This window comes from Drosophila melanogaster, chromosome 2R, assembly GCF_000001215.4.
Source record: "Drosophila melanogaster chromosome 2R".
Taxonomy (NCBI): domain Eukaryota; kingdom Metazoa; phylum Arthropoda; class Insecta; order Diptera; family Drosophilidae; genus Drosophila; species Drosophila melanogaster.
The window spans coordinates 3,485,141-3,557,229 of record NT_033778.4 but is presented as its reverse complement, the minus strand read 5'-3'; the positions used below and the strand labels follow the sequence as shown (position 1 = coordinate 3,557,229).

At 39.6% G+C, this 72,089-nt stretch overlaps 1 pseudogene, besides 1 other annotated feature; it reads left to right on the top strand.

Moving 5' to 3' along the window:
• The first annotated feature begins 31,182 nt into the window (after positions 1-31,182).
• CR41501 lies at positions 31,183-32,694 on the top strand (annotated as a pseudogene).
• Positions 32,695-63,362: 30,668 nt separating this feature from the next.
• Positions 63,363-64,367: a mobile genetic element.
• Positions 64,368-72,089: the final 7,722 nt, after the last annotated feature.

Here is a 72,089-nt window from a genome sequence, read left to right as displayed (position 1 = left end):
AAGTTGCCAAGAAGACCCACAATGCTTGGGAAAACCATCAAGGAAGCGGTTCCACCGTTCCTACTTATAAGGACTTAGAATCATTTTCGAATGATCGGCTGGTTATAATGGATGCGATTGCAAACCAAAGTTAGCGACTCCAATTATGGCCCAGGATATACCGATCCCAGCAAACGAGTGCATAATGCATATACAATGCATAATACAATAGGACCGCTCAAGACGCCCGGATGCCCCTGTTACCACTGCGACGGCGACTATATCCTGCGTCGTTGCGCGACCTTTTTTTGACTGTTACAGGGAAAAGGAGATAGTGAGCAGGGCAAAATTGTGCATCAATTGCTTAAGTAAATCGCGTGTTTTGTCACGCTGCACCAACAACAAGAGATGCCCCGGTTGTAGGCAGCATCATCATACGCTGTTGCATTTCCCACCATTGGCCGATCTGGTCTTCAGCGCCGTCTCTAAGTGCACTGAAGCGTTTCTGTGAGATAGAGTCGATTCCACACCGCCTTGCAGCAACAGACAACGACCTCTGGTGCGAGTCCTTTTTTCAGAAGATTCACGTGCGTCCGACGCACTTGGTCGATCGGATGGCCGCTACGTAGGGCTGTTGCCCTTTAAACCCTATCAGAATGCAGCCATGGTCCTAGGATGATCTCATCAAACCTTCAGAATGATATGTCGGCAGTCGTACTCAATTAGTGGAAATATCGTTTCGTTTAGATTTATAAAGTTTCAAGTAAAAAGAAGACAACAAGTTCTTATTAATCTCTTCGAATTGTTATGAAATCTCTGTTAATCTACACTATATAAATAAATTGTTTGAGAGAAGTAGTTTCTAAGGGTTCTAAGGGAATAGTAGGAACAATGGGGGTAGATCGATCTCCAAATGGGTCGGGAAGCGGATCGAGTGTCGCTTGTCCGATTTATAAGGATGAGGTAAACACAGCCGAGTTGGTTTCATCAAAAATGTTTGGACGTTCATTTCGGAAAAGTGTACAATGCCAAGTGTGCAAAATGGCTTGTAGAGCAGCTAGCACTAAAAAAATTGACAGTCTGCTAACTCAATCTAGAAATTGCCAACCAACTGACAATTCAGAAGATGGTGATCCGAAGATATAAATGATGTTGGAGGCAATTTAAGTCATACGGTACATTCAGGTTAAACGGTCTCCCATAGAAGTGTCTCATCGCATGAACCGGTCTGATAAAGAAGTGCAATGACTGGAAGATCAAATATTTGGGAACAGGAGTCCATAGATAATGTTATAGTCAGGGTGGATGCGCTAGCAATATAAACTCTGGATGGAAATTTTATCGTACTTTGCAAGAAGGACAGTGTACTTCTTGAAGGAAAGTTTGGGCAGATGAGAGATGACAAGGCGTTCAGGTTTGACGATCAACATTGACAAAAGTCACTTCCGGAAGCGGAGTGTGCGATATTTAGGGCATATAATCGACGACGGAGAAATACGTACGGACCCAGAAAACACGATAGCGATTACCAATTTTCCCTTGCCAAAAAGTTTGCGGAAACCTAGGCGAGTCATGGGACTATCTTGAGAACAACAACAACCACATCAGCGAACGTCGCACCCTTGTCGGATAGCAACATCACCCAACGTGCCTACCAGATATTGTCCAGCGGCGATTCGGACACACTTATGTAGGCATAATTAGCTACATACTATTCCCCACAAGCCTTGAAAACTCTGTATACCGATGAGCGTAAGGATAAGACTGTATGAAAACGTTATTTTTAGATTAATGACAAACAATAATTGATTTACGTTAATTTTAACTATTACAATTGGTTTTGTTTAATGCTGCATGGCCCGAAAATCGGTACACGAAAAACACTGTGGCCCCTCCTTTCACATATGTACAAAGCGCCTAAAACGGTCACGTCCAGACTTTTCAAAAATTATAAATTTTTTTCTCATTTATTCCCCAACATCTTTCGATATCCCAGAAAAATTGTGAAATTTCTCGTTCTCGTATCTGATAGTCGGGGAACTCTTTTGTGTTTTTTTTTTTTTTTTTTGGATTGCTAATTGGGATCGAGATGGGTTGATCTCGAAACCGAGAAAACATTTTCTCAATATTGAATGTTTCGATCAGGATAACCAAAAAAGCATAATCAAACCAAGTCCGTGGTCAGATCTGCATGTAGATCCTAAAACTTCGAAACAGCTCAAGAGCCCAGAACAAACTCACAAAAACAAGATAATAACAAGAATTGAATTTACGGCTGCGCGCCGGAGCAAAGTAGTCTTTTATTTGACTTCAAAACTTAAACTGAGGAGCTGACAATCTCCGAAACTAAGTTTTCCATTCAAACAATGCATCGCGCTACCAAGGCAAGTCGGCAAGCCGATTCATCGTCACTTGGGGCGCACAGCAACACTCCGAACAAGAATTGTCAGCTTTTCGCTGCCGGACGTTCTTTGAGCGGAGCGCTGAACCCAATTCTGCCGCATCAGCATTGTATGTTCCAAGCTACTTAGTTTCTATGGAGTAAAGTGTCATTTAATTGTTAGTTTAGACATTTTCGGTAGTAATAAAAGTGATCTAGAAATTACTGAATATGGTGTGTCTTGGATTTTTTCAGGACTAAGAGTCCTGGTTCTACTTTGAACTATACAGCATAGAACAGTACTTTGCTGTGTAGAATTGGACACTCACTTAATTTTTTTAGTACCAACCTTCAACCTTCCATTAGCTTAGAAAAACTGTCGTCAATGTCCTGACTGGGTATTATATCGTCACGCATGAACACATCGACAGCATTGGTGGCGATCAGCTCCGTTGATATATCTGGTAAACACTGCCAGTAATTTGAACTTTCAAGATTTTGTGAATGCGTTGAACCCATGAAGATTGTCTAAAACAATTTCCAGGTAAACCATAAGAAAACTTTCTCTAAAAAGCTTTTTTTAGCTTTCAATAGACACACATAGTCTTTGCATTTCGAATGTATGTTCGCGTTGCGTGTTGCTGCGTATTATTCAATCAATGTGTTGATTTTGACCTTCCGTGATTGATATAAAGAATTGACCTTGGAACCCTGCAAAGCGGTGATTCCGTGAGTTAACAGTACCTCGCTAGACCGCGCTAGAGTCCAAACTCATGCCGGCCAAGGGTTCATACGACGAGCAGGTCAAAGCAAGAGCACTTTGGAAAGTATATGCCCTGATTTACTTCAAATAAACTGTGCACCGAGGAGAAGGATACTGGCAGATTCCGCTGGAAGCAGAAAGTCTCATGTATATGTATATCACGGTGCCAATAAACTGTCTATTTCAAGCGAAAGTGATGACGTTCGGACTACATTCGGCGTCGGCGATGTTTCATCAGGCATTGGTGATAGTGATAGGACCCGAGATGATGCCACACACCTTCGCATATCAGGAGTACATTTAGTGATTGGACGGACGCTACAGAAGCACATGTACAGCCTAAATTAGGTGTTCCGGAGACAAGGGGCGGCAAATGTAAAAGTAAGATGAGGATATGTGTAAGTTCTTTCGGAAGGAACTATGGTAATTATGGCATCGAGTAACAGACTAAGGCATTGGGGCGGATCCAAAAAGTGTGGCGGCAAGAGCTCTGCTATTGTATCTAAGTAGCTGCGTCAGACGTTTTATACCCGATTTCACGACATTTCTTCAAGCACTAAATGCCCTTCTCAAGGATCAGACAAGGAGCGACCCAATGGCGTCACCTGATTGACAAATACATTTTTATTGCATTGCCAACGAGCAAGGCGCGCGCGAGGTATATCCTATTCCAGAGGAGCACTGAATAGAGCGACGAACAACTACTTCGCAACGGATTTTGAGTGTTTAGGAATAGTGTGGGCCATCAAGAAATTGAAAGCATGCCTGGAGGGCTAGCACTCCAAAGTGATGACAGATCTCATGGCCCTGAAGTGGCTGAATGGCGTTGTAAATAAAATAAAATAAATAAATAGGTGTGGGCTGCGACTTCCACACTACGATTTCCGTATCTCGTGTAGAAGGGGAAGCTGAACGTCGTCTATCGAGGCAACCACTTTCAGAAAAATGCCGCAGGATAAGACCGAGGGATGAAGGGAAACAAGTCGATCAACAGGAATGCTGGTGGATGGACGAAATGTTAAGCTGGATCCGCAGAAATACTCATCAGCTGTCGATCGCAGCAAATCCTGAAATGTTGGGAAGTTCAGCAGATAAAAGAGATTCGGAGCAGTCCGAACAATCTGTTTTAGAGACAGTTCGGCCAGTTATTTCTAGAGATTCGGGTTTGTCTGCACTGAATTCTCAACCAGTGATTTCACCTATTCCGATAAATTCAAAGATATAACGGAATATTTAGGACGGACTACCGGCACAATCTGCAGTGCCAACACTCGTCACGATGGTTTCACTAAAAAATTTTGTTTCTAGGCTTTCCTTTGATTAAACATCATCTGATGTATAATCGTATATAAGTAAACACGCGCAGGGCCAAAATCGCTAACTCCACGATAAGACCGGAGGCGGCCGCAGTAACGTCAGCGCGACTGCAACTAAGTCGCGAAATATGACTCCTGCATTCCAACATTCTACTGCCCGGAGCGTGTGAAGCGCAATGTCAGCGTTCTGCCGTGAGCGCTGCTTCAGAAGACGGGCTACTTTATATTAAGCTTAAGTTTTCTGTCTTTAGTTTAAGAACTCATCTGAACGCGCATAGTCGCAGAATAAACCACAATAATTAAAATTGTTGTCTGTTAATTTATACAAGCAAAACACAGTCGATAGTAAGAAAATTGTTTAATTTAATAATTAAAGATAAATAAGATAATATAGCTAAAATATATTATCTCGTGATTTGGGGCTGGATCGTATGAAGGTGAAGTAGTTGGAAGCTAAGATTAACAAAAGAGAATGCTTTACTTGAGTTCCCCGACTATGAGATACCTATTACTCAGCTAGTGGAAATGCGAACGCGAAATTTCATAATTTTTTTTTGGATATCGATAGATATTGGGGAATAAAACGAGAACAAATTTAAACTTTTTAATTTTTAATTTTTAAAGTGTGGGCATGTTAAGCGTTTTGTAGGTTAAAGGAGGGGCGTGGTCACAGTGTTTTTATATAGAAAAGAATCAAGACAATCAATAAAACGAAGAAGAAGTTTTGGGCGGCTTTAGGGCATGGCAAAAAGTTTTTGACAAGTTGATAGAAATTTACAAGACATTTTTAAAAACAAAGTGTGGCGTGACAGTTTTGTGCGGTTTGTGGGCATGGCAACATTTGAAAATAAACTTGGGCTGCTTCTCTGAAAGATGCATGCTTAATCTCAGCTTTTGATCTTTTATAGTTTTGACGTTCAAATGGGAGAAAAGACAGACATGGCCATATACTTTATATGGCCAGACATCTAGTATACGAGTTACTCGGAGAGTGAACGAAAATCTAGTATACCCTTTTAATCTGGGAGTAACGGGTATAAAGCAAGAGGGTTATCATTATTATCAGGTATCCTATCAGGTATCGGGAATAATAAATACAAGGGAGAATGCTATAGTCGAGCTCGACAGCTATCATCTATCTGTAAAGTGTAAACGAGAAATTTTAATATGTTTTCGAATATCGTTAGAAATTGGGTAAAAAAATAATAAAATAATGTGAGGAGTGAAAACTCCACACAAATACAAACGTCAAGTGCGGAAAGAGTGCATAGCTGTTGCCAGTTAGGCAATAAATCAGAGCGCAGTAATGGCAGTGCTGAGGTACAATAAGACAACGTACGGCTAGGTTGAGACGCCTTGCTACACCACAATTGGAGACCAGACTCTTGCGTTATCCCGCTGTCGTGTGAACAGGAGTGGCCAATCCCGGCATGAACCCGCATGAGGGATTGTGGCGAAGTCCCGGTCTACTGTTTCGGTGTTCGCGTCACGAGGCGATCGCTAGAGCGTGCTTAAGAGCGGAGCAAGCGTGGATCTCAACCGCAGAGTGGCAAGCAGGGTTCGAAAGGTGCCGCTCTCCAAACTAACTGGCCGCGATCAACACCGGGGCACCAGCAAGCTTCATAAGCGAAGAACTGGCGTACAAGCTGACTGCCCATTGAACGATTACAAGGATTAGACTGCAAGGTAATTTGGCTGACCGCAGGTGCAGTGAAATCAGTACACAGCTCGCGGTTAAAGTCGAATTCGGCAACAGACGACTCTACATGAGCCTTCTGATACTGCCAGGAGTACTGGATGCGTTTGTGCTGATATGAAACTTCCTCACGCAAGTCGGGGCCGAAAACAGGTGCGCCGGTCACAAAATCCGGATACCGACCAGAAATTCTGTATGTAGTACAATTTTGAATACAGAGATATACATTAGATCTGTAATAGTTACAGTCATTTGTTGGTGATTTAATAATTCTTTAATGTCTTCATTATTTAACATTTTGGTGTTAAATACATTAAGTTTTTTCAAGGTAATAGAATCAACTATATTCTGGAAGTCAATTGTTAACAATCTTAAACGGTGTTTTCGTAACGGCAATTCTTGAACAATAAAAATTAAAAAAAAAAACCATTTGGAATTGATAATAAATTGTTGGTTATTGTTTTCAATTAAGTCATTAATTCGATTAATTGTAAGTTGTTTTTGTATCCTCTTTCACTAAGACTTGGTGAAATCCTGATTCCAAATCAACTGTTGAGAAATATTTTGTCTTTCCTAAGTTAGATTGTTTCTTTTAATTTTTTATAGTCAATAACTAGTCGATGCTTTAGAGTTCCATCTTCGTTTTGACCTTTTTTAGACACTACTAAGACTGGTGAATTGTAAGGGCTTCTACTTGTTCTTATAATTTGTTCTTTTAGCATTCTATCGATTTCATTAATAACGAAATCTAAGACTGACAGGATAAGGATATTGATTGATATAAATTGCCCTATTATTGTCAGTATTTATTTCTCCTCGAATATCTGTTCGAAAAGGAAGTTGCATAATTATTTTAGAATGCTCATTTTTAATTGTATTAGTTCCTCTACTACATTTATGGTAGCTAGCGTTTAACTGCTCTTCTATTCCTTCAATTTTTCTGCTCACTTCACCCAATTGTACATTTATTTATCGGTAAATTAATTCCATTGTCAGGGTTGGCGCTGAACCTTCGGTTGCCATTGTTAAATTTAAATTTTCTTAACTTTATTAATTTTTCCAGATTGTTTTCTTTAATTACATATTTGTTACAATTGATGTAATGTTTAATTTTAAAACTTTATATTGTAGTAATCTAGAGTATTAGTATAGAGCTAGTATGTATACACATTGTACCTAAGTAAGTCAACATTGTATATGTCGGCGAAACAGGAGTCTCATCCATATTATTTATTCACTTCGCGATTTTGTGCGTCAGCGCAGCAAGTTCCGATCGACGTCAGCAGTCAAACTTCACTGAAGGGATCTTCTTACATGTCCCTTCTTCATCATATTCTCTAATGGCTATACACACTGGCGTGTGCCACATTGTCATCTCTCTCTAACACACTATTTATGACCACTCGATCGGACCTCACTCAGCTGCAGAGGCTGTTCGTGCCTCTGCCGCAGCGCTCGACAGAATTTTACCGCAATATTACAATTTCATCAGAATATGAAATCACAGAAGGAATTTCTGGAATGCGAAGAGTCGCGCTCCGACATATATAAAAATTATGGTTAAACCACGAAAATCGAAACTAATTGAAATTGTAATTAAAAAGCGAGAATGAAGATTTCTACGAAAGGAGCGGTAGCGGTAAAATAACGGAAAAGATGGTGAGTATACAGACGACGAAAGTGACAGCGAAGCTGAAGATAGCAACAAAGACGGCGATGAGAATAGCACTTTGCACAACAAAAAAACAAAACGGCGAACTCGGCGGCAGAAGCGTCGTGTGCCATAACAAGAGCAACAGTAGCATCGAAAACAACAGAAACCACAACAGCGACGGAAATAGCGACGAAAACGAAATTTGCAACGACGAAGACCAGACGGTGACGAGGATGGTGACAAAGACGGCGGTGAGAAAGGCAACGAAGACGGAGGCGAGCAGAACAACCAAGACGTTGACAGAAGAGAAACGACGAAACTGGAGGAAATGATAAAATAAGCAAACCTAGCAACAAAGAGTGTGACGTAAACGAAATACAGTGGGACAAGCTGTGCAAAATATGGATTTATTATTGCGCATGGCAACCGATACAGTAAATCAATTTGCGGGAAATACATGTGCCCGCAAATGGATCTTACAATTGAAGAATATAGCCAGCATTTATGGAATAACTGAACCGTATATGAAGATGTTGATTGTCAGTAAGATAAAAGGCGTAGCATGCTTGTGAATCATTTGGCGGCTGAGCTGATATCGATGTTTGGCGAGAGGAAATCAAAATGACAGGCAAGGCGAAAATTTGAGGACCTAAAATGGACAGCGGGGGAAAGCTTTGTTGCTTATGCAGATGATAAGGTGATGCTTGCATCAATTGGTGGCCCCCCTTATTGAAGGCATTCCGAATCAAATGCTACGTAACCAAGACCGTATTCAATGCTTTGGAGATATCGAAAACATAAAGCGGGCATTTGCGGAAGTGAAACTACCGAAAATATGTAGATATAGCAGACAAGAAGGCGGCATCGGTAAAGAAGAACAGCAAAGAGTGCAGGAAGCAAAAGAGCGAAAAAGGTCGTGATATGCCTAGAGTGAGATTGGGCACTTTGTAGCCAAGTGCCTGAAAAACAAGAATGGGGATAAAAACAATTACGTAAGATATTTTGAAATTAATTTTATGAACAATTCTAAGAAAAAATTTATTACAGCATGCCTCATAGACACGGGAAATTATCAAAGTACCAAAAGATGTTATTGACTTACGAGTTTTAATTTTACGGATTGCACAAAAGTTCCATGAAAACATATGGAAAAATATTGTGTTACTTTATTTTAATAATAGCTATGAGTCTTAATGTAATATTGGAAAAAATTTTATGGAAGCATGCAATTTAAACTTGAATCTGGACACCTTGAAAATTACAGTGGTGAAAGTTGAAAGTCGATGTAACAAGAAAATCTATAAAATTTTAGAAAAGGGAAATAGTAGTAGATAGTGTTAGTCAAGGTAGTGGTGAAAGTCAAATGATTAGTGACAAGGCTACAAAAAATTTAGAGAAAGCTATAAATTTTGAAATAAGCATAGCGGAGAGGGAAATGCTTGAAATTAATGTAATAGATGAATCAATTGAATAAAAAATAGGTGATCAGGTGGATCATAAAATGAGAAATCAATTCATTGAGTTGGCAGAAAACTGCTAGTTTAATAAAGAAAGACCGATTGAACAGGAAATTCAGTGTGAGATATAATGAAGATTAAAGGACCCGAAACCGTTTAGTTGTTCTCCTACAAGATTAGCATATACTGAAAACGAAAAGTTGCAGATTATTTTAGGTGAGTATTTAAAAAACGTAATTGTTAACCCGAGTGAATCAGAGTATGCATCTCCAATAGTGTTAGTGAAAAAAAAAACACGAGACCTAAGGTTATGTGTTAATTACAGAAAACTTAATAAAAAAATTGTCAAAGATAATTGTCCTTTATCATTGATTGATGATTTGTTGGATAGGTTAGTAAATAAAACGATCAAATACACTTCTTTTATGACGCCTTTAGGACATTTTAAATTTTTAAATTTGAGTTTCTGCAATCGAGTGTACAATATTTAGGATTTTTAATAGAAAGTAATGGAATACAGGCCAATGACAAGGGAATAGAAGTAAGGTTTTTTTCAGTACCAGATAACGTGCATGGTGTCATAAAGTTTTTATGATTGTATTCATATTTCAGAAAATTCATTAAGAATTTTTCAACGATTGCAAAACCTTTATGTGACTTATTGAAGAAAGACAACAAATTTTCGAGAAAGGAAAACGAGAATGTTTTAAGACGCTTAAGAAAAAGTTAGTGGAATCTCCAGTGTTAGGGTTATATTGTTATAAGGATGAAATTGAGTTACATACAGATGCAAGTGCACAAGGTTTTGGTGCAGTGTTATTGCAAAAGAGAGAGGATATATGAAATGGCACCCTATATTTCATTACAAAGAATAAAGCCAAATATCATAGTTTTGAACTTGAAACATTAGCCATCCTGTATGCATTAAGAAGATTTAGAATCTATATACAGGAAAAGAGCTTTAAAATTGTTACGGACTGCAACGCATTAACGTTAACGTTAAATAAATAGATTCGAATCAAACCTTCGGATAGTTCATAAAGCAGGAAAGCATATGCAGCATGTGCATTGAGCTGAAATACGAACATATTAGTGATAGAAAGATTGATTTTAGATTATTTGCCAAGCAAAAGATAAAAAGTTGAAAGATATTAGGAAAAAGTTGGAGAACACGGAAGGTAAAATTTTTGAAATGAGAAATGGTGTACTTTATAGGAAGGCAAATGGTGGAAGCTTGTTGTTTTGTGTACCAGAAGAAATGGAAGAGAAAATTTTAAATAAATATCAAAATGAACTAGATAAGGTTATATATGCTGATGTTAAGACTTATTGGTTTTCGAATATGAAAGAAAAAGTAGTTAGACGTATAGGAAATTGTTTGAGATGTGTGGCATTTTTATCAAAGCCGGGAAAAGAAGAGGGATTGATGTATAGCATCCCAAAGGGGATCGTGCCGTTTGAGATAATACACATCGATCATTACGGACCGGTAGATAACGATAGTAGACGGATTCACCAAATATGTTAGGTCATACGCAACAAAGACAACGAACACAAAAGCTTAGAAGGATTATTTAAGATCATAATGCAGGCCGACATTTTTAGTCTCAGATAGGGGGACCTGTTTTACATCAGACGATTTTGAAAAATGTATGGGAGAATATAATATTAAACACATATAGATAGCGATAGGTTCGCCACAGGCCAATGGAAAGGTAGAAAGAGTCAATAGAATAGTAAGGCCTATGATAGCTAAATAGCTAAAAAAAACTTGAAAAGGGATTGCATTGGGATGCAGTTATTGAAGACGAAGATTTTTCTCTGAATAATACCAAACAAAGAAGTGTAGCGCAATATCAATGCAAGATGTTGTTTGGAATTAAACATAACGGAAAAATTGTTGATGAATTAAGACAAAAATTAGAAGAGTTAGATAATGTTAGTGAAATTAGAAACTAAAGAAATTAGGAGAAAATAATCGGAATCGCAATTAACAGCACAGAAGGATTATGAAAAAAGATATAATAATAAAAAAAAAAGTACGCAGTACACAGTAGGAGATTATGGTTAAGAACTTCGATAGTACAAGTTAAATTATTAATTTATTAAAATAAATAAAAAAATAATTTTTACAAATTTATTTTGGGTACTTTATTGATTGTGTTCAAAGTTAAGACTAAATTAAAGTTCTACTCTAATTCCCTAATCTGGTCTTTTGTGAATCAGAATTTGTTGTAGCAGTGGCGGCAACGGTGGCAGCGATGGTGTAGCGACGAATCAAAGTTTGATAACAGTTTGTAAATTGTGCAGTCGGCTGTGATTGGTTAATTGCATTTCTGCTGATGACTTCTTAATAAATTTGGCCATATCCTGTTGTTGCCAATATTTCGTAAGAATTGCAGGTGCGCGTGTGAACTGTTTTGCAACTGCAGTTCAATGCTCTGATATTGTTTATTTTGTTATATTTTGGTTTATATTATGTTGGCGCGTGCATGAAATAATGCAGACGCTGACCTAAGCTTTTCTTTATGAGCTTTTGGTAAAGCGTGTTGTTAACTTACATTAGGAGTTGCTAGAAAGCTACTACCTAAACATATGAGTCCATATGTAATACAGAAGGTATTGAAAAATGATAGGTTTTTAATCTAAGATGTTGAATTCGCGCGAAATCCACATCAAGATGTCTTGAGTAGTCAAAATATTAAAAATTGAATAGGAAATAGAAAATGAATTTTTATAATTCAGGATAAGAGACAAAGATTAGCTTTCAAAGCGAACGGTCGTTTTTTTTTTTCGCCCCGAATTTTATTTTGTGTTTGTCAAACCAGCCGTGGTTTTTAGTAATCTTCTTTAATTATCATATATTTTAAACATAATTATTAAAGATGCGTTCGCTTCGAGAGTGATTCCTTTGGGATTTGTGCAGTATTTTAAACAAATATACAAAGTATTTTGCATTTTTCGTCTTTGTGTTTTTGTGCGTTGTTCGCAGTGCTGTTTGGTGTTGTTTTTTGCATGCACATAAACTGCACTTTTCGCTCTAACTCTCTCGCTCTCCCACACAAAATCTAAATTTCTCAGCGTGCAGACTGCTCTCGTGCGGTTCTTTTAACAGCTCGCTTGAAAGTTTTGATCTTGTGTTTTCGTGCAAAGTGGTCTTATTTTAGATAAACATGGAAACCGAAATGTTGTCTGCTTTTATAAAAATTGTTGCCAGGTTATAAAACCTGAGCAGCCAAAAATGACTTGTTGGCTATGTGATAGAATGGTGCATATTAAGTGCGCTGGTTTTAATGGCCGTACAAGTGATGACCTAGCTAGCAATGGGTAAAAATCTAAATTACTGTTGTGATAATTGCCTTGTGGTTGCGAACGAGATGAAATCGTTTATGCGCCAAACTAAACTAAAGGTGGCTTGAAAGAACTGATCAACAGTTTTGGCGTAGCTAGAGATAGTTTTCGTCGAGCCGATGATCTTTTTTCCGCGCTTAATTCACAGTTTAATGGCCTTAAGCTATTAGATGAATCTCCAAAGCGCAAAAAAGCCGCTGGTGGTAGGCTGCCTAAGGCCCCGCAACCACGTGCAAATGATCAACAGGACTCCACACCTGATCAGCTGTCAATCGCAGCAAATCCGCATATGTTGCTAAGATCGGCAGCTAAAAAAGATTCGGGGCAATTCGATCAATCCGCTGTGGAGGGAGCCCACCCTGGTATTGCTAAAGATTCCGAATTGTCTGCACTGGTTTCTCAACCAGTGATTCCATCGATTAGTTTACCACCACAAGGGAACATTGAGTCCGGGCTACCGGCACAAGTTGGCACTTCAGAGATACAATGTGCAGGGCCAAAACCCCTCGCGGTGGTTCCACTTAAGAAACAAATTTACGTTTTTCGGCTTCCCCTTGATCAAACATCATCTGATGTATTCTCTTATATAAAAGACAAAACAAAAACCGATAATATAAAAGTAGAAAAATTTAACTTCTCTTACGCTAAGGATCAAGATACCTGTCCCAAACGAGCATTTTTCGACCACATGTTCGGGTGATTTTTGGCCGGATAGTATGGTGGTAAAAGAGTTCGAAGCTGAGATCAAAAATAGGAAACTTCCCTCACGTGGCCAGACCACTGCACTATCCGCCTCTTCATCTTCTTCCTCTTCAAAAAACTAACGAATCTTACTATCTCCTATCAAAATGTTAGAGGCTTGCGTAGCAAATTAACCAAATTGTTTTGTGATAGTCTTTTATTTGCATCCCATATAATAGTGTTCACAGAGACTTGGCTAAGCCGGAGATACTTAACTCCGAAGACTTCCCAGGTATGTACACTATATATAGGTATGACCGTCCCTCCAGACGGGGAGGTGGAGTCTTAATTGCGGTTAGATCTACCCTCGCGTCGGAGGAGTTACTTTTGGACGATTCCCGTAACTCGAAATTCTTATGTGTAAAGCTGTCCTTTTCCGACAGATCAGTTAATATTACGTGCTCGTATATTCCGCCATCTTCTGAATTCCCAGAATCATCTGTCCGCTATCCAGTCCATCTTGAATAAACTCTCTGACAGGGACCAATTGGTAGTTCTAGGTGATTTTAATATAACTGCGACAATGTGGTCCCTATAAAAACAATCGAGTATCCTTCTCCCCTTAGCACAACATGACTTGCTCGACTTATCGTTGTCGCAAGTTAATTATATTCCAAACTCTCTTGGTCGATTGTTGGATCTATGTTTTGTAACAAGTCCTGAAAGTGTGTTTCTGTCCAGAGTAGCACCTCTGAAGATCCATATCATCCTACTTTCGAGGTGGCAATCGACATAGGTACGGTATTAAAAGTACATTCAGAGAAGTCAATAAAACGAATTCCCTGTTTTCGCAAGGCAAATTTTCGGAGGCTAAACAATTTTATAGCTGGCTTTAATTGGTCCGATCTTTACTCCTGCAACATAATGGCGGATGCGATTAATATGTTTTATACCGCAATTAAATCATTTTTTGACTCTTGTGTTCCGATGTACTATCCGTCAATCTCTAAACCTCCTTGGTTTAATAAAGAGTTGACACTCCTAAGAAATGTAAAGTCCAGACTCTATATAAAATTTAAAAATACCGGTTCTCAGTCCATCCTTTGTAAATATTTAAGCGCTCGGTTAAACTTTACCGTGCTTAATGCTCAGTGCTATAAGAATTATTTATTTCACTTCGCACAGGATCCGAAACAGTTTTATAATTTCGTTAACACTAAGCGAAAAACAAGCTCTTACCCTTTTTTGCTATTTTTTTTAAAACACTACGGTAACATTGGATCAGGCAATAGCCGATCTATTTTCAAGTTTTTTCAAACAACATATTCTACGTTACCTCATTCCGAACAGCCATACTCTTATGCGGAATACAAGTCGAATCTAATATTTTGCCCCACTATAAACGAAAGCTCCCTGCTTAACGATCTTCAGCGTGTTAAACCTGTCTATTCGCCGGGTCTCTAAGGAATCCCTGGGTGTGTTCTAAACAAGACACAACAAGACCTCTTTAAAAATTCTTTATCATCTATTTTCCGATTAACATTCGATCGCCGACGTGTGAAGACGTTTTTTATCGTGCTCCGCACAAAATCGGTTGTTTTGAGTGAAGTGAACGCCAAATAAAATAAACTAAATAAAAAATCTGAAAGCGAAAGAGACGCTCTATGCGATGCAAGATCGCTTAAATACATAGTGAATTGTTATCTTAAATAATAAAACTATGAGTCGGAACGACACTCGCGCCCAGCGTCAGCGCGAGCATGACGAACGCCGGCTCTCAATTCAGCGCAACAACGCGTACTTCTCCTACGTTTCACCGACAACCCCAAACGCAGACATCGAGCGGTCAATAACCCATAGCCCAGGAAACCTTCTTCTACCAACAAATCAAGAAAGAGCGCGCTCCTGCTCTCCCGCTCTATTGGCTCCGACAGAAGCCCCGCTACCTCCAACAACAACAGCTGGAGAGGGACCGGCAGCCCGCTCTGCCTCGTCATCGGCTGCACCCGCTCACGGTCTGACTAAGTCAGCGAAAGCAAAACCGCTAGCAATAAACGGTACTGCTGCACTGCCAGCAAAACAAAACGAAAACGTAAACAAAAAAGATGGGTCGACCTGGCAGACTGGAATGGACCGCTACATTACAATAAAGCGAAAGCTCAGCCCGGAAAATTCAGATTTGGGAAACAAGCCGAAAAATACACGCGACAACTCTACCTTGATCAAAAATGTAGCCCCTGCAAATACCAACAGATTTGCCTTGCTGGTAGATACCGCTGAGGACGTGCCGCTGGGATCCGTTGATATCGAACCGAAGAAAACAAAGCCTCCGCCAATATACATCCGCGAGAAGAGCACAAGCCGTCTTGTAAATACTTTGATTGGCCTTATTGGGAAAGATAGCTTTCATATAATTCCCCTCGTAAGAGGTACTATCAACGAAATCAAACTTCAGACGAAAACGGAGGACGACTACAGAAAAGTCACAAACTATTTTACCGCACAAAAAATAGGCTTCTACACCTACCAGCTTAAAAGCAGCAAGGGCCTGCAAGTAGTCCTGAAGGGCATTGAGTCTGATGTTACGCCCGAAGAGATAACTGAGGCGCTAAAGGAAAAGGGATTTTACGCCAAAAACGTGTTCAATATCAAAAACAGAAACAGGCAGCCCCAACCACTCTTCAAGATTGAGCTTGAACCAGAAAACAAGCCTCCTAGAAAAAACGAGGTTCACCCAATTTACAAACTCCAGCTCCTTTTGCACCGTAGGATCACGGTAGAAGAGCCGCACAAACGCAACGCTCCTGTACAATGTACAAACTGCCAAGAGTATGGCCACACGAGGTCATATTGTACACTTCGCCCGGTGTGCGTAGTCTGTGGAGATCTCCACGACTCCAAACAGTGTCAAATTAACAAAGAAAATGCATGCGAGAAAAAATGCAATAACTGTGGGGGCAATCACACAGCAAACTACAGAGGCTGTCCAATCTACAAAGAGCTGAAAATCCGTCTTCACAAAAGAATGAACACGGCGCGGGCACACCAAGGAACAGCTACCCTGATACCATCAGAGACAAATCCTGAAGTAATTTTCTCGAAAGCAGCAAGTTTCGCTCCCTGGCCTACATCCAACACTAACAAGACAACATTTGCTAACGTTTTAAAATCAGGTATGACGCCTCCAACCCAAAACTCCCGAACTCCACATGAAGTGCACACAAAATTAGACACACAACAAAACTATCACCCAGCTGCGCAGCAGGAAACAAAAACTGAAGCTATGATGCAAGCCTTACAACAGAGCATGATGGAATTTATGACATTTATGAAGACCACCATTCAAGACATGATGCGTAATCAAAACCTTTTGATACAAATGCTTGTAGCCCAACAATCAAATAAATAATGGCTACCTTACGCATAGCTACGTGGAACGCAAATGGCGTTTCACAGCGCAAACTTGAGCTAGCTCAATTCCTACATGAGAAGCATATCGACGTAATGCTTCTTTCGGAAACTCATCTCACAAGCAAATACAATTTTCAAATAAGAGACTACCATTTCTACGGTACAAATCATCCCGACGGAAAAGCACACGGTGGCACCGCCATACTCATAAGGAACCGTATGAAGCACCACTTTTACAAAGAATTTGCGGAAAATCATCTTCAGGCCACATCTATCAGCATTCAGCTGGATGACAACACTCTCCTTACACTAGCGGCCGTATACTGCCCCCCCCGTTTCACAGTATTAGAAGCTCAATTCCTGGATTTCTTCCAAGCACTAGGGCCACACTTCATTGCAGCAGGCGACTACAACGCTAAACATACTCACTGGGGATCGCGACTTGTGAACCCAAAAGGAAAACAGCTTTATAAGACGATAATAAAAGCCACTAATAAACTTGACCATGTTTCCCCGGGAGTCCTACATACTGGCCATCAGACCTCAATAAGCTGCCAGACCTGATCGACTTCGCAGTTACGAAAAATATTTCCCGCAGTTTGGTTAAAGCTGAATGTCTGCCGGATCTGTCATCTGATCACTCGCCTGTACTAATTCACCTCCGCCGATACGCAGAAAACGTGAAACCACCAATCAGATTGACCTCTAGCAAAACAAACTGGCTCAGGTATAAAAAATATATAAGTTCACATATTGAGCTAAGCCCAAAACTCAATACTGAATCTGATATAGAGAGCTGCACGTGTGCATTGCAATCCATCCTTACTGCAGCAGCTCTTACTGCAACACCCAAAATAACAAATAATGCAATTAATTCAAAGAAGACCAACGTACAAATCGAGCAACTCGTCCACGTAAAACGTCGCTTACGCAGAGAATGGCAATCTTCCAGATCCCCAACTGCAAAACAAAAGCTAAAAGTAGCCACACGGAAACTGGCCAACGCTCTGAAACAAGAAGAGGACGACGATCAGCGCCGATACATAGAGCAACTCACACCAACAGGCACAAAACAAAAGTCACTGTGGCGAGCTCACTCAACTCTTCGCCCACCGACTGAAACCGTTTTGCCGATAAGGAATTCCTCAGGTGGCTGGGCCCGTAGTGATGAAGACAGAGCCAACACATTTGCCGCTCACCTACAAAATGTGTTCACGCCAAACCAGGCTACTAGCACATTCGCGCTACCGTCCTATCCCGTAAACCGCCACCAGCAACACACCCCAATTGTGTTTCGTCCTAAAGAAATAACTAAAATAATCAAAGACAATCTCAGCCCGAAAAAATCCCCCGGCTGCGACCTTATAACACCGGAAATGCTCATCCAGCTGCCACATTCTGCAGTTCGCTACATAACCAAGCTCTTTAATGCCATCACCAAACTTGGTTACTTTCCACAACGATGGAAGATGATGAAGATCATAATGATTCCAAAGCCTGGTAAGAACCACACAGTCGCTTCATCTTACAGACCAATAAGTCTACTCTCATGCATTTCGAAACTATTCGAAAAATGCCTGCTGATCCGACTTAATCAACATCTGATATACCACAATATAATCCCAGCCCACCAATTTGGATTTCGCGAAAGCCATGGAACCATTGAACAGGTGAATCGTATTACAACGGAAATAAGAACTGCATTTGAATATCGCGAATACTGTACAGCAGTATTTTTAGACGTATCCCAAGCATTCGACAAAGTCTGGCTCGACGGCCTAATGTTTAAAATTAAAACATCCCTACCCGAAAGCACACACAAACTTCTAAAGTCTTACCTCCATGACAGAAAGTTTGCAGTGCGGTGCAACACTGCCACTTCCACTGTTCATTCAATTGAGGCTGGAGTCCCCCAAGGCAGCGTTCTTGGGCCAACCTTATACCTCATCTATACAGCCGACATCCCTACAAATAGTCGCTTAACGGTATCCACATTTGCCGACGATACAGCTATCCTTAGCCGTTCAAGGTCCCCTATCCAAGCTACAGCACAGTTGGCACTGTACCTCATCGACATTGAGAAGTGGCTCTCTGACTGGCGAATAAAAGTAAACGAGCAAAAATGCAAGCACGTGACGTTTACGCTAAACAGACAAGACTGTCCTCCGCTCTTGTTGAACAGCATACCACTCCCGAAAGCAGATGAGGTAGCGTACCTAGGAGTACACCTTGACAGAAGACTCACATGGCGCAGGCACATTGAAGCCAAAAAAACCCAACTTAAACTCAAAGCCAACAACTTACACTGGCTCATCAACTCTGGTTCTCCGCTCAGCCTAGATCACAAGGTCTTGCTCTACAATTCTATATTGAAACCAATCTGGACCTATGGCTCACAGTTATGGGGCAATGCCAGCAACAGCAATATTGACATCATTCAGCGAGCACAATCAAAGATTCTGAGAACCATCACTGGGGCACCGTGGTACGTTCGGAGTGAAAACATCCAAAGAGACTTAAATATCCCATCAGTTACCAACGCAATCACGGAACTTAAGGAAAAATACCATAGCAAGCTTCACACGCACCCCAACCACCTAGCGCGAGGTCTAATCCAGCTCAGCAGCCGTTCCCGTCTCCGGCGAAAGGACCTACCAACCCAGCGAATAAATTATTAGAGCCGTTTAATCATAGAACAGTTGGAAAAATAATACAACTGTTCAAAAAATACTTGTTATAGTTAAGATTTTTAAACTTATTGTTAGTTCTTATACAAGAAGATTCAATAAATAAAAGCAAAGTAAAATAAAAAAAAAAAAAAAAAAAATCTATTCTCCGAGTCACATCCGGTGTCCCACAAGGGAGCCATCTTGGTCCTCTTCTTTTTACCTTATTCATTAAATAATTAATGAATCATTAATCATTAAATAATTTTAGAAATAAAACATTCGCGTGTACTTATGTAGACGATGTTAAATTATGCCTCCAGCACAAGGACATTTCGTGCCATTTGGACTTACAATCCGATCTAGACAGATTTCAAATATGGTGCCGTGACTTAGACTTAAAAGGCTCCAAGTGTAAAGTTATGACCTTTTGTCGTGCCAACCCAATACGCATGACTTACACTCTAAGTGGGTGCTCCTTGGACAGAATAACACGAGTTGATGATCTTGGTGTTCTTCTGGACCCAAAACTAAAATTTTCTGACCATATTTCGTCTATTGTCAATAAGGCCAGGGGTGTGCTTGGTTTTATAAAAAGGTGGTCTAAGGAATTTGATGATCCTTACTTGACTAAAACCTTATTTATTTCGATAGTCCGTCCGGTTCTCGTGTACGGATCACCTGTTTGGAGTCCAAAATACGCAGTCCACTCGGACCGCATTGAATCGATCCAATAAAAAATTCTTACTTTTTGCCTTGCGGCGCCTAAATTGGGATGCAAACCGTATATTACCTCCTTTTTCAAGTAGGCTACTTTTAATTAATTTACCGTCCCTAGCTAACCGTAGAACTATGCTTGGAACAATCTTTATTTGTAAGCTTATTCGTGGTGAAGTTGAGAGTCCCGCTAGATTCACTAGTAACTATATACCCCTTATCTGAAATCATTGTAGATCCAACTGTGAGTTGCATGACCCTTACAGAGTATTATGTTCTGACTATAATAGACTTTATCCTATTATCTGTAATCTTGACTCTCTGCCGATCTTAAAGCAATCGATTTTAACCTTTTTATTACATAATTAGATCCTACTAGCACTAATATTTAATATAGTTATTTTACATTATATTCATTTCCTCGTTCCTGTTCTCTTTTTTATATCGCGTCTATATCTTCTCGCGAATCGAGCCGTACGGTACACGGCAGCGCCCCTCGGTCGGTTGGTCGGGAGGTGTGGCCGTGGAATACGTGCGAAAAAAAAAAGAAAAGTGTAGGTTTAAGTAGAAAATTTCGACAAGATCAAGTGATCTTAAATGTCAGGATGGCCGAATAGTAGTAGTCTAGAGGATATGTGGATAGTATTAAGTTGACATATCAACATTGTATATAAACATTATGCTTTTTCGCTTTCGAGTGGCATTCTCTCTGTTTCGCAACATCGGCTCTTTAGCAAGAAATGCAGAGGTGGTCAAAAGTATTTACACAACGAGCTTTTTTTTCAATTGTCAACTAATTGAAAAAAAGGTCGTTGTCAACTTGTCAACTAATTGAAAAAAAGATCGTTGTGTAAATACTTTTGACCACCTTTTTATAGAGGCAGATCGCAGGGAGTGATCCGAATGCTAAGGCTGAACAAGTGAAGTACCAAATAAGCCAAGAGAGGCTAATTGGTGCACTTGTGTTTTATTTAAACCAGAGGATTTATATTATACCCCTACAGTATTCCCTGTATCTAGCTCTTATTTTATTAATATATTTGTGTTCTTCTTATTTGTATTAAGTATTCAGTCCACCTTAAAATAATTATATATTAAATTCCTCAATCAATCCAGTTCAATGTACTAATTGCCAAGAATACGGCCACACCAAGGCATACTGCACCCTTAAGTCCGTATGTGTTGTCTGTAGCGAACCTCATACTACCGCAAACTGCCCCAAAAACAAGGACGATAAGTCTGTGAAGAAATGCAGTAACTGCGGGGAAAAACATACTGCAAACTACAGAGGCTGTGTGGTGTACAAAGAATTGAAGAGCCGCCTAAACAAACGTATTGCCACAGCACATACATACAACAAAGTCAATTTCTACTCTCCGCAACCGACTTTTCAACCACCCCTAACTGTCCCAAGCACTACTCCAACAATTTCTTTCGCTAGCGCCCTAAAATCCGGACTAGAAGTGCCCGCCCCACCGACAAGAACTGCTCATTCCGAACATACACCGACAAACATCCAACAAACACAACAAAGTGGCATCGAAGCTATGATGCTATCCCTACAGCAAAGCATGAAAGACTTCATGACGTTCATGCAAAATACTTTGCAAGAGCTCATGAAAAACCAAAATATCCTGATTCAACTTCTTGTATCTTCAAAATCCCCATAATGGCTTCCCTACGGATATCTCTGTGGAACGCAAATGGCGTTTCACGGCATACACAAGAGCTCACACAGTTCATTTACGAAAAAAACATCGACGTAATGCTACTATCAGAAACGCACCTCACAAATAAAAACAATTTTCATATACCAGGATACTTGTTCTATGGTACAAATCATCCAGATGGTAAAGCTCATGGAGGCACTGGAATACTCATCAGAAATCGCATAAAACACCACCACTTAAACAATTTTGACAAAAACTACTTACAATCTACGTCCATAGCCTTAAAACTCAACAATGGTTCAACGACTCTAGCCGCAGTCTACTGCCCACCGCGCTTTCCAATCTCTGAGGATCAATTCATGGAATTCTTTAACACACTAGGTGACAGGTTCATCGCAGCGGGTGACTATAACGCCAAGCACACCCATTGGGGATCTCGACTTGTGTCGCCAAAGGGTAAGCAATTGTACAATGCGCTTACGAAGCCAGAAAACAAGCTAGACTATGTATCCCCGGGTAAGCCTACATACTGGCCAGCAGACCCAAGAAAAATCCCAGACCTGATCGATTTTGCAATTACTAAACATGTCCCCCGCAACATGGTCACCGCCGAAGCACTAGCAGATTTATCATCAGATCACTCACCTGTTTTTCTAAATATGCTAACTCGCCCCCACATCGTCGACCCACCGTATAGACTCACAAATTTTAGAACAAACTGGCCAAGGTATCAAAAGTATGTCTGTTCACACATAGAACTAACGACGGCATTATCTACAAAGGAGGATATAGACAAGTCAACGGAAACTCTTGAAAACATTTTAGTTTCGGCTGCAAAGGCTTCAACCCCGCCAGTGACGTATGCAAAACCAAACTACATCAAAACTAATCGCGAAATCGAGCGGCTGGTATTAGATAAACGACGCCTACGAAGGGATTGGCAGTCTAATAGATCACCAATTACTAAGCACATGCTTAAGATAGCCACACGCAGGCTTACCAATGCTCTCAAACAAGAGGAAAAAAACAGCCAACGTTCATATATCGAGCAACTCTCTCCCACCAGCACTAAGTACCCTCTTTGGAGAGCTCACAGAAACCTAAAGACTCCAATAGCGCCAATTATGCCACTCCGAAGTCCCTCTGGCACCTGGTTTCGAAGTGATGAAGAAAGAGCCAGTGCTTTCGCTGACCATTTACAAAATGTATTCCGACCAAATCCCTCTACCAACACATTTATTCTCCCTCCTTTAATAGCAGCCAATCTAGATCCTCAAGAACCCTTTGAATTCCGACCATGTGAACTAGCAAAGGTTATCAAAGAGCAACTGAACCCAAGAAAATCGCCTGGCTACGACCTAATAACTCCAAGAATGCTCATTGAACTCCCAAAGTGTGCTATTCTTCACATCTGCCTGTTGTTCAACGCAATCGCCAAGCTTGGATACTTCCCTCAAAAATGGAAAAAGTCGACCATAGTAATGATTCCAAAGCCAGGAAAAGATAAAACGCAGCCATCATCATATAGACCGATAAGCTTACTAACATGTCTTTCAAAGCTGTTTGAAAAAATGCTACTCCTTCGGATTAGCCCTCATCTTAGAATAAACAACACACTTCCAACACATCAATTTGGCTTTAGAGAAAAACATGGAACCATCGAACAGGTCAACCGAATCACGTCAGAAATTCGTACTGCTTTTGAACATCGAGAATACTGCACAGCCATTTTTCTAGACGTCGCGCAGGCATTTGACAGAGTGTGGCTCGATGGACTTTTGTTTAAAATAATCAAGCTGTTGCCCCAAAACACACATAAGCTACTGAAGTCATACCTATATAACAGAGTGTTTGCAATAAGATGCGATACAAGCACTTCACGCGATTGCGCAATCGAAGCTGGAGTGCCGCAAGGCAGTGTACTGGGTCCAATCTTATACACCCTGTATACGGCGGATTTCCCCATAGACTACAATCTAACAACCTCCACGTTCGCTGATGATACCGCGATACTCAGTCGCTCGAAATGCCCAATAAAAGCCACGGCACTCCTATCCCGACACTTAACATCTGTAGAACGATGGCTTGCCGACTGGAGAATTTCAATAAATGTTCAAAAATGCAAGCAGGTTACCTTTACCTTAAACAAACAAACATGCCCACCACTGGTCTTGAATAACATATGCATTCCACAAGCCGACGAGGTAACATATCTGGGAGTTCATCTGGACAGGCGGCTCACTTGGCGCAAACATATAGAAGCCAAATCGAAACATCTTAAACTTAAAGCAAGGAACCTCCACTGGCTCATAAATGCTCGCTCTCCACTTAGTCTGGAGTTCAAAGCTCTTCTATACAACTCCGTCTTAAAACCTATCTGGACTTATGGCTCCGAGCTGTGGGGCAACGCATCCAGAAGTAACATAGACATTATTCAGCGAGCACAGTCAAGAATTCTGAGAATTATCACTGGAGCGCCGTGGTACCTTCGGAACGAAAACATACACAGAGACCTAAAAATCAAATTAGTAATCGAAGTAATAGCTGAGAAAAAAACGAAGTATAACGAAAAGCTGACCACCCATACAAATCCCCTCGCAAGAAAACTAATCCGAGTATGCAGTCAAAGCCGGCTGCACCGCAACGACCTCCCAGCCCAGCAATAAACTTATTAGGGCATTAATGAAAAAAAAAAACTATCACTAAGTGAAAGTTAATTAAGTTAGATTAAGATTTGAACACTTATTGTTAGTCTCTTAACACAAAGGGAAGATTCAATAAATAATAAAAATTAAAAAAAAAAAAAAAAAAAAAAAAAATTCCTCAATGGATTATATCATTAATTAAGTTTTCCAATTAAGTTTTCCACGATCATTGTCACAGTAGTTAAAATTAAATTAAAATTAATGGATTAATGTGGATGTTTTAATTTTTCCAAAAATGTGTGTTGTTGGCGGTGCAAGTTCCGTTCTATATTTAACTTATTATCGTTAATATTTTGTAGAACTTTTTAGCGCCTATTAAAATTGTTTCTATTTTATTGTTTAAAAAATTAATTGTTATTTTATTATTTTTTAATATTTATTTATTTTTTTTTGTGTTATAATATATTTTATTGGTGACTATTATATACTATTACAAGACACTTTATTATTTGCTTATCTTCGATTTGAAACTGTTCACGATCTCGTCGTGATTTACACTGATCTTCAAAATCTTAATCCTAATCCACTCAGAAGCTTTTCTTTAGAATTTTCTTGACCTTTCAAATATGTTTAGGACAAAAGCTTTACATAGAAATTATTTCACAGCATTGTGAAATCAATAGCGGACAATGGAAATGCTGAGATTGGAGTTTGAAATTTGTTTATTAACTGGTGCAGAGTGCTTTAGAATGGACCTCTATGTCTCTGGAAGCTGCATGCATTATCTCAACATTCTAGCTTGTATAGTTCGGAAGATAGAGGCGTTCATACGGATAAGGCCAGATCGACTCGCGTAATCATCCTGATCAATTATAATAATAATCAATCAGATAGCCGTTACTCAGCTAGTATGAATGCGAACGCGAAATAAAATAATTTTTCTGGGATATTGGGGAATAAAATGAGAAAAAAATTTAAAATTGTGCAAAAATGAGGGCGTGGCAGTTTTGGGCGGTTTCAGGGTGTAAGAGTGGGCGTGGTAAAAAAAATTGTTGGCAAATCGATAAAAATTTACACAACTAATAAATTTATTAAAAAAATATTCAACAATTTTTTGGCAGTTTTGCACGGTGGCAAAAAGGTTTTTGGCGAATCGATAGAAATGTACAACACTAATAAAATTATGAAAAAATATCTAAAAGTATTTCAAAAATGTGGAAGTGGCAGTTTTGGTCGGTTTAATGGAGTTACAGTGGGTGTGGCAATTTTTTGTTTGTTTGTACGGACGGACGGACAGATGGACTTGGCTAGATCAACTCGGCTATTGATCCTGATCAACAATATATATACTTTGTATTGTTGGAAACCCTTCCTTCTGCCTGTTACATACTTTTTAAGGAATCTAGTATACCCCTTTACTTTACGAGTTACAGTGGAGCCAAAAATTCGGGGGCCATTCTTCGAAATTTTTTTTTTTTTTTTTTTTTTTTTTACTTTGCTTTTATTTATTGAATCTTCTTGTATAAGAACTAACAATAAGTTTAAAAATCTTAACTATAACAAGTATTTTTTGAACAGTTGTATTATTTTTCCAACTGTTCTATGTTTAAACGGCCCTAATAATTTATTCGCTGGGTTGGTAGGTCCTTTCGCCGGAGACGGGAACGGCTGCTGAGCTGGATTAGACCTCGCGCTAGGTGGTTGGGGTGCGTGTGAAGCTTGCTATGGTATTTTTCCTTAAGTTCCGTGATTGCGTTGGTAACTGATGGGATATTTAAGTCTCTTTGGATGTTTTCACTCCGAACGTACCACGGTGCCCCAGTGATGGTTCTCAGAATCTTTGATTGTGCTCGCTGAATGATGTCAATATTGCTGTTGCTGGCATTGCCCCATAACTGTGAGCCATAGGTCCAGATTGGTTTCAATATAGAATTATAGAGCAAGACCTTGTGATCTAGGCTGAGCGGAGAACCAGAGTTGATGAGCCAGTGTAAGTTGTTGGCTTTGAGTTTAAGTTGGGTTTTTTTGGCTTCAATGTGCCTGCGCCATGTGAGTCTTCTGTCTAGGTGTACTCCTAGGTACGTTACCTCGTCTGCTTTCGGGAGTGGTATGCTGTTCAACAAGAGCGGAGGACAGTCTTGTCTGTTTAGCGTAAACGTCACGTGCTTGCATTTTTGCTCGTTTACTTTTATTCGCCAGTCAGAGAGCCACTTCTCAATGTCGGTGAGGTACAGTGCCAACTGTGCTGTAGCTTGGATAGGGGACCTTGAACGGCTAAGGATAGCTGTATCGTCGGCAAATGTGGATACCGTTAAGCGACTATTTGTAGGGATGTCGGCTGTATAGATGAGGTATAAGGTTGGCCCAAGAACGCTGCCTTGCGGGACTCCAGCCTCAATTGTATGAACAGTGGAAGTGGCAGTGTTGCACCGCACTGCAAACTTTCTGTCATAGAGGTAAGACTTTAGAAGTTTGTGTGTGCTTTCGGGTAGGGATGTTTTAATTTTAAACATTAGGCCGTCGAGCCAGACTTTGTCGAATGCTTGGGATACGTCTAAAAATACTGCTGTACAGTATTCGCGATGTTCAAATGCAGTTCTTATTTCCGTTGTAATACGATTCACCTGTTCAATGGTTCCGTGGCTTTCGCGAAATCCAAATTGGTGGGCTGGGATTATATTGTGGTATATCAGATGTTGATTAAGTCGGATCAGCAGGCATTTTTCGAATAGTTTCGAAATGCATGAGAGTAGACTTATTGGTCTGTAAGATGAAGCGACTGTGTGGTTCTTACCAGGCTTTGGAATCATTATGATCTTCATCATCTTCCATCGTTGTGGAAAGTAACCAAGTTTGGTGATGGCATTAAAGAGCTTGGTTATGAAGCGAACTGCAGAATGTGGCAGCTGGATGATCATTTCCGGTGTTATAAGGTCGTAGCCGGGGGATTTTTTCGGGCTGAGATTGTCTTTGATTATTTTAGTTATTTCTTTAGGACGAAACACAATTGGGGTGTGTTGCTGATGGCGGTTTACGGGATAGGACGGTAGCGCGAATGTGCTAGTAGCCTGGTTTGGCGTGAACACATTTTGTAGGTGAGCGGCAAATGTGTTGGCTCTGTCTTCATCACTACGGGCCCAGCCACCTGATGAATTCCTTATCGGCAAAACGGTTTCAGTCGGTGGGCGAAGAGTTGAGTGGGCTCGCCACAGTGACTTTTGTTTTGTGCCTGTTGGTGTGAGTTGCTCTATGTATCGGCGCTGATCGTCGTCCTCTTCTTGTTTCAGAGCGTTGGCCAGTTTCCGTGTGGCTACTTTTAGCTTTTGTTTTGCAGTTGGGGATCTGGAAGATTGCCATTCTCTGCGTAAGCGACGTTTTACGTGGACGAGTTGCTCGATTTGTACGTTGGTCTTTTTTGAATTAATTGTATTATTTGTTATTTTGGGTGTTGCAGTAAGAGCTGCTGCAGTAAGGATGGATTGCAATGCACACGTGCAGCTCTCTATATCAGATTCAGTATTGAGTTTTGGGCTTAGCTCAATATGTGAACTAATATATTTTTTATACCTGAGCCAGTTTGTTTTACTAGAGGTCAATCTGGTTGGTGGTTTCACGTTTTCTGCGTATCGGCGGAGGTGAATTAGTACAGGCGAGTGATCAGATGAGAGATCCGGCAGACATTCAGCTTTAACCAAACTGCGGGAAATATTTTTCGTAACTGCGAAGTCGATCAGGTCTGGCAGCTTATTGAGGTCTGATGGCCAGTATGTAGGACTCCCGGGGGAAACATGGTCAAGTTTATTAGTGGCTTTTATTATCGTCTTATAAAGCTGTTTTCCTTTTGGGTTCACAAGTCGCGATCCCCAGTGAGTATGTTTAGCGTTGTAGTCGCCTGCTGCAATGAAGTGTGGCCCTAGTGCTTGGAAGAAATCCAGGAATTGAGCTTCTAATACTGTGAAACGGGGGGGGCAGTATACGGCCGCTAGTGTAAGGAGAGTGTTGTCATCCAGCTGAATGTTGATAGATGTGGCCTGAAGATGATTTTCCGCAAATTCTTTGTAAAAGTGGTGCTTCATACGGTTCCTTATGAGTATGGCGGTGCCACCGTGTGCTTTTCCGTCGGGATGATTTGTACCGTAGAAATGGTAGTCTCTTATTTGAAAATTGTATTTGCTTGTGAGATGAGTTTCCGAAAGAAGCATTACGTCGATATGCTTCTCATGTAGGAATTGAGCTAGCTCAAGTTTGCGCTGTGAAACGCCATTGGCGTTCCACGTAGCTATGCGTAAGGTAGCCATTATTTATTTGATTGTTGGGCTACAAGCATTTGTATCAAAAGGTTTTGATTACGCATCATGTCTTGAATGGTGGTCTTCATAAATGTCATAAATTCCATCATGCTCTGTTGTAAGGCTTGCATCATAGCTTCAGTTTTTGTTTCCTGCTGCGCAGCTGGGTGATAGTTTTGTTGTGTGTCTAATTTTGTGTGCACTTCATGTGGAGTTCGGGAGTTTTGGGTTGGAGGCGTCATACCTGATTTTAAAACGTTAGCAAATGTTGTCTTGTTAGTGTTGAATGTAGGCCAGGGAGCGAAACTAGCTGCTTTCGAGAAAATTACTTCAGGATTTGTCTCTGATGGTATCAGGGTAGCTGATCCTTGGTGTGCCCGCGCCGTGTTCATTCTTTTGTGAAGACGGTTTTTCAGCTCTTTGTAGATTGGACAGCCTCTGTAGTTTGCTGTGTGATTGCCCCCACAGTTATTGCATTTTTTCTCGCATGCATTTTCTTTGTTAATTTGACACTGTTTGGAGTCGTGGAGATCTCCACAGACTACGCACACCGGGCGAAGTGTACAATATGACCTCGTGTGGCCATACTCTTGGCAGTTTGTACATTGTACAGGAGCGTTGCGTTTGTGCGGCTCTTCTACCGTGATCCTACGGTGCAAAAGGAGCTGGAGTTTGTAAATTGGGTGAACCTCGTTTTTTCTAGGAGGCTTGTTTTCTGGTTCAAGCTCAATCTTGAAGAGTGGTTGGGGCTGCCTGTTTCTGTTTTTGATATTGAACACGTTTTTGGCGTAAAATCCCTTTTCCTTTAGCGCCTCAGTTATCTCTTCGGGCGTAACATCAGACTCAATGCCCTTCAGGACTACTTGCAGGCCCTTGCTGCTTTTAAGCTGGTAGGTGTAGAAGCCTATTTTTTGTGCGGTAAAATAGTTTGTGACTTTTCTGTAGTCGTCCTCCGTTTTCGTCTGAAGTTTGATTTCGTTGATAGTACCTCTTACGAGGGGAATTATATGAAAGCTATCTTTCCCAATAAGGCCAATCAAAGTATTTACAAGACGGCTTGTGCTCTTCTCGCGGATGTATATTGGCGGAGGCTTTGTTTTCTTCGGTTCGATATCAACGGATCCCAGCGGCACGTCCTCAGCGGTATCTACCAGCAAGGCAAATCTGTTGGTATTTGCAGGGGCTACATTTTTGATCAAGGTAGAGTTGTCGCGTGTATTTTTCGGCTTGTTTCCCAAATCTGAATTTTCCGGGCTGAGCTTTCGCTTTATTGTAATGTAGCGGTCCATTCCAGTCTGCCAGGTCGACCCAGCTTTTTTGTTTACGTTTTCGTTTTGTTTTGCTGGCAGTGCAGCAGTACCGTTTATTGCTAGCGGTTTTGCTTTCGCTGACTTAGTCAGACCGTGAGCGGGTGCAGCCGATGACGAGGCAGAGCGGGCTGCCGGTCCCTCTCCAGCTGTTGTTGTTGGAGGTAGCGGGGCTTCTGTCGGAGCCAATAGAGCGGGAGAGCAGGAGCGGGCTCTTTCTTGATTTGTTGGTAGAAGAAGGTTTCCTGGGCTATGGGTTATTGACCGCTCGATGTCTGCGTTTGGGATTGTCGGTGAGACGTAGGAGAAGTACGCGTTGTTGCGCTGAATTGAGAGTCGGCGTTCGTCATGCTCGCGCTGACGCTGGGCGCGAGTGTCATTCTGACTCATAGTTTTATTATTTAAGATAACAATTCACTATGTATTTAAGCGATCTTGCATCGCATAGAGCGTCTCTTTCGCTTTCAGATTTTTTATTTAGTTTATTTTATTTGGCGTTCACTTCACTCAAAACAACCGATTTTGTGCGGAGCACGATAAAAACGTCTTCACACGTCGGCGATCGCTTCTCTATCTAATATGGTTCTTATTTATATCTATTCAAAGCTCAGATTTTTTGAAAAAAAGAACACGCAAAAAAATATGACACATTTCACACAGTTGTGGTTATATTAAAAGCCAAAGGTATGAAAATTTAGCTCATGGTTGAAAAAGAATTTTCGGAAATAATTCATCTGCGGAAAGTCCCGTGTTCTACTGTATATAACTCTTATTTATACAGGGCGGATCATCATAAAACAATCCATTTCGCAACAGTAATAAAACTGGAAGAACTAACACCACTGAAACTTTAACAGTTTCACAGTCTATTAGCTTTCAAAGCGAACGGTCGTGTTTTTTTGCGCCCCGATTTTTATTTTGTTTGTTAAACCAGCCGTGGTTTTAATAATCTTCTTTAATTATCATATATTTTAAACATAATTATTAAAGATCCGTTCGCTTCGCGAGTGATTCTTTTGTGATTTGTGCAGTAGTTTAAACAAATATACAAAGTATTTTGCATTTTTCGTCTTTGTGTTTTGTTTACTATCCCTTTTTGTGCGTTATTCGCAATGCTTAACAGTTACGTTTCTTTGCCGTTTGTAAATAAATCTGCGGGAAATGTTATAATTATGCTGCGCAACGGCCAGAATCAAGCGCAAGCGCAAGCAACCGACAGTCGAGATGCCGATGGAAGAGCCGCTGAATGCCAGCTATTTGTCCAAAACTCTGGGTAGTTCCTATCGTTCTTGGGCGGCAGCCTTAGAGAAGCACCCAGAGCTCAAGACGTTGAAGCGCAAGGACTTGCTAAGCTCCTACGACACTTTGAAATCACTGGACTATAGTGTGGACGACATCATAGCGAAGCCCATGATCATCTATTATGGCGCCACCACTTTGGCCAATCGCCACAGTGACGTGCAGGAGTGCCGCTTTCACAACGTGACTGTCCAAGTATGTGACGGTGGTCAACAAGCCGATAGAAGTCTTGAAGGCACATAATTACATCCCCTTCGATGTGAAGGTGGCGGACCGTCTGCCGTGATATTTTAAGGATTTCAAGCTGCCGGTGGATTTACGGGAGCTGAAGAGTGAGACCCTCACACTAAAGAGCTTGAGACAATCCCTGATCAACGCTTACCTGCGTGAACGTCTCCAGATGGACGACAACGATCTACAGAAGCTGTGGTGCCTTTACACGCGCATCCGCCACAAGAGTTTTCGATCAGTGCAGGACACCAAAGAGTTTCATTTTTCCGTCGAGCGGCTAAGGAAAAACAGTTTTCTGCTCTATTCGGAAGCAGATAACGTGCGGTGCATCCTGCGAGAGGTGCCTAACATTGACTCGCAGGACATACGCGAAATCGGCTTTCGTAGACCCAAGATTTTGATCCGGTTTTGACCTGCGATAGCTTGAAGCAAACGCTGCAGCACGTCCACGCATTCGGCATCAGTGGGGATGCCGTTCACCGTTGCCTGGAAGTGCTCACCCTTGGACCGGATACGGTTCTGGAGCGACTAAGGGATTTTCAGGAGATCGAGGAGTTCCAAGTCTTGGGTACGAATCCGATAATCCTGAGACTGGTCCACTACCAGAACAAGGAGCGACTGCGTCTGGATCATCTCAATCAACTGCGGGTTCGGTGCGCCTCCTTGCACATCCTTTCTTGTGGGTCCGAGGCGTTCGCTAAATTTGCCAGAGATGGCTCAGATCGTACTAAAGGCCGCGATATAGTCGTCTATTTGAATAATGTTTTGGGGAAGGACATGCAAAAAGTTTAAAGTTAATGAGATATTTGCGAACATACATTTGCTGCTTTATCCCATCAAACGTATTGAAGAAAAAATGCTCCTTTTGCAATCACCCGATGCGCAAGAAGATTTGCAGTTGCCAGTGGCGAATTTCGATTCGTTAATCAACAACGAAATTCTGACTCTCATTCTCTACGTAATCGAATCGGAGTTCCACTTCACGGGCGACGGCATCTGGACGGAGCAGCACACATCACGTGGAGAACTTCAACAATCTACTGCCCGACTTTCCGGAAAGGCTCAATAAGGACTACAAGTACGGGGTAAAGCCTGCAGAGAAAATGATTATGGACCGCTTGTAGGTGCCTCCAATATAATTGTAAATAGCTTCTTATTAGAATTGGAAACTATACTGAAACCACTGAAACTTTAACAAAATAAGAAATAAGAGAGAAAATACAGAAAGCCCAGAAGTTGAAGGAAAGTCAGTGCAGAGGACATCAATCAATCAATTGGTTTTTTAGCACCAAACACAAGAGTCAGCGCAAACTTTGCCTTTGAGGACATTTTCTTTTCCTGCTCTGCTCTATGGGGATTTTTTTTTTAATTTTGATTTAAATGGTATAACATTTGTATGTAATGTATGGGAAATAACAAGCCAGGAAATCAGAAATCAGACACCACAGGCGGCAATACATCATTGGGTATCGTCAAAGCCCCTGGTCGCGTTTACACGTGGACATTTAAGGGTGGAACCTTCTTTTTGGTTGTTGACTGTTTCTCTAAATGGCTCTAGGTTACAGTAGTCCTCTCAACATCTTCGCGCGGCGCACTAAAGTGTCTTCGTCAACTATTTGCCACACCCTGCTTACCCGACGAACTTGGTTTCGATAATGGCACGGCTTTCACATCGGAGGAATTCAAATTGTTCATGGAGAACATCCTGATTAGACATATTCGCTCGGCTCCCTTTCACCCATCTACAAACGGGAAAGCTGAACGAATTGTCCAAAGCAAAGTTAAAAAGTTAAGTTAAAAAGTTTGACCGTAATGCAGACATCAACATGAACAAGATACTTGTTCCATCAGCATATTACGCCGCACGCGACAACCAACCATTGACCGCCTGAACTACTGCTGAATCGAGAACTTAAAAGCTTATTTGACAAGATTAAACCCACCGAACTAACATATGCACAAACCAGAACCAGACACGATGCTAAAGACAAGATTTATATTGCAGGCAAATTAAAATTGTTATTATTTGATTATTTAAAAAAATTATTTTTATTTGAATATAATTTTATATTTTTTGGTGATCAACTTTTTCACTTATACTATTACACAACACTGTTTTGCTTATCCTTAATTGGAAAGCGTTCTCAATCTCGTCCCGAATCAGACTGATCTTATAATTCTTAATCAATAAACCTCGGCCAGAAGCTTTTCTTTAGAATTTTCTTGAATTATGTTTAGAATAAAATCTTTATGCTGAAATTATTTCACTGAATTGTGAAATTGAGATTTGCTGACTGAATGCAGTGGAATTTAAAATTTGTTTATAAAGTGGGGCAGAGTGCTACATTAACGGGTTGGATCACTCTCCCCTTCAAAAGTGACGCGCCCGCTTCATTATGAATGTCGTTTAAACGCTCTCTTAATTCTGTTATAAATTCTTTCTCAGTTTTTGTTTCTTTCTAGTTCTGGTCGTTTTTGTTTGGTTACAATATAATACATCTGAATTTTATTATTAAAGCAGTAATCGAATACAAAATGATTAAAATTAATAATATAAATGAAATTTATATTTTCCTATTGTAAATTTTAATAAATGGGCTTAAAATATTAATGTTGTCAAAAGTAAGTTCTTTTGGATTTTGTAAAAACTGTATTATGTACTCAAGTATTTCGTTTTCTAAATTGGTGTATGAAATATTATTTATTGTTGATGGGGCGTTGATTGTAATAAATATATTAAATATGACCCGTCTAAATAAGACAATGTTATTTCCATTTATTAGAATGGCACCTTCTTGAATGATAACTATATTCTTATTTTTTTTCTCGTGTTTTAGTGCAAATTGATTTCTGTCCATTTAGTAAGCGGATAAAACAAGTTTTATCTTTACTTAGAATACCATAGTTATTAAAAAGTTTGTTTTAAAATTACACATTTTATAGAAGGTATTTTCGCATTTTGCGACCTGATTGATTTTTAGTAATTATCCATCATTATGTGAAATGGATCTGGCATAATAAATTCCGTATCTATTTGTTATTACAGGGTATTTGATATAAATAATTAAGCGTTTGTTATGTAGTACAATTTTGAGCACGGAGATATCCATTAGAACTGCAATAATTACAGGCTTTTGTTGGTGATTTAATATTTCTTTAATGTCTTCATCATTTAACATTGTTGTGTTAAATACATAAATTTTTGCCAGTGTAGTATTAATTATATTTTGGAAGTCGAATGTTAACAATCGGAAACGATGTTTCGTAATGGCAGTTCTTGATCAATAAAAATGTTTTTAAAATGATCAGAAAGCGGTTTTATCTCGATAAACAGTTTGGAATTGATAATATATTGTTGGTTATTGTTTTTAATTAAGTCGGTTATACTATTTTGTATTGTAATGAAATCATCGTGATCCGGAGTTCCAGTTTTTCTTTGTCGGAAAATTCAACGACGGCGTGTTTAGAATTTGTCGATCGCAAATTATTAGTTTTTTTTGTTGATAAGTCAACGACGGCATTCTCAGGATTCTTTGGTCCCAAGCTATTAGTTTTATTTTTGACGGATAATTCAACGTTGGCGGGCTCTGGATTCTTTGATCCTTCACCCATTATCATTTCGGTTTTAAATACTTTTTTTTCATCAAAGTATTTTATTATAATATATTCTTTTTATGGAAGAGCATTTATTTCCCCAATTAAATTCAAATAGTTTTTTCCTCACTGCCATTATGTTCGAGCTTTTCTTTTTTCCCATTATATTTCATGAGAACCTTTACTGCATGTAATATAGCTCAAATTTTCTTTAATAGATTGTACCCAATTAATAAGTCTTTATTTATTTTTTTTTCGGACTGGTACCACACCTCCCACCCAACCGATCGAGGGGCGCTGCCGCGTATCGTAAGGCTCGTACAATGTCTTCGCGAGAAGAAAGACGCGCGATGTAGAAAAGAGAACAGAAAAGAGGAAATGTATGTAATTTAATGTAATGTTAGATCTACAATGATTTAAGATATGGGGTATATAATTTCTAGTGAATATACCTGGAACAGAGAAGTTAAGCCGACTAATCAAGTCGGGACTCTCAACTTCACCACGAATAAGCTTACAAATAAAGACTGTTCCAAGCATAGTTCTACGATTAGCTAGGGACGGTAAATTAATTAAAAGTAGCATACTTGAAAAAGGAGGTAATATACGGTTTGCATCCCAATTTAGGCGCCGCAAGGCAAAAAGTAAGAATTTTTTATTGGATCGATTCAATGCGGTCCGAGTGGACTGCGTATTTTGGACTCCAAACAGGTGATCCGTACACGAGAACCGGACGGACTATCGAAATAAATAAGGTTTTAGTCAAGTAAGGATCATCAAATTCCTTAGACCACCTTTTTATAAAACCAAGCACACCCCTGGCCTTATTGACAATAGACGAAATATGGTCACAAAATTTTAGTTTTGGGTCCAGAAGAACACCAAGATCATCAACTCGTGCTATTCTGTCCAAGGAGCACCCACTTAGAGTGTAAGTCATGCGTATTGGGTTGGCACGACAAAAGGTCATAACTTTACACTTGGAGCCTTTTAAGTCTAAGTCACGGCACCATATTTGAAATCTGTCTAGATCGGATTGTAAGTCCAAATGGCACGAAATGTCCTTGTGCTGGAGGCATAATTTAACATCGTCTACATAAGTACACGCGAATGTTTTATTTCTAAAATTATTTAATGATTAATGATTCATTAATTATTTAATGAATAAGGTAAAAAGAAGAGGACCAAGATGGCTCCCTTGTGGGACACCGGATGTGACTCGGAGAATAGATGATAAAGAATTTTTAAAGAGGTCTTGTTGTGTCTTGTTTAGAACACACCCAGGGATTCCTTAGACACCCGGCGAATAGACAGGCTTAACACGCTGAAGATCGTTAAGCAGGGAGCTTTCGTTTATAGTGGGGCAAAATATTAGATTCGACTTGTATTCCGCATAAGAGTATGGCTGTTCGGAATGAGGTAACGTAGAATATGTTGTTTGAAAAAACTTGAAAATAGATCGGCTATTGCCTGATCCAATGTTACCGTAGTGTTTTAAAAAAAATAGCAAAAAAGGGTAAGAGCTTGTTTTTCGCTTAGTGTTAACGAAATTATAAAACTGTTTCGGATCCTGTGCGAAGTGAAATAAATAATTCTTATAGCACTGAGCATTAAGCACGGTAAAGTTTAACCGAGCGCTTAAATATTTAGAAAGGATGAACTGAGAACCGGTATTTTTAAATTTTGTATAAGGTCTGGACATTGCATGTCTTAGGTGTGTCAACACTTTATTAAACCAAGGAGGTTTAGAGATTGACGGATAGTACATCGGAACACAAGAGTCAATAAATGATTTATTTGCGGAAACACACTTTTAGGACTTATTACAAAGCCAAGAGAGTTTCGAATATAATTAACTTGCGACAACGATAAGTCGAGCAAGCCGTCAATAAAGTCATGTTGTTCTAAAGGGAGAAGGATATTCGATTGTTCTTCTGGGGACCACGTTGTGACAGGTATATTAAAATCACCTAGAACTACCAATTGGTCCCTGTCAGACAGTTTATTCAAGATGGACTGGATAGCGGACAGATGATTCTGATATTCTGGGAATTCAGAAGATGGCGGAATATACGAGCACGTAATATTAACTGATCTGTCGGAAAAGGACAGCTTTACACATAAGAATTTCGAGTTACGGGAATCGTCCAAAAGTAACTCCTCCGACGCGAGGGTAGATCTAACCGCAATTAAGACTCCACCTCCCCGTCTGGAGGGACGGTCATACCTATATATAGTGTACATACCTGGGAAGTCTTCGGAGTTAAGTATCTCCGGCTTTAGCCAAGTCTCTGTGAACACTATTATATGGGATGCAAATGAAAGACTATCACAATACAATTTGGTTAATTTGCTACGCAAGCCTCCAACATTTTGATAGGAAATAGGAAAATCGTTGTTAGTTTTTTGAAGAGGAAGAAGATGAAGAGGCGGATGGTGCAGTGGTCTGGCCACGGACCATCGGAAGTTTAATTCCCACGGGCCGCTTTTTCCTGTTTTTGATCTTAGCTTCGAACTCTATTCCCACCATACTATCCGGCCAAAAATCACCCGAACATACGGTCGAAAAAAACTCATTTGGCAAAGTTATCTTGAAAGATGATATGACCCTAGCGTAAGAGAAGTTACATTTTTCCACTTTTATATTATCGGCTTTTGTTTTGTCTTGTATATAAGACAATACATCAGACGATGTTTGATCAGGGTAAAGCCGAGAAACGAAAATTTGTTTCTTTAGTGGAACCACCGCAGGGGCTTTGGCCCTGCAGATTGTATTTGTGCCAATTTGTGCCGGTAGTCCGGTCTCAATGTTCCCTTGTGGTGGTAAACTAATCGATGGAATCACTGGTTGAGAAACCAGTGCAGACAATTCGGAATCTTTAGCAATACCAGGGTGGGCTCCCTCCACAGCGGATTGATCGGATTGCTCCGAATCTTTTTTAGCTGCCGATCATAGCAACATATGCGGATTTGGTGCGATTGACAGCTTATCAGGTGTGGAGTCCTGTTGATCATTTGCACGTGGTAGCGGGGCCTTAGGCAGCCTACCACCAGCGGTTTTTTTGCGCTTTGGAGATTCATCTAATAGCTTAAGGCCATTAAACTGTGAATTAAGCGCGGAAAAAAAATCATCGGCTCGACGAAAACTATCTCTAGCTACGCCAAAACTGTTGATCAGTTCTTTCAAGCCACCTTTAGTTTGGCGCATAAACGATTTCATCTCGTTCGCAACCACAAGGCAAGCATCACAACAGTAATTTAGATTTTTACCCATTGCTAGGTCATCACTTGTACGGCCATTAAAACCAGCGCACTTAGTATGCACCATTCTATCACATAGCCAACAAGTAATTTTTGGCTGCTCAGGTTTTATAACCTGGCAGCAATTTTTATAAAAGCAGACAATAATACGGTTTCCATGTTTATCTGAAATCAGAACACTGTGCACGAAAACACAAGATCAAAACTTTCAAGCGAGCTGTTAAAAGAACCGCACGAGAGCAGTATGCACGCTGAGAAATTTAGATTTTGTGTGGGAGAGCGAATGAGCGAGAGTGAGAGCGAAAAGTGCAGTTTATGTGCATGCAAAAAACAACACCAAACAGCACTGCGAACAACGCACAAAAGGGAGAGTAAACAAGACACAAAGACAAAAAATGCACAAGACTTAGATTATGTCTTTAAACTACTGCACAAATCACAAAGAATCACTCGCGAAGCGAACGGATCTATGAAATAATTATGTTTACTAATTGACGTCATGCTCATTTCTGAAACACACTCAACTGAGACAACCTATGTAAACATACCTAACTATAATATTTTCTCTACTAATCACCCGGACGGTAAGGCCCATAGTGGTACTGCAGTAATAATTAAAAAAAGCATTAAGAGCATAGAGGTCGATGGATTCAAAAAGGACTACATACAGGCTACTACTATATCGACCTCAGAAACAACGGGTCCAATAAATATGTCTGCAGTTTATTGCCCACCTAAATTAAATAATACAAAAGACCAATACCTCGATTTTCTAAAATCACTGGGAAATCGGTACTTGGTAGGAGGTGACTATAATGCCAAACACATACTTGGGGGTCCAGACTTACCATTGCAAAGGGACGTCAACTTTATGAAGCAATAAGAAATAATAATAGCCGTGTTCTAAGCACAGGAGAGCCGACTTACTGGCCAACTGACACAAATAAACTACCGGATTTAATTTCTTCTACATTACAAGAAATATAACATGCGAGAACCTAACAACAAAATCATGCTTAGACCTCTCTGCCGACCATTCCCCAATATTAATTACATTACATGGTGGCCTAGAAGAAACAGCAATGACTCCCCTTTATTTAACCATTTTGGAACAGAACATGGAAATGAATATCTCTCTAAAGACAAACAACGAATTGGACTCAGAAATAGCATATTTAAATGACAACATCATATATGCAGCAACGCAATCGAAACCATTTATAAAAATTTATAACATTAAAGAAAACTCCCGCTTTTATTAGAGACAAATCAGGCAAAAACGTAAACTTAGAAGGATATGGCAAAGAACTAGGCATCCAGAAGATAAAAACAAACTTAATAGAGCAACATTATCTTTCAATAACGTTTTATTTAATTTTTATATTTCACCACTCACTAATAAAATCCCCACAACCACTGCCGTCACATGTTCATCACCTCTTTAGAATTTGAACGATAAGCGTAGTGGGCATTGTTAATCCCTTGTCCGTAGTCCGGCTGCGCCAGTTACAATCCTGCGGCCGAGGGAGGAAAGCTCTCTTTGCAGTACTGGGTAGACCGAGAGAGGGGGTATGTTAACTTGGGCTATAATGACACCATCTATACAAATTATCACATTAAACTCCCGCGTAAACTTAGAAAGATATGGCAAAGGACTAGGCATCCAGAAGATAAAAACAAACTTAATAGAGCAACAACAGACGAGCTCAAGAGAATTCTCAGGGAAGACAAAGATAACCGGCTTCAATACTACCTTAGCAAACTTGGGACTTTCTTATCTACAAATTATTCCCTGTGGAAAGCGACCAAAAAATTGACGAACTCAACTACACACAAGCCACCTATAAAAAGAAACAACAACACATGGACAAAATCAAACAAAGAAAAAGCAGACACTCGCTGAACACTTTAAAACATCATTTACCAACGACATGGACAACGGCAAGCTGAGCTTCCAACAGAAATCACCAACTTAAATTGTGCAATTAAAACTATAACAAAGGCAGAAATTAAATTTCACATAAAGCAAATTAAAAACAAGAAAGCCCCCGGATATGATTGAATCGGAGGAAAACTTCTTAAAGCACTACCGGACGCTATAATCACCTATATTAGAAACTTGCTTAACGGAATCCTTTGATTGCAGTACTTTTACATAACTTGGAAGTTGGCCAAATTAAAACAAAACAAAATAAAAACGCCAATACTGTAAGCTCGTACAGACCAATCAGCTTATTACCTGTCCTCTCAAAAGTATTTGAAAAAGTCCTATTTAATAGAATCGAGCCAACCCTAAAACAGAAAAATAAAATACCTCCTCACCAAGTCGGCTTTCGGAAGCAGCACTCGACTGCCGAACAGGTCCATCGAGTAACTAACAAAATAACAGACGATTTTGGCAAAAAGAAGTTTTGCTCTGCTGTGTACCTGGACATTGTTAAAGCATTTGACAAAGTATGGCACAAAGAACTGCTGCATAAGCTAAGAAATATATTACCATATAACCTATATACCATCCTTCAAAGCTATATAACGGACAGGTATTTCTATATTAAATACGACAATGAATGCTCAGATATTATGCCAGTGTCAGGGGGTGTTCGCAAAGGTAGTGTTCTTGCGCCCATATTATACATGATTTATACGATATTCCAGCGCCAACTACCCCTGGATCAATGATTGTGACGTTCGCAGATGATACTGTGTTAACGACGTCAAGCGCGTGCGAAAAAACAACTGCAAGTATACTACAACAAATCATGACACAAGCAGTATCCCGGTTTGAGAGATGGGGTATCGAGATAAATAAAGACAAAACTCAACATGTAATATACACAAAACGACAACCCAAAAACTTCGCAATTAAAATCAATGACAATCAAATATTATTAAAACCATATGTCAAGTACCTTGGACTAACTATTGACTGAAAACTTACATGAAAACAGCACATTCTAAATAAACGAAATGAAATAAAAAACAAATTTCGACAACTTAACTGGCTAATAGGACAACACTCAAAACTAGAATTACATAATAAAATTGCAATATACAAGGCGATAATATAACAATATGGACGTATGGAATAGAACTCTGGGGAACTGCCAGTAAATCCCACATACAGCTAATTCAGCGAACGAAAAATGCTCAGAATAATCACAAAAGCCTAATGGTACATTAGGAACGAAGATATACGTAATGATTTAAACATAGAAACAATCAACAAAACTAATAAAAAGAGCAGCAAAAAAAAAAAATTGTTTACAATATATGATAATAAAAAAAAGTTAATGAATACTTCGGCTGGTTTGACAAACACAAAATAAAAACACGACCATTCGCTTTGAAGTATGGAGTATCTTCATCAATGTTATTTATTCTCATACCTTTCTGGGCTGGTAGACTTACGGTCCCAGTTGCTTCCCTTTTTAATGGAAATTGTGGTTCAGTTTCTTGTGCTTGATATTGATTAAAATTATTTCTTTGAACACAATTTTATAATCTGTCTTTTATTCTAATACCCATTTTATAATTATTACTTTGATGATAGTAATTAATAGATAGTAACTATTATTCCGATTTTGGCTCAATATGAAACTATCTCCCTGCATCGTTCTGGTTCCTAGAATTGTTATTTGAATTCCAATTATTATTTTATCCAAAGTTCCCGTTTGGCGGCCAATTGTTATTCTGATTATTATTCCAATTATTATTCATTCTATTTGATGTATTATTATTCTGTCTGGGATGTACTGGATCAAATCTTAGGTTGTTTCCCTGACTTTTATTTTCATTACTAAATCCATCATACCTATTTGCCAATTGGGCTCGAAGGTTGTTAGACTCTAATTCCTGACAGTTTATCAGAACCTTTGGAAAGTCTGGTGGGTTTAGAGAAAATTTATTTATCGGGTGGCTAAGTGCTGGAGACAAAAAAAAAAGGACAAGGGAAATGCTGCTAAGATTGGAGTTTGAAGTTTGTTTATCAACTGGGGCAGAGTGCTATATTTACGGGTTGGATAACTTGCACTTACCTGGTCGTTGTAACTGATGAAGGACTTTCCACGTTGGTTAACGACGTTATAGAGATTAGATTATATAAAATGTGAATGGTTCTTAATATAGTTCCACGAAGCAGTTTATCTCCCTTAGGAGCCGTTTACCAAATTTAGATTTTTGCAGGTTGTTGGTTGTCGATCTTTTATCTATTCTAGAAAAATATTTTAAACGTTAAAACATCCACTTGGATTAACTACAATGATAACCAATTAATAATCACATCCCACATAACCACTTACTTTTCACTTATAAACACAATTAAAATTATTAATTACCCAGACGCCAACGGCTATCGGCTATATTACATAGGCACACAATCATATTTTGAAAAGTAAAATAAATATTATAATGCTAAAAATGAAGAAATAAAAAATGTGTGTCACCAATATTATTAAGCACTTAAACCCAATTTGTAATTTTAAGTGAACGAAATAATAAAATACATAGAACCAAACACAATTGTAACCTGGAACTTAACCCAAACCATTCTTAACCAAAATTGCCAAAATTCAATTAATAATATAAAAATAGAAGGAAACAAAATGATAAGAGTGCCACAATGCAAAATAGAAATGAATAGTATAATTTTAAGTGAAAATCTGTTAAAACCAGAAATAGATTTGACACCACTATACACACCACTTTATATAACAAAAATAAAAATTGTAAAACACAACAACATTGTTGAGATAATTTCAGAGAACAATATATTACACCTTACATACTAACGATCGTTGTAATAATTGCACTAATTTTATTGTACTTATATTTAAGACATGTATCATTTAAGCCATTTATGATGCTATATGCAAAACTTAAAATTAGAAAAAATCAAAACACACCACAACAAATAGAAATAGAAGAAATTAGAAGAAATATAGGCTTCTCTTTAAGGGAAGGGGAGAGACGTATTTTTGAGGTCCCAACCGGCCACTTCAATTATTTCAAAGAACTATATGCATGTAATGATCAATACTAAGGAAGATTTCTGTCCAAAGTTACTACACCAAGTCAACTAAACATACTTCCTAAATTAATGATAATATCAGGATCCTCAGAAAGGAATACGTTGGCATTACTCTCGACCCATAACCACAAAGAGTCTTTGACAATTTTCTTTCTTAGATTTGTAAAGTTTGTTGTCCATTTGTTGTCAACACCTGCCGGCCAAGTAAAAAGAAGAGAAAAAGTTCTTATTAATCTCTTCGAATTGGTATGAAATCTCTGTTAATCTAAACTATATTAATAAATTGTTCTTCAAAGGGTTCTAAGAAATAGTAGGAACAAAGGGGGTAGATCGATATCCAAGTGGGTCGGGAAGCGGATCGAGTGTCGTTTGTCCGATTTATAAGGATGAGGTAAACACAGCCGAGTTGGTAGTTACACAATGTCAAGATGAATTTCATCAAAAATGTTTGGACGTTCATTTCGGAAAAGTGTACAATGCCAAGTGTGCAAAATGGCTTGTAGAGCAGCTAGCACTATGTAATAATTGTGATGCATTTTTGTGTTCTTTATATTACTTTTATTGAAATAGAGATTCAGTATGATATCAGTAAAATTGTAACTTCTGTTAAGACTCATTAATATTCAATTAGGACATGTTGAAGGCTCTTTGACGACTCCTTTACGACTGCCTTGTACTTGGTCTAGAAGAGTCCAAGCTAGCCAAATGCAATCCGTCTGCGCCGGCAGAGAGGCCGTCGGCAGAGACGTTGCTTTGCTCTTATGTACTTAACTTTGGCAGCGAGAGCGCCGCTGTCTAAGAGAGTCATGTGGACATAAAGATCGAGCAGTCGCGCATGCTAATTATGCTGACTCTGCACTTCTGGTCTGAATAGCATTCTTGTGTGGTCAGATTGCTGAGCACTCAAGATATGCCTGGGAACTGAAAAGTCTTACATAAACATTGTTGCAAAAGTGCTACAATGTGATTGTTCCCAATGTTCTGATTTGATACAGTGCTTATTCGATATGTGTGCACATTACATCTCCCTCCTTTTGGAAAATAACGTAATTTTATGAAGTTATTTTATAATTAAAAATTTTATATATATATTTTTTTTTTTTTTTTTTTTTTTTTTTTTTTTAAATTTTTAGTTTATAATCGTTCAACCATCAAAGATGATAAAAGAAAAATGTTTTCTTACATTCAATGCACTTATGTGGGGTTAACTCTTTTCTCTATATATATTTTTTTTTTTTGCTGGTGGCCACCATATTATTTATTTTTTTTTTTTTTAAGAACTAAACAATTTTAACCTATCCTTATGTACCGTTTGTGGTTTTTTCTTATCATTTGATATTACTATATTATCCCTTTCTTCAATCTTTACTACCGTATATGGTCCAGTATATTTGAAATCTAATTTATGTCCGGTTTCGTTTTTTAATAACACCTTATCTCCTATTGATATACTTATATCGTTTAATTTTAAGTCATATAATTCTTTATTCTTTTTCTTCTGTTCTTCGAGCATAATTCTTGCTCTGTTATATGCTACTTCTAACCTATATTTACTTTCTTTAGCATAGTCTTTTATATTATAAATGGGTTCTATTCTATCCGTGCTATTAAAATGCTTTGGTAAATTGCATGTTTTACCGAAAATCAACTCATATGGACAATAATTATGTGCCATAGATGGTGTAGTATTAAAACAAAATTCGAAATATTTTATCCATACGTCCCAGTCAGTTTTATCAACCGATATGTATGACCGGATGTATTCGTTAAAAGTTCTATGACTTCTTTCCACTGTTCCTACCGTCTGATGATGGTGTGCTGAAGAAGTTATATTTTCTACTTTCAGGTATTTGCATAAGTCTTTGATAATTGAATTTCTGTATTCAGTTCCCATGTCCGAAATGAACGTCTTCATTGGACCGAACTTTAGTACAAAGGATTCAAATATTGCTTTCGCTACTGTATTTGCGCTTTTATTTGCGATTGGAATGGTTACCAAATATTTTGTCAGGTCGCATATAAGTGTAACAGCATATTCATTACCGTTTTCTGACTTTGGTAGTGGACCTATCGTATCCACTATGACTCTGTCAAATGCGCTTATTGGTGTCTCTGTAATTGATAAAGGAGTTTTTGTGTGTTTCATAATTTTAGCTTTTTGGCATTTTGGACATTTCCGTATGTACTCTGTTATTTCCCGAGTCATACCTTTCCAAAAGTAATGTCTTTTAATCCTGGCCAGGGTTTTTGTAATGCCTGCGTGTCCTCCTTGTGTTGGATCGTCGTGGTGTGTAGACAGGATTGCTTCTTTTTCTTTCTTTGTATTCACTAAGGTCACCGGGTTGAGTAGCGCTACTCTTAATAGTTTTAATGTTTTATTGCCCATTTTCTTAAATGTATCTATTGAAATGTTATCAAAGATATTTTCCCACGGTGCCATTTTAAGTTGATTGATATTATGCATACCGGCCTGCTTTTCAAGCCTGTGGAAAAATTGACCTAAGTCGAGAGTTCCATTAATATACAAATCTTCAACGTTGTATCTTGCAGTAATTTTTTTTCCATGTTTAAAAAAACATATCATATTATTTACATGCAATGTCACTACTTTGCGTACTTCGTCATTATTAATGACTCCGTATACTTTGGGCTTAGAAGCTTCTTGAGTAGTTTGCTTAGGCAATTCTACTTTATCATTTTTATTTCCTTTTCCTGCGCAGGGTTCCTGTCTACTTTGATTTCTTGTAGTGACTTTAAGTACTTGTTTGGATATATTTTTTAGTTGGTCGATGGTTATTCTGGATAACGCATCTGCTACGTAATTGTCTTTTCCCTTAAGATATTCCACAGTAAATTCATATTCTTCTAAATCAAGCCTCATTCTGGTCAGTTTTGAGCTTGGATTAACCATCGAGAACAAGTATGTTAACGGTCTGTGATCTGTTTTGACGGTGAAGTGTCTACCATATATATATGGTTTGAAATGATTTATCGCCCAATGTATTGCTGACAACTCTTGCTCTGTTGTTGACTTGTTGCTCTCACCCTTAGTGAAGCTACGGGATGCATAAGCTACTGGCAAATGGATACCATTATAGTTCTGGGTCAATACCGCTCCGCATGCCTCTTTGCTTGCATCAGTTATAATACAGAACTCTTTGCTAAAGTCGGGGTATTTCAGCAAAGTTGGATTCATTAGTTGTTTTTTCAGGTGTTCGAAGGCATGCTGGCAATCAGCTGTCCATTCGAACTTTACATTTTTCTTACATAATCTTGTTATGTGACGGGAATAATCTGCAAAATTTTGTATAAAACGTCTATAATAGTTACAAAATGCTACGAATCTTCTGGCACTGTCTGCGTCAGTAGGAACTGGATATCTCTGTATAGCATCATATTTAGTATTGTCAGGCAATATGCCTTTATCAGTACATTTGTGTCCAAGAAAAGTGACTTCACTCATGAAAAATGAGCACTTATCTGGATGCAGTTTGAGGTTGTTTTTCCTGCATAGTTCAAAAACATTTGTAAGATTCTTGGTCATGTGTTTTTCAGAACAGCCTATGACAATTATGTCATCCATGTACAGAAATGCTTGAGATGGTTCCAGACCTGTAAATGCCATTGTCATCATTCGTTGAAAGGAATTTGGAGCTATTTTTAATCCGTATGGTAGTCGCGTGAAGCGATAAGAGCCACTGCTCGTAGAAAAGGATGTTATATTTCGAGAATCTTCTTCTAACTCTATTTGATGGAATCCCGACATAAGATCCAGGCACGAGAAATATTTTGCTCGGCCTAATTGATCAAGTATGTCATCTATTCTTGGCAAGGGGAACTTGTCAGCTAACAACTTTTTATTTATTTGGCGATAGTCTATCACTAAACGCCATTTTTTTTCTTTTGAATCCGGTAAGGATTTCTTTGGAACTAGCAATAATGGGCTATTGTATTCAGATACAGCTGGTTCTACTATCTTGTCTTCTATTAATTTAGTTACCTGTCTCGATATTTCGGCTTGTTGTGAATGGGGTGTTCTATAGTTCTTAATATAGCTTGGTTCATCATCTCTCAATCTTATCTTTTGTTTGTAAAATTTATTTGTAGTGATTGGCTCTGTCTCCAATCCAAAAATATCAGTATATTGTGAACACAGTTCAGTCAACATTTTCTTATGTGCAGATGGAAAGTTTTTCTTTAATCTGCTTAAAATTGATTCGGCTCTTATGGAGTCGTTTAGGTCTGCTATTTTGTAGTTAGTTAATGGTTCAAAATTGATTTTGTTTACATTTAAAATTTTATTGCTGTTAGTTGTGTTTAGTATTCGGATGTACGTGTTTTTTGAATCTGATATCGAATTTCCGACAAATACACCATCTTCTATTTCCTGATTGGGTATTAGAATTTGGTTATCCACCGAACTTACGGTAATTTGCCTAATAACCTCACAACGAGATGGTATGGTTATCTCAGTGTTATCGATATTATGAAAAATTGGTATTTGTATCGCTTGTTTAATATTGTTTGGTCTTAGAATGAAAAAATCACTTTCTGTAGTAAAATCTAATTGGCAATTGAATGTTTTTATGAAGTCGATTCCAACTATTCCGTCACCAGGGATCGGAAAATTGTCGTCCACAACATGAAAATTGTGCGGTACTATATAGTTACCGGTTCTCATCTCGAGAAGTGTTAAACCTATTGAATTTATTGAACCCTTTCCAATTCCTGTAATTTGTGTTATATTATTATGATCAAGATTCAAAAGTTCATCTGAGTTTTCTTTAATGACTGATATATCGGCGCCTGTGTCTACTAGAAATGTAAGTATCTTATTTGTGTGTTCATTTTTTACTTTAATGAAAATATTTAGATTAAGATTGATGGTATGAACCTTTTGTTTTACTGTTCTTGATGCCCTAAGGGAGCCTGCTGGTTTTCCGACGTGCCTTGTGCATGTCTGACATTACCATTTTGGCTATAACTTGAGAAATTGCGGTTTTGGTTGTTATAGTTACCACCGCCTCTGTTCTGGTAGTTATATTCTCTATATCCTCCTCGTCCTCTGCCATTGCTATTGTTATAATTATTAAAGTTGTTGTATTGGCCGGTGTTCTGGTTATAATTATTTCTATTATTACCACCTCGACCATTTCCTCGTCCTCGGTAGTTACCTCTGGTGTAACTTCCTTGTCCTCTCTTGTAAAACAAAACGGAACTTGCACTTCCTGTCATCTCAGTGCTGCAATGGATGTATTTACTTATTGCTTCGTCCATTGTCTTAAATGTTCCTGCCTCTAGGATTGTTTTCAGTTTTCCATGATCGCAATTCTTTGTCATTGTATTGATTGCTTCCTTTGTGCTAAATTTGATAGCATGTTCTGGTTGCAATCCTTCATCTATATATGAAGATTCAAGAGACTTGCGTAGGTTTTCAATTTCATTTGTAAATTGTGTGGCTGTTTTACCTTTTTGGTAAACATTTGCCATTTTTGCTCTTACTACGTCCGTTGTTTCTCCTACGACCACTTCTTCTAATTTCCTGATTATGGCATCAATTGTAACTTCATTCTGTACTCTATAGAGTGTTGTTCCGATTATTTTTGATTTAATCACTTCAATGGCAATAGCTTCATGTGGTCCCTTAGTCTGGTTAACCAACTTGATTGCCGTGATAAATCTACGCAAATTGATCTTTTTACCGTCAAATTCCGGAATCGCCGTTGAAATGTCTTTTATGTATGCCCTCTGGGCAGCTGCTTCGTCCACCATGATGACAGATTTTGTTTCTGTTTCTTCTATGTCTGACTCAGCCAATTCTTCCTCCGTCAATTCAGCTAGTGTTAATATAGCTGGAATTGTTAAGTTGTTTAAATCTTCGTCTTCTATTTCTGTTTCTGTTTGTTCGTCCGATTCTATTTTTATTGGCGAATTTAAAATGGTTGGTATTGATATATCCAAACCAAGTTTCAATTTTACAGATAACAAGTTCGATCTAAGTTTTATGAGAACTTTCGATACCTGAGACCAATGATCTGGATTTAGTCTTTCCTTGTTATCATACACTAGTATTCGTGCTTCGTTGAAGGAATTTACCAGAATATTTGCATGTTTCTTTGTTGTCGGTCCTAAAATAGGTCTATTTTGCGACAAACATTTATGAGATTTTTCAAATTCGTTTCTTATTCTTGTTATGTTTTTACATAACTCGTTCCATTCCATACTATTTTATATATTCCTACTTGTTAGTATATATTTATATACTCATTCTTTAAAATATATTTTTTTTTTTCTTTTAAACCCTGTCTAGATTATTCGCCCTACTCATATATCTTCTTTTTAATATTTTGTTGTGTTTTATGTACAACGTCAGAAGGAACTGGGCCACACTTGTAATTGTCAAAATTAGGAGTAAAACCCACAGTGCTTGAATATCTTCTGTGTGATCTACAATTTTGACGTTGTTCACGACATTAGCCGTGTTGTCTTTGGTCTGACTATCGTCAGATCCGAACCAACCCATAGTTGTTAATTGAACGATTATTATTATTTATTTATTTATTAAATTTTGATTAAAAATTGTATATTGCTATAATTTCTCCCTACACGTATGTCTGTCCAAGAAAAAGTTAGTTAGAGGGCATGTGTACGGTTTACAATGTTTTGCTCTATATAATTCAATACCGTACACATGTTTTTAGTAAAAGCCTAACAGAGATTAGTATTTTTCAAGCAGCGTTTTCACGCATCGGCTTGAGGTATGTATTTTTAATATTAAGGCAGATTGGGGCATTGGTATTAAATACAGCCTCAACTGCGTTATTGCGCACCACTGCACAATTTGGCTTCAATCGCTTCCAGATTTTTGGCTTGGTTAGTTTTCTCTTCCTCCGTAGTTGCCGTCTTTATTAGGTCCTTTATTAATCTCCGTTGTTGAAGAAGCTTGATCCTTTTGCCGCTTCTTTTCTTCTTTATTTTTGGTTTCGGCTGTCTTCTTGCCCTATACTCAGCTATTGTGAGTGGGCGTGGTCCATCGTTTGGACACACCTCTAGTGCCTCTTGTAGAGTAGGTGCGTCCCTTTGCTCGATAGGAGCAGAGTCCTCCAGTTTGCGGCTTCTGTTGTCGTCTGGGTTTGATCAATTGTCACAATTTTATTTTTTAATGGTCACTGTTCGCATTTTAACTTTTATATATTTCTTTTTATTATTGTTTTACAGGCTTAAGTGACCATGTCACGGTCGCCATGTAATAATTGTGATGCATTTTTGTGTTCTTTATATTACTTTTATTGAAATAGAGATTCAGTATGATATCAGTAAAATTGTAACTTCTGTTAAGACTCATTAATATTCAATTAGGACATGTTGAAGGCTCTTTGACGACTCCTTTACGACTGCCTTGTACTTGGTCTAGAAGAGTCCAAGCTAGCCAAATGCAATCCGTCTGCGCCGGCAGAGAGGCCGTCGGCAGAGACGTTGCTTTGCTCTTATGTACTTAACTTTGGCAGCGAGAGCGCCGCTGTCTAAGAGAGTCATGTGGACATAAAGATCGAGCAGTCGCGCATGCTAATTATGCTGACTCTGCACTTCTGGTCTGAATAGCATTCTTGTGTGGTCAGATTGCTGAGCACTCAAGATATGCCTGGGAACTGAAAAGTCTTACATAAACATTGTTGCAAAAGTGCTACAATGTGATTGTTCCCAATGTTCTGATTTGATACAGTGCTTATTCGATATGTGTGCACATTACAACTAAGAAAATTGACAGTCTGGTAACTCAATCTATAAATCGCCAACCAACTGATAATTCAGAACTATGAAAATAACTACACCACCATTGACAGTCTTTTTTTCGAACTAATGCAGTTAACGGAATACGTAGAAGATTTGGAAATGGCTATGCAGCTTTTCAGACTTGGACTGTTTAACCCCAAAATGCTAAACTATGACAAACTTGAGAATATGAACGGCCAAAATATTTTAAACATTAAAACATCCACTTGGATTAACTACAATGATAACCAATTAAAAATCACATCCCACATACCCACTTACTTTTCACTTATAAACACAATCATATTGTGAAAAGGAAAGTTTATAATGCTAAAAAAGTTTATAATGCCGAAAATTAAGAAATAAAATATGAATGTGTCACCAATATTATTAAACACTTTAAACCAATTTGTAATTTTAAGCCAGTGCACACGAACGAAATAATAAAAAACATAGAACCAAACACAATTGTAATTTGGAACTTAGCCCAAACCATTCTTAACCAAAATTGCCAAAATTCAATTAATAATATAAAAATAGAAGGAAACAAAATGATAAGAGTACCACAATGCAAAATAGAAATGAATAGTATAATTTTAAGTGAAAATCTGTTAAAACCAGAAATAGATTTGACACCACTATACACACCACTTTATATAACAAAAATAAAAATTGTAAAACACAACAACATTGTTGAGATAATTTCAGAGAACAATATATTACACCTTACATACTAACGATCGTTGTAATAATTGCACTAATTTTGTTGTACTTATATTTAAGATATGTATCATTTAAGCCATTTATGATGCTGTATGCAAAACTTAATATTAGAAAAAATCAAAACACACCACAACAAATAGAAATTGAAGAAATTCCATTTCCCATACTATATCCATCAATCCCAGCCCAAGTATAGGCTTCTCTTTAAGGAAAGAGGAGTGACGTATTTGGGAGGTCGAAACCGGCACCTTCAATTATTTCTAAGAAAACAGTAATGCACTTTAGTGATTTTCCATAATGTATCCCAGCTGCGCAGCATCCGTTTCTGATAAATAATTTTTTGGCAGCGGCACTCAGCCGTTGTTGTAAACATCCTAAAGCCTGTCCTAAGCAGATTTCACTGCTCTCTTTGAACACTTCCTAATCTTAAGAACCCAAAAATGAGGCTCTCCCGAAATACAAATATTGATCAAATACTGAGGCTTCTCCTCAATCCAAATTGCATTTGATTTTTAGCCTTAAGCTGAGATTAAAAGAAAAAGACGTGAAAACTATTTTTCCGATAATTTTGTATTTCTTAGCGTTGTCCTTAGTCAACTGACGGGACATTAGTTCGACTCAAAAATATAACAGCAATATTACTATATATATGAGAGCTCCCAACCATGATTCGATTACCCTTTCGTACTGTGAAGGATACAGTTATACGTTACTGATCCACAATATTAAGGACACTAGGTTAATGTTCAAAACGTTATAAATTGATGTATATTTAAACCTACATCTTCAGCAACACCTACTCCTTGTGCATACCATTCGATTTCGTGGCGTTATACTAGTAAACTTATAATTCTAGTCCATGATCTCTTATAATAGCAAACATAACTAATTTTAATTATTATTTTCATTCTAAATATATTTTAGTTTGTTCTCTACTTTTTGTATCATTGCGACATCAGCGGGCCGTACTTCAGTATATACTTAACAAAATTAATAGCTCAGAAATTTAGCTTAAACAATCGTATTACCGTCTCGTTGTTACCTATGAGGTTCAAATTTAAGAGATGCATTGTCTTGCTCTTAACCAAAATCAGGCTTACATATTATGCACTCACCCTGTGGTTGTAACTGTGATGAAGGCCTTCCCACGTTGGTTAACGACGTACTGAGGGAGATCAATAAAGCGTGAATGAATCGCAGTTTAACTCCCTTAGGAGTCGTTTACCAAAATTAGGTTTTGCAGGTAAGGTTGGTAGTTGTGCAGGTCGAGATCCATAGTTGCAACCTCCTACTGTTGCAATGATATTTTTTCCCCCCACTGGTAAAAAAAACTCAGAACGGGTGCAACTGAGTAGGTCTCGTTATGGAGTCTTCGTGTGCCTGATCGTGGTCGAACTCCGACGTCTGGTTTACGTTTTCAAATGACCCTTTCGGGTAGCTGCCAAAATTCTAGATGTACCCACTACCTCTCAACGTGGTTATACGATTAAGGTATCCGCCAGTTGGGTGCAAGACTAGTGTATGAATACTTTAAGCGAAATAATGCGCAATCCGAATAATTCGGAATCGTAGCCAATAGACCAGCACAACTGCTGTGACGTGACCTAGGCTTCCACTAAGAATCGCACACTTTTCGTAGCTAATTCTTTCTGAACGTGGATTTGCTGCGTTTTGCCACAACAAAACATAGGTCGCAATCCACGTGTGTCGCATTTTTATACCCGGGTAACAGCTTCAAGAAGAAGATTTCCATTCACCTGCAAAATGTCATTCACTTTCCTGTGATACGAGTACTGGTTTTAGGACTGAGCTGCCAAATTCCCGCCTACCCTCTGTTTACAAAATACTAAACTTCTTACCAAGCCATTTTACTTTTAAAATCCGTTTGATTCCAACGGTCTCATAAACACAGTTCAGCTTTACTACAGCTTTTACACCTACGTCTTTGCTACACCTCGCTCTGTACTAATGTCGTTTATTACCATTCGCTTTCGTAACTGGTACATATCGCATCAATACAGAATCTCGTTCGCGAAACCCAATAAAAGCATATCGTTCCAAATCACTAAATAAAATTCGTTTTTTTTTTGCTCAAAATAGCTAATAAGAAATTTATTAGCTCAACAACGAGAGTTCATTATTTAAGAAGTTATTCAAAATAATATGACAAGCATTTAAACCGCATAAATGTTTCCTTGCTTTCGAGCGACGGAACCTTAGTTGCAGAGATTTTACATATTTTTACTGCCTACACCAAACTTTTTTAAGGTATATTTCTTTTGTAATTGGTTTACGATGTAAGTAGTTAGGGCAATTACAGTTCGAAACAACTACAGTCAATCACAGCAATTACAGTCGAGTTCCCCTACCAGATACCGGTTACCCACCCGCTGGTGGGAATGGGAACGAGAAATTTCCTCATTTTTCTGGGATATCGATATATATTATTTAAAAATGAAAACATTTAAAAATTGTACAAAAGTGTGCGAGTGATCGGTTCGGCGGCTTCGATAGAAAAATCGATAGAAATTTACATTACTAATGTGACTAAATGTGAAAAGAGGTTAACACATTCTTTAAAAGTGTGGGCGTGGTAGCTTGGTGCGGTTTGTGGGCGTTACAGTGGGATTGGCAACATGGGTTAACAAGCTTGCCCTGCGCCTTTGCCTCTAGAATCTGTATGCTGAATCTCAACCTTCTAGCTTTTATAGTTCCTAATATCTCGACGTAGTCTTCCACGAATCTAGTAACTGGTATAATAATGAATCAAAAGAGAGCCTCTTAGAATTTTAAAAAACATCTAAGACAACAAAATTGAAGAAGTAATTAAATAAAGACGAAAACTGAATCGATCAGCATAATTGAATTTCACAATGCAGTAGTAATTTCAGAATAAAGCTTTTATCGATAGTTGAGACAGTTTCAAAAGAAAAGCTTCTAACCGAGGTTGATTGGATTAGAACTTATTATTTGAAGATCAGTCTGATTCGGGAGGATTAAAAGAACGGTTTACAAATGAACCACTGGATAAGAATAAATGTCTTGTAATAAAATAATAAGAATAAAATTTATCACCAATAAAGATATTAAAATATGTTCAAGTTACGGGGTTTTTACTGTCACCCGCTCTCCGCTCCCTCTTACGCTCTCCCGCTCTTCACCTCAGAGTCTCCAAGGAGTCTCCGCTGCGCTTGGGATAGCCTAACTAATTAGAATAAGCATCAGTGTAAAAACTAACCACAGCGAATAAACATACGCCCGGTCGCGCCCGCGCAATTACGAAAAGTCTGGTGTTCGCTTTTCTTCGAGTGTTTCTTTTCAGCATATTTGAATTCCAGGCCAGCATCCCCCTACATCCCAACATTTTGGTCCTTCGAGCCGGATCACCTGGATTTTCAAGTTTGTCCATCAGCGAACAAATTATAAGATAAGTACGAAATTTCCATTCCTTTTAATTGCCGGTCTGCAGCAAAAGGTTCGAAAATCCAATTTCATTCAATTTGCTGTAAGATTTATTGTCAAATCTAACGGATTTCTCCGACAAAAGGCAATTAAATAAAAGTACTTATCCATTCTCACGGGCGCCGCCATATTACCTACCGTTCTCCTTTCACACTCATTCGTGAAAATTTCTACGTCCAAATTTCCGAATATATTTAAATATTAATCCAGTCCGATAGTGCAAAATTCCAAATGTGAAAAAGTGAATAATTTGTGCCAAGTTCAATGTAAATTTCTAAGTCCAAAGCTCTGCCAAAATTGGCAAAAAAAATTCTGTTCTCGTTTCACTGTGTCAAACGCAAGCCAAATTCATTTCGCAACACATTTTTGCTTTAACTCCGCAGTCCACTTATTACAATTTGCTTTGCTATCGAAGAATACAACAACGAAACAAACAACACATACCCTCTGGCCATTCCAAATAAAATATTAATTAAACATTTACCGGCCAGTTCTATATATATTACATCAACATACACTACATCCATATACATTGCATATATTACATCGACATATAATTACATCAACATATACTACATCCATATATATTACATCAACATATACTACATCCGTATACATTGCATATATTACATCTACATATACTACATCCATATATTACATATATTACATCATCATATCCACATACATATGTTACTGACATACATTGCGCACATTATCTGCATTCCCTTTAAACGTACACCAAAGTTTAAATTGTTTCCCGTCGGCAAATCCAAACCACAAATAAAATTTATTCCGAGTGCCGACGCGGAAAAGGCGTTTTGTTTTCCATCAATTTTTTCCGTAAATTTCCAAATTAATTTCCGAGCAATAAATTAAAGCGGTTTTATTTTCTTTTTTTTTAACAAGTAACTTTTTCAATATTTATAAAATTATTTTTTTTTTTTTAATTTTTATTTATTTATTAATTTTTTTTTTGAAAATTTTCAAAAAAAAATTATCCATAAATAAATAATACGACCGATAAATACAAGTCGTCCACCCGACAAATATTTTTTCCTGTATTGCTTGGATATTAATTTGTGTTTGTTTTAGAAGTACTTACAACGCGGAGAATAGACTCCAATTCCACCATTCCATTTTCTCCGTTCCAGTTGTAAACAAACAAAAAATTTTTCTTCGTTCTAATAAACATTTTATTTCACCGTGTTCCATATTCCAAGTGTTCCAACCGTAAATAAGGTGGACCTAATTACCATAAATCACAGGTCATTTATACAATTCGCTGTTCACTCCGAGTCACCTGTCCAATTAGTCTAAACTACGGCGTTTCCACTTCGCAATTTCTACACCACTTTCTCACCCATTACATCCTATACGGTCATTTTCCGCTGCTTTTACCGTTCACGGCGGCAAGCTTAAATTTATTAAGTGCAGTCTGAGGAATCTGTCTACTTTTCAAAAGTGTGACCGGGCTCCAAACCCGCTTCCCTTCCATTTCGTATTTATTCGATTATGCCCATCGGAGACGATAAAAAGAAATTGTCCGCTGACAAACCCAGGTCTGTTTTTTCCCCACAAGGGCCCAAGTGTCCAAGAATCCCAAGCATTTCGGTGAAAACGCCTGCGGAGATTTCCGACGACTGTGCTACTCCATCCAAAGCCACAGTACAGCGCACAGCTAAAAATATGGCTGCTTCCGATCTAGCGCTAGCCAAATTCATTTCGGTTTCTGACCGCTTAAGCGAATTTGAGGCTCGGATCAACACTCCGGAATCCGCAGCTCCAACCGTCACGATGCTTAGCGTCCGTCGCGACCAAGTCCGAAGCCTATGGGACAAGGTTGAAAAGGAATTCGACCTCTGCTCAGAGTGCCTTGTGTCAGCAGGCGAAGCGGCAGCAAGCAACATGCCTATTCTCAGGGCTAAATACAGTTATTGCTTTTTAGTCTATGAAAGGTGTGTTGCCCAGCTCGTTGATAAAATCGAGCAGGGCACGTCTCAGTCCATCCCAGACGCAAACGTTGCGCCCCAGGCCTACATTTCCTCTGGCTGTCGGTTGCCTCCATGCGATACAGAAGTTTTCGCAGGCGACTATCTTCGCTGGCCGACTTTCCGGGATCTTTTCACAGCCATTTATATCAATAATCCACGGCTGACTCCGGTTGAAAAGTTATTCCATTTAAATGCCAAAACAAGTGGCGACGCGCATGCCATAGTTTCGATTTCGCCTCTCACCAACGAGGGTTTCCGCTCTGCGTGGGAAAACCTAATAGAGCGTTTCGAAAATAAACGATTGTTGGTAAACAGTCAATTGAAAATACTGTTTAGTGTACAGTCGATACCACAGGAATCTGGGGCGGCCTTGAAGGTACTGCAAAGACTGTTCAAGGTTGCTTGACTGCCTTAGAACTGTCAGGCATCAACACTGAGAACTGGGACTGCCTGCTGGTATATCTGTGTTCATCCAAGCTCCCGAAGATAACTCTCTCCTTATGGGAGCAGTCGCTACATAAGAAAGCCGACATCCCGACATGGGGAGAGCTGAACACCTTCCTCACAGAACGTCATCGAACCCTAGAGGCCATCGATGATGTGAGACCGTCCGTACCAAGTCAGTCGCACTCCAAAGCGATGAACTCAAGTGGGCCCTCTAGAAAGCTAAATTCCTATGAGACGAAAGTGGCTCCAAAATCGAAAAGTTGCGACCTGTGCAACAAGGAAAACGATCCTGTCCGTGTATGTCCGCGTTTTCTCCAAATGTCGGTTGACGACCGGTCAGCCTACATTAAACGGAAGCAGTTATGCTTAAACTGCTTTGCAAAGGGACATCAGCTTCGTGAGTGCAAAAGCACGCACAATTGTTTTACTTGCCGTGGCCGGCATCACACGTTGTTCCACCGAAACAACCACTTTTCCAGCAATTCAAGCCCTTCAAATCCTGCAAGGCCAATTTCCGCTAATCAGGCCAATTTCGTTCCAAATGAGCAAGCCGGTGTTCAAAATTATTTCGCCACGGGCTCAAGAGCTATCCTTCTTGGCACTGCCATAATCAACATTTCCCATCTTGGCACTAACTTTAAGGCACGCGCCCTGATCGACTCCGGATCAGAGGCGACATTCATAACCGAGCGATTGTTCAATCTAATTAGATTGCCATTCCAGGTGGTTCAAGCCCAAGTCTCGGGCTTAAACCAAACAGTAGCTGCTCAGTCCAAGAAGCTCTGCAGTTTCACCATCCGATCTCCGACTAGGCCCGCGTTGCAGTTGGAGACGACGGCCTATGTCCTCCCTCAACTAGCCGGAAATCTGCCTTCCTACCCAATTCCGCAAAATATACCAACAAAGTTGGTAAAAGAATCCGATTCCGTGTGCGAGAAGAATTTCCTTCAAACGACCACGAGAAACCAGTGCGGCAAATATGTCGTTACTCTGCCTTTTCGTGACCCAGAACATATCGGTTCCGGGCTAGGGCATTCTAGGGCTTTCGCGTTGGCTCAGTTCTTAAGAAATGAGCGGCGTCTAAAAAGAGATGGGGCCTTGAAAGCGAGATACGATTCGGTGATCCAGGAATATCTCGACTTAAAGCACATGCGACAAGTTCTTCCTACCCATGATTGCAACGCCTATTATATGCCACATCACGCCGTCTTAAAACCGGAAAGCGTAACTACTAAACTCCGTGTAGTATTCAATGCCTCCAGCCCTTCATCCAATGGTACCAGTTTAAATGATATCCTTCATGCTGGCCCTGTCTTACAGTCCGACTTGACAATTCAAATTCTGAAGTGGCGCTATTTCCGATACGTGTTCAGTGCCGATATTGAAAAAATGTATCGGCAGATCTGGGTAGATCCGAAACACACTCCATTCCAGCGAATACTTTTCCGTAACAATAGAGGGGAAATCAGAGATTTCGAATTGAAAACAGTAACCTTTGGAGTCAATTGCGCGCCTTTCCTGGCCATCCGAGTACTGCAGCAGCTAGCGGCTGACGTAGAACTCAACCATCCAAAAGCTAGCAATGTCATTCGAAATTTCATGTATGTGGATGATGTTCTAGCCGGAGCGGACTCTACGGAAGAAGCTCAGCTCATGGTGCACGAGCTCCGAGACGCTCTGAATTCCGCCGGATTTCCATTGAGGAAATGGACCTCCAACAAAAAGGAAGTTTTAGCGGCCATTCAGAGCAACCATCTTTTAAATACTGATTTTCTCGAGATCGATGCAGAAGGCAACCTCCGACGAATTCTTCTTCGTCCCGCCAGAGTTGGTTATCGAAACGTCCTTTACAAAACGCCAAGTCCTGTCCCAAATTGCCAAATTGTTCGACCCTGCAGGCTGGTTAGCACCGTTTATCGTTCGAGCTAAAATTTTCATGCAGGAGATTTGGCTGCAGGAGCTTGGGTGGGACGAAAACATTCCAAATGACCTTTTTCAGCGATGGCTTAATTTTCTCCAAAGTTATTCGGTTTTAGAGCAGATACGCATTCCACGCTGGCTATCGTTTCATCCAGATTTCAAGGTCGAGCATCATGGCTTTTGCGATGCATCGCAAAAGGCTGATGGGGCGGCAATATATGTCCGCGTAGAAGTGGGCAGCACCATTATGGTGCAACTCCTAACCGCGAAAACCCGGGTAGCACCAGTCAAAACGGTTTCGCTCCGAAGACTCGAGCTGTGCGGAGCGTTATTGCTTTCCAAAATGGCTGCAGCCATCATTTCGCAGATGCCTACGATTAACTCCGAACTTTACTGTTGGACGGACTCCACGATAGTGCTTGCATGGTTAAGCAAGCCAGCGTGCCAGTGGACCACATTTGTAGCCTATAGGGTGACGAAGATCGCCCAGGCCACAAAACCAGAGAATTGGTCTCATGTTCAATCTAAGCATAATCCAGCAGACCTGGCAAGTAGAGGAGTTTCCCTCCAAGAGCTAGCCGATAGCCAGTTATGGTGGCACGGACCGACTTGGTTGCAAAATCCACGCAACCAATGGCCAACTCAGGTCGACAACGCTCCGGTGACCGACCTGGAGTAGCGTGCTCTAAAGGTCCATCTCGCAAAAGCTCCTTCTGAAGAGTTGTTGGCACGTTTCTCCAAGCTAGAGAAAGCTCTACGGGTCCTTGCTTATGTTCATCGCTTCATTCAGCGGTGCAGGAAGCAGACATCTCCATCTGATGTGCATTTGCTGGCCACTGAAATCGCCGTCGCAGAGCGGTTCCTAATTTCGAACACTCAGCGCAGAGAATTCCCTGTGGAATATCACTGCCTAAGTGAAAAGCGTCCAGTGCCAAGTTCAAGTGCCATCCTAAGCATGAACCCGTTTCTAGATCCGCAAGGACTGATCAGGGCGTGCGGCCGTGTGGCGGCTTCCGAAAGCCTTCAATACAATGAACGGCATCCAGTGATTCTTCCGTATAACTGCCTACTTTCTCGCCTCCTTGCGAATTTCACTTATCGCATAACTCTCCATGGTGGTAACCAGTTAATGGTGCGACTCATCCGGTCGAAATACTGGATTCCGAGAATTAAAAACCTGATGAAAGCAGTTGTAAATTCGTGCAAAGTATGTGTGATCCACAAAAAGCGGTTGCAAAGCCAACTGATGGGTGTCCTGCCCAAAGAAAGAGCATCGTTCTCCCGACCATTCACGTATACTGGCATGGATTACGCCGGTCCGTTCGATATAAAGAACTATACGGGAAGAGCATGTCTTATTACAAAGGGGTATGTGTTAGTTTTTGTTTGTTTCTCCACCAAGGCCATCCATTTAGAGCCTACATCTGACTTAACGACCGAAAAGTTTCTTGCCGCTTTCTCTCGTTTTGTATCCAGAAGAGGGTGTCCACGTCAAGTCCAGTCAGACAATGGCAAAACCTTTGTTGGCGCTGCCACCCTGCTTTCCCGCGATTTCCTTCAAGCCGTAAAAGAGTCGGTGACGAATGCCTATATTCATCAAGAGATGCAATGGCAATTTATTCCTCCGGGGGCACCCCATATGGGAGGCCTTTGGGAAGCAGGTGTAAAAAGTTTTAAGACGCTATTTTACAAATGCACTGCCACACGAAAATACACGTTCGAAGAGCTCTCCACGCTCTTGGCAAAAATAGAAGCGTGCCTTAACTCCAGGCCGCTCTCTCCTATGTCTGAGGATCCGACAGATTTGCTGGCTCTGACGCCAGGTCATTTCCTTGTCGGGGGACCCCTTATGTCCACGGTGGAACCCGAAGTAAAGGGAGAAACGAAATCCATTCTTAATCGGTGGCAGCATTTGAAAGCTCTCCATCAGCAGTTCCGTGTGCGATGGAAAGAAGAGTACCTCAAAGAACTCCACAAGCGCTCGAAATGGCAGGCCCCGTCCAAAAATCTCCGCATCGATGACATGGTCGTCATCAAGGACGACAACTTACCCTCTAATGAGTGGCGGCTCGGCAGAATTGAGTCTGTCTTCCCAGGAGCCTACGGCAACGTCCGTGTAGTAAATATCCGTACTGCACGTGGAGTTGTTAAACGTCCAGTGGCAAAAGTGGTGCTTTTGCCGACGGAGTCTTCCGAATCTCCACAATAAAAGGCGCTCCTCTCGTCCTTAGTTGTAGTTCACTAGCACTAATCATCCATTATTTTTCATTTCGTTTTCGATCTCCTTTCGACATTCAACTACGCGCAGCATGGCCCCTCGTCAACAAAACGCACGCAGTGCTCGTGTCTTGGAGAGCAGACGTACCCGAGGTATTCAATCCTACCGATGCCGAGTCTGCCGCGGTATCCATCCTCTTCGGAAGTGCGCGAGGTTCCTAAAGCTCAGCGCTGAAAAGCGTTTGCGAGCAGTCCTCATTAACAAATACTGCGCCAATTGCCTTGCTCACGAGCATTCCACGGGAGACTGCCGAAGCGGTGATCGTTGCAAGAAGTGCGACCGATCCCACCACACGCTGCTCCACATGCACGAGCAGGTTAGCTCGGTGTCGGGGTGCGAGCGTGCTCGCGTCTCCAACCGGTGCCAACCCGGCAAGCAGCTTCGGCCTCGTCCCAATGTTCCCGCCGGCAAAATCCGCCAACACAGCGTAGGAGTTCACCGCCACGACGACCGGAATCGACGACGCCAGGCCCATCGCTCTCGTCGCTGCTGCAACGCCACAGCGTGAACATCCTTTCGACAGCGCTGGTCAAGTTGGAGACCGGCACGAAGACCTTCGAGACCGCAGCACTTATCGATCCGTGCACCCCCATGAGCTGCATCGACGCTTCGTTGGCGTCAGCCTTTAAGCTTTCGATGACCAATGTTGGCGACGAGAAGGTCTGCACGACGGCGATTCGCTCCAGGATCGACGCGAACACGAAGCTCGAGGTCGTGCTCAAGATCGAGCCCAGGGTGCGGATCCGTACACCTGTCCGGGCATTGAGCGACACCGTAGTGTCCAAGTACAGGGACATCATGCTGGCGGATGACGGGTTCCATCGGCCTGCTACCTTCTCCATGGTCTTAGGAGCAGATGTTTATCCAAAGGTTATCCAATCCGGATTCCTGACCTTCGACGAGGGAATGCCGGTCGCTCAGAAAACTGTTTTTGGGTGGATCGTGTCCGGTGCCTGCAGCCTGCCGTAGGATGGCTGTGTTGCAACCCCAGTGATTGCAAGGGGGGCGGAATGTTCAAGTTACGGGGTTTGGACTGTCACCCGCTCTCCGCTCCCTCTTACGCTCTCCCGCTCTTCACCTCAGAGTCTCCAAGGAGTCTCCGCTGCGCTTGGGATAGCCTAACTAATTAGAATAAGCATCAGTGTAAAAACTAACCACAGCGAATAAACATACGCCCGGTCGCGCCCGCGCAATTACGAAAAGTCTGGTGTTCGCTTTTCTTCGAGTGTTTCTTTTCAGCATATTTGAATTCCAGGCCAGCATCCCCCTACATCCCAACAAAATATAAAAATAAATTTTTTTTTTTAATAATTTATACCACAAAAAGTTAATTTGCACAAAGTTAATTTGCAACGTAAACAATGTAAAGTAGAACCAAAGACCCTAGAATAACAAGATGCGTAACGGCCATACATTGGTTTGGCACTATGCAGCCACTTTTTTGGTGACTGCCAAAATTACTCTCTTTCCGCTCACTCCCGCTGAGAGCGTAAGAAATCTAAAAATATAATTTGCTTGCTTGTGTGAGTAAAAACAAGAGACGAGAACTCGTATAAGTGTGCGTGTTGTGCTAGAAGACGATTTTCGGGCCGAAATCAATTCTGATCGAAGAAACGAATTTACATGGTACATATTAGGGTAGTTTTTGCCAATTTCCTAGCAATATGATAAAATAAAAAATTTTTTAAAAATTCGCGCCCTGACTATTATAATTTTAAAGCTTTTTAAATTTGTTTGTTAAAATCGCCCCTCGAATTAGCTACCGTTTACACATTTATATTTATGTTTAATTCTAATTTGTCTCTCATCTGACAATTTTTTAAAAGCGAAATATTTTTTTTGAAACACTTTTAATGTTAATGTTACATCATATTAAGTCAAATGACTTAATAAATATACTAAATAATTAAATATGATAACTGTTTATTGCAAAAGTAATATCAAAGACACTAGAATTATTCTAGAATTATTCTAGTGTCTTTGCTTTGTTCATATCTTGAGGCACGAAGTGCGGACACAAGCACTCAACAATCATTGCCTTATTATATATAATAATAATAATAACGTTAAGGCAATGCAAAACAAGAATTTTTCGCATGGTGCCAATTGATAAAAAATAATGTAGATTTAAAGTCTAAGAACTTCTGAGGTGAAGGGCATATTTTGTCAAATTTACAATGCATGAGCATACGTGTGCACACATATAGTTGTCTGCTACCACTTTGTGCGTTGAAAAGAGCTGTTCGCTGTAGCGCTCTTCGCTCTCTCGCTCTCTAACAAAAATTCGAGAGAGCCTGGAGCCACCTCTAGAGCCACGGCCAAAAAGTCGTGTGCCAAAAAATCGTATGGCGTTACGCATCTTGTTATTCTAGGGTCTTTGGTAGAACGCAGAAAATTGGCTTTGCCCTTCGTAAGATCATTGTTAAATTTAAAAACTGGTAAAAAAGGAAAATATAACTATTGAAATTACTACGAGCAAAAATTGTATAGTTGGTATAGAAAGGATACATAGAACCATTTACGAAAAACTAAGAATTATTAATACACCTCTAGATGCTGAAGATAAATTAATGACACTTAATACGTGAATGTTATTATAATATATCCAAAATAACAAATATTTGTTTCTAGTATAACACCAAAAAATAATATGCTAAAACAAATAGAACATGTCATAGAAAAAATTAATACAACCGGGATAAAGATGAATTAGAATTTAAATATAGTAAGTTAAAAAAGGAAATGAAAAATAATGCTAATTTAGTAAATCCATTTCAAAAGGCAGGAGCTTTAGATCAAAAAGACGAAAAACTCTTACAAGAAACTAAAAGTGGTCATACATTTGTAACAAACATAAGTTAATTTAAATAAATTAAAATTTAAAATCTTTCTCGCCAATACAAGTAAACTGCCAAATCAGACTCCGTATGTAATGTTGACATAAACAAAAAGAGAGAATGCTATAGTCGAGTTCACTGACACTATTAGATACCGGTTACTCAGCTAGTCTGAATGCGAACGCATAAGTGCGTCATTTTTCTGGAATATTAATAGATATTGGTGACAAAAATGAGAAAAAATTTAAAAATTGTTTAAAAGTGTGTGCGGGACCGATTTGGCGGCTTCAGGGCGTTAGAGTAGGCGTTGTAACATTTTTTCGGCAAATCGATATAAATTTACATAACTAATACAAAGGTGAAAAAAATGTAAACACATTTTTCAAAAGTGTAGATGTGGCAGTTTTGGGCCGTTTTAGGGCGTTAGAGTGGAAAAGTTTTTCGGAAAATGGATAGAAATTTACAAGACTAATATAATTATGAATAAATATCGAAATATATAAAGAAACACATTTATCAAAAGTGTGAGGGTGGCAGTTTTGTGCGGTTTGTGGGCGTGAGAGTGGGTCTTTGTATTTAGAATCTGTAAGTTAACACAAGCCAAAGAACTAGAACAGTTGGCTCAGTGCATAAAACATAATATCAAAGTGCTGACCCAGCATTGGGCCGGATACCCGTGCGCAGCCGGCAAACACGGCATATTTGCGTTGCCGCTGCGAGTATTTGTCAGCTATAAGAATAATTTTAAGCTTCAGTTTGAATTTTCATTTTTACTCTGCCAGACTACAAGGCTGGCAGTTAAAAGAGGAAAGTTCCTCTCCGGACTCCCGGAGCAGCCAACAAGGAAGCCCTTCACCTCTGGAGGATTCCGGACGACGACGATCGCAAGACGGTGCGATCCATCTTTAAATAATTGGCGCTGAACTAGTGGTGAAAACCACCACCCAACACCACCATCACCAACACCCTACAGCAACCAACACCAACACACACACCGAAAAAAAATCATGTGAGTGGGAACCAATGCTAAACGCATTTTAAGTCGGTTAATATTTTTATACTACAATCCGCTGCAAACCGCAGAAACGTTTAAAAAAACAAAAAAAAAATACATTGTTAATCAACGCCAATGTTACAGTGAAAAAAAATTATTTCCAACAAAAATTACTTTAAAAAAAAAAATTATTTTAAAAAAAATGATTTTCAACAGAAATTAATGTAAATAAAAACAAAAATCATATAATTATTTTTTATAACAGCGTGTACGTTTTAACAAAAAAATTATTTTAAACAAAAAAATTATTTTCAACAGAAATCAATGTGAATAGAAACAAAAATCATATAATTATGTTTCCATTCGATTTAAGCGCGACATTCCACGCTGCAGCCTTTGTCTTTATTTATTGTATTTATTGCAGCCCGGATTCTCACAGTATACGAATAATACCATACTCCACAGACTCAGAGTCCGATAGCAAAAATCAAGCTCCCCCTCTAAGACGAGTAACCGCGAATCACCCTGCATTGGCGATAGATCCAGAACAGCTTAAAGCTGTAATACAAGGAATTGTGGCCAATAATTTAGCGGAGGAGGCCGCCAAAAACGAACTCGCACAAAATGAAATGCGTCAGAAAATTCAGGAGCTGGCCAACGGGTTGGCAGCAGCACATGTCGCGCCCACCTCAGCCGTGGCCCCGTAATTAGAATCTACGAACCCATAGATATAACTAATAATTCTCCATGTAGCGTGACTTTAGACGCCGTTAAATATTTGCCTGAATTCTCGGGGTCACAGGAATCATATGTTTCGTGGCGACAAGCGGCGATAGCCGCATATCGCATATTTAAAAATTTCAACGGCACCTCTCACCATTACGAGGCAGTGACAATTATTAGAAACAAGGTTAGGTGTGCGGCTGATAACGTTTTATCCCCGTTTGGCACTGTACTGAATTTCGATGCCATTATAATTTGGCTCGATTTCACTTACAGTGAAAAGTGACCAATGCATGTAATTGAACAAGACAAGAGCACTTTAAGACAGGGAAACAACATGTCCCTTTTACAATATTATGATGAGATCGAGAAAAAACTCACCTTACTCACAAATAAAGCTCATATGTCTCACGAACCATCGACACATCGATACGGCACAATCCCTCATTTTCTAAAATGCTGCAGCCGACCCATGCAAATACAATAGCTACCAGAATAGAAGACCCGCCACCTCTGAGCGCACAGTCGCCGTGAAGAAACAGCAAAAAATTAACTTCATTTCGCAGAATGCGGAAGAAAAGACAAGAGCATATGCCGCCGCCGCCTCCAAAGCGGAATCGAAAATAGACGACGGCAATGGCATGCCGAGTATGATTCTGACTTCGTCAATTTTTTAGGGAAAAATCCCTGTTACCCGTCAACAGCCGAAGAGTAGCAGGGGTACCAATGAATTTCATCGGACCAAAGAGCTAAAGGGTATCAGCCCGGTGGATTCTCCTTTCGAAATTCACTCAATTCATGGCGCTACCACTGTTACAAAAAAATGCTTCGTATCGATTTTTAATTTGAAAGCGACTTTTTTCATTCTACCAGATATTCGACGGTATAATCGGGGCCGATCTGTTAACACAGGCCTCTCTTCAGCCCAACATAAATGCACTGACTTCAACTTCCCTAACGTGAAGTGCGCAGATGCACCACCTTTGGTGAAGAAGGCATTTCTGGGGATGATCAAAAGCCGAAAAAACGCCTTTGCAGATCCTAACGAGACCCTGCCATATAACACATTGGTAGTGGCCACGATTATAACGACTAGCGAAGAGCCCATTTACGCCAAATTATATCCATACCCCGTTTGGGCAGCAGATTTCGTCAACAACGAGATCCAAGACCTGCTTAATAATGGTATAATTCAGAAGTCGGTGTCTTCTTATAACAACCCAATATGGGTGGTTGATTAAAGAGGAACCGACGAGGCCGGCAATTAAAATAGACGATTGGTCATAGACTTTCGTAAGCTAAACGAAAGGTTTATCCCGGACAAATACCCGATGCCAGATATCTCCATGATACTGGGTAACTTGGTCAAGGCCAAATTCTTTACGTCACTTCCGTGAATGACCGCGAAAAAACGTCCTTCTCCGTAAATGGAGGTAAGTACGAATTCAAGAGGCTTCCCTTTGGCTTGAGAAATGCTTCCAGCATCTTTCGGATTGCCATTGATGACAGTCTCAGAGAGCAAATCGGCAAGACTTGCTATGTCTCCGTCGATGACGTAATAATCTTCTCAGAAAATCAGAAAATGAGTCGAATTGCGCATCAGATGATGATGTTATGTTGCTAATGGAGTTCGATTCGATAATATATCAGCATTGCATTGAAAAAAATAATAATAATCGGTATCACTTTCCAAAATTGTACAAGACAATGAGAGGTACTTTGACCAAAATATAGATAACTTTTTGTGCAATGATGTACCCATTGTTGGATATATTGCTAAGTTTTCGATAAATGCAGATCGGTATTTTAAAAGAAACCGAGCTTTTACCAGCACCATCAGAGCTATTTATGCATAAGAAAAGCTACTCAATAGACTACATTTTTTTTTTAATAATAATAATAATAATAAAATTAGGGATATTTAAATAATTGACGACTGAAAAATTAAGGCAAAATATAATAAAAAGCAATAGTTAGAGAAATACTTAATTGGGGAACATGGAAATGTTTAAATAATCAACATAAATATAAATATGTAAAAAATATTTGGCACGCCCACTCTAACGCCCTAAAACCGCCCAAGACTGCCACGCCCACATTTTTGAACCATTTTTTCACAATTTAGTTTTAAATTTATTCTGGTAAATTTCGATCGATTTGCCAAAAAAACTTTTTCCCACGCCCACTCTAACGCCCTAAAACCGCCCAAAGATGCCACACCCACATTTTTTTTAAACATTTTTCGATATTATTTCATAATTTAAGAAGTCTTGCAAATTGCGATAAATTTGCCAAAACTTTTTGCCACGCCCACTCTAACGCCCAAAAGTCGCCAAACCGGTCACGCCCACACTTTAACAATTTTTAAATTTTTAATTTTTATTCCCCAATCAATAGATAATCTTCCAGAAAAATTATGAAATTTCGCGTTCGCATTCACATTAGCTTGGTAACGGATACCTGATAGTCGAGGAACTCAACTATAGCATTCTCTCTTGTCTTAAATGTATGCTGAACCTCATCGATCAGCTCCAACCTCATGTATATGCAATCTTGTGTAACCAACGGAGTTACTTCTAATGTTCATTGCCTTTAATATTGCAGACACAAAGTGTTTTTCAGCTTTGTATGATTTGCACTATATATTGTTTATGCACAAATCACGGCGTGGGTCTGCATGCATATGAGCGACTTAATTGCAGAGCGAACAGAACGCTAATCCAAATGTGCAAAAGCGAGACTACAAGGTAAAGAGGAGCTAAGATATCGAAGAAGCAGAGCTGTAAAGTTTACCTGCATCTCCAAAGTTGGCATGATTACAAATAAAAAATTTTGAAATTTCTGACGGCTTCGAGACACCTGTTGAACGGCAATCAACATTGTAAGCTGCACAATTAAATTTGCTTCTGAGGAAATAAAAAGTCACTGTCAAAGCATAGGCAAAAATCAATTTGCGCGCCGACCGAGGGGCGTTGCCGTGTATCCTGAGAATCGATTCGCAAGAAGATGGACGCTAGAAAAGAGCAAATTGCAATGAGCAATGAGCAAATAATATTGTAGATATAAATGTTATCTAATCTTATCTGATCTAATTATGATATAAAAACTTGGAATTGTTTTTTTTAAGAGCGGCAGAGAGTAAAGATTACAGATAAAATCTATGTTGAGGCAATGAGCTTTTTCATTGACTGGAGAAGTGGTGTGGCAATTTATAAACACGGTAAAATTAATGTTTCAATTAATATTTCAGTTTTATTTCAATATATTTTGCCACACGGGGCTGTTATGTATAAAAAGAACGGCGGCAGTGCCCGTACCGAACCGATAAAGAGGTAAAGTGCATTACAGCAGTACCGGTGTGATCAACACTTAATTTGTAACTGACTTTGCTGTGCAGAAGGCAAATGAGCAAGTTTCACAAAATAAAGATTTAAACAGTTGTGCTCGCTCTCTATTGAGAGAGGGGAACATATCACAAAGGGGAATGCGAAATATGTTGCTGAACAGAGCAATGTATAAGAGTGATAAAATAAAATACCTCAAATTTATGATGAGCTGCTACTGGCTGCGGGATGCATAACCAAACATCCTCCCGCCGTTGGAGGACACCGGCTGACAACATTATCCTGTTTGGGTAGAGTAGTGCGCGAGGTCCAGAATGCAGATTGCGACGATGATAGTCTAGTATAATGGCACGAGTAACTGGGTATTGTATTGCTGACGTGGCAATATTAATGGACGCTGTGCGTCTTAGTCCAACGATGAGTGCTTAAGTCTGCCACCAGCTCTCATGAGTCCAGAGTTGTCAATGATGGGTGCGAGGGATGCAATTGAGCTCGATGATTTTACTTGGCGACTGTTGAGCACGGCATTATAGTCCTTGGTAAGGTGTGCCATCTGAATGGAGCGAATGATGAGTTTCAGCCTCCGGTGAGATGATTAACAGTCAGGCCAGGGTGCCTGATACGATAAGAAAATTTGAAGAAACATGCTTAAATTTTTCCCAGGAGTTGACAAATTTACAACTGGTTGGGATGTCGATGTCGGCAGGGGTCTTGAAAGTGATGAGGGCTTTCTTTCTTAGCTCAGGGGGAGCCTTTGGAGCAAGACATGACTCTGGTCAAGTATTTAAGCTTGATACCGTCACCTACGGAACAAAGCCAGCTTCATTTATATCTGGCAGAGCCATGCAGCAGCTAGCAGAAGACGAAAATAACGTCGTTTCCAATAGGCGCTAAAATTCTTCTACGAGACTTTTATGTAGATGACCTCATCACAGGAGGTAACTCAACCGAAGAATTCTTTGAGATCATGCGACACACCATAGGATTACTGGATAAAAGTCATTTTAAATTAAGAAAATGGTGCTCAAAGATCCTGGTACTTTGAAGCATATTCCCGATTCGGAAAAGGATTCCTTTCTCTCTCCAAAACTCTTGATATCGCCTGGGATTCAATCTCGGATATTCTGCTATTCTCCACATCGCCAATGAAAGCAGTTCTAAAATCCTGCAAGCGCTCTGTCCTGTCTACAATTGCTCGCTTGGAGTATATTCTCCAGATGGTAGCCTAGAAAATGTAGACTTGAAGTGTCGAGTCGAGTTCTCGACTGTTCTCTCGAGTTCGACTGTCGCAGTCGAGTTCTTCCTTTGTGCGCTTAGAGACGGATTCAGCAATGGTTTCTGTCTCCCAACATTAGCGCACCAGTTCCTTCAGACGGATGCATTCATCAGGCATTTGAGGCGCAGTTGATTTAACAGTCAATGATCAAGCCTTGTTGGATCCACCACCAGTTACAATCCATCCAAAACGAGTTTTTTGGAGACTGGGAAGTCCATCGGCCAATTTTATATGGCCTACACACAGCAGATGAAAGAAAAGACTAGCGCCTATCAGAAAATCAATTTTTTTGGTAATGAAGAATTGGGGAGCGGCCAAGCGAAGAATAGCTGGTATTTTCCAGTCTTCAGAATTTACAGTTAGGTTGGGCGGCTGTACGTGATAGTAGGAGCTACCAAAGCTGCGTTGTTGGCAACGAATTTTGAAGTTTGAGATTTGAGATTAATATTTACCATACATTCATCTGATCTAAATCTGGCTTCACAAATCCCAGAAACTGTAGCTGCAGACTTGGACAATTGCAAAGTGTGTGCTGATCCCCAGGATCCTGATTTATTTTAAATATTGATGACGGCACTGGTCAACAACAAGATCCGAGATCTTGTGCCACTAACAAGGGAGATTGACCAGGTGATGACCACCTCGAAGGCAGTTTTGGCATGAAGCCAACCTTTTTGCCTCCTGTAAGCGATCTTGAGGCGACAGTTTTCTGAATTGTGGGCAATTCAAAATTATGTGGTCTACAGCATTGCAGACAGGCCAGCAAGGGACAGGGGTAGCGGCGACAAATGAATTTCTAGAGTTGTGGATGGCTTTCCTAGGTTTTACAAGCTGTGGCATGATTCGAAGTGCAACATTGGTACGTTCGATGTTTTCAAATTTATAGCATCTTGTCTCGAAAAACTTAACAAATTGACTGCACTACTCC